General features: G+C 37.4%; 2 protein-coding genes across 10 annotated transcripts; one reads left to right on the top strand and one right to left on the bottom strand.

Annotated features, from left to right (window-relative positions):
• Positions 1-12,281: 12,281 nt before the first annotated feature.
• On the bottom strand, positions 12,282-32,818 carry LOC105488655 (neuropeptide Y receptor Y1). Of its 2 annotated transcripts, none has more exons than XM_011752926.3 (3): positions 32,689-32,818; positions 14,170-15,019; positions 12,282-14,068 (listed from the first exon to the last, which is right to left on the bottom strand). In XM_011752926.3, the coding sequence occupies exons 2-3, from the start codon at positions 14,866-14,868 to the stop codon at positions 13,616-13,618; spliced, it is 1,152 nt and encodes a 383-aa protein (XP_011751228.1). In that variant the 5' UTR covers positions 14,869-15,019; positions 32,689-32,818; the 3' UTR covers positions 12,282-13,615. The 2 variants fall into 2 exon arrangements, with proteins under 2 accessions (XP_011751228.1, XP_011751227.1); XM_011752925.2 differs by lacking the exon at positions 32,689-32,818 and adding an exon at positions 20,825-22,207.
• On the top strand, positions 32,164-40,603 carry LOC105488654 (neuropeptide Y receptor Y5). 8 transcript variants are annotated; one of them, XM_011752920.3, is made up of 5 exons: positions 32,164-32,382; positions 34,113-34,152; positions 35,655-35,782; positions 35,874-35,946; positions 38,364-40,603. In XM_011752920.3, exon 5 carries the CDS (start codon positions 38,376-38,378, stop codon positions 39,711-39,713), a length of 1,338 nt encoding a protein of 445 aa, XP_011751222.1. In that variant the 5' UTR covers positions 32,164-32,382; positions 34,113-34,152; positions 35,655-35,782; positions 35,874-35,946; positions 38,364-38,375; the 3' UTR covers positions 39,714-40,603. The 8 variants fall into 8 exon arrangements, with proteins under 8 accessions (XP_011751222.1, XP_011751223.1, XP_070948981.1 ...); XM_011752921.3 differs by having other exon boundaries at positions 35,655-35,786; XM_011752917.3 differs by having other exon boundaries at positions 32,166-32,382; positions 38,367-40,603.
• Positions 40,604-72,089: the final 31,486 nt, after the last annotated feature.

Below are 72,089 nucleotides of genomic sequence, written 5' to 3'. Positions count from 1 at the left end.
GAGAAAATATGTGCAAAGCACATGTCTAATGAAAGACTAGTATCCAAAATATACAAAGAACCCTAGAACACAAAAGTATCAAGAAAAATAACCCTATTAAAAAATAAGCAAAGGAGTTTAATAGATGTTTCTCCAAAGAAGATATATAAATGTTCATTAAGCATGTGAAACTACGCTCGATGACATTAGTCACTAGGGAGATGAAAATTAACATCATGCTGAGGTGATAACCACTTCACACCCACAGGGATGAGCATAATCAAAATGACAGACAATAGTGGAGAAATTGGAACCCTCATGCATTGCTGGTAGGAATGTAAAATGTGCAGCTGCTTTGTAAAACGGTTTGGCAGTTCTTCAAAAATCTAAACATAGAGTTAGCAGACAACCTGGCAATTTCACTTCTAGGTATATATCCAAGAGAAGGGAAAACATATGTCCACAAAAAAAAGTATGTAAGAAGGTTCATAGCACCCTTATTCATAATAGCTGAAAAAGTGGCAACAATCCAAATGTCCATCAACGTACGAATGGTTAAACAAAATATGGTGTATCTATACATAGAAATACTATTTGTAATAAAAAAGGAATGAAATATTGATATGTGTTACCACATGGATGAACCTTGTGAATATTATGCTAAGCAAAGTGAGGTAAGTTACAAAAGATCACATATTATATTATTTCATTTATAAGGAAACGTTTAGAATAGGCAAATGCATAGAGACGGAAATAGGACTACTGGTTGCCAGGGAGTGGAGGGGAAAAGGAACCAGAAGCCATTGCTAGTGGATATATTATTGTTCGTTGGTTTTTTAAATAGATTTTTTTTTCTTTTTTACTTATTTTACTGTTTTTGATTTTTTTTGTTTTTTATAGACAGGATCTCACTGTATTGCCCTGGCTGTTCTGAACTCCTGGCTTCAAGCAATCCTCCTGTCCCAGCCTCCCAAAGTGCTAGGATTACAGGCATGAGCCACCACACCTGGCCTAGACTATTTTTTAGTGCAGGTTTAAGTTAACAGCAAAATGGAGTACAAAGTACAGAAATTTCCCATTTACCCCTTGCTGCCCCATACGCACAGTTTTCCCACTATCAAAATCCCACACCAGAGTGAAACATTTGTTACAATTGATGAAACTACATTAACATATCATTATCACCCAAAGTCCATAGTGTACATCACAGTTCACTCTTGGTGGTGCACGTTCTATGAGTCTTGACAAATGTATAGTGACATGTATCCACCATCGTAGTATCTTACAGAGTAGTTTCATTGCCCTAAAAATACTCTGCACTCTGCCTATTTGTCCCTCATTCCCTTTACCACTGGAAAACACTGAATTTTTTCCAGTCTCCATTATTTTGCTTTCTTCACAGTGTCATATAGTTGGAATCATACAGTATAAAGCTTTTTCAGATTGGCTTTTTTCAATTAGGAAAATGAATTTAAGGTTTCTTCACATCTTTTCATGGTTTGATAGCTCATTTCTTTTTAGCACTAAATAATATTCTATTGTCTAGCTATATCATCGTTTATTCATTCACCTTCTGAAGGACATCGTGGTTGCTTCCAAGTTTTGGCAAGGAAGAGTAAAGCTGCTATAAACATCCATGTGCAAGCTTTGTGTAGACATAAGTTTTTAACTCTTTTGGGTAAATACCAAGGAGTGTGATTGTTGGATCATATGGTAAGAATATGTTCAGTATTATAAGAACTTCCAAACTATCTTCCAGTGTGACTGTACCCTTTTGAATTCTCACTAGAAATGAATGAGAGTTCCTGTTGCTCCCCATCCTTGCCAGCATTTGGTGTTGTTAGTCTTTTGGCCGTTCTAATGGTATATGGTAGTATCTCTTTGTTATTTTAATTTTCAATTCTCTAATGACATATGATATTGAGCAACTTTTCATATGCTTATTTATCTTCTGTGTAACTTTTTTTGGTAAAATATCTGTTCAAGTATTATACATTTTTACATTGAGCTATTACTTTTCTTGTTGAGTTTTCAAAGTTCTTTGTATGTTTTTGATTACAGCCTCTTATCAGATATGTCTTTTTTTTAAATTTTATTTTAAGTCCTGGGATCCATGTGCAGGATGTGCAGGTTTGTTACATAGGTAAACGTGTGCCAAGGTGGTTTGCTGCACCTATCAACCCATCACCTAGGTATTAAGCCCAACATGCATTAGCTATTTATCCTGATTCTCTCCCTCCCCTGACTCCCTGCCAACAGGCCCCAGTGTGTGTTGTTCCCCTCCCTGTGTCCATGTGTTCTCATTGTTCAACTCCCACTTGTGAGTGAGAAGATACAGCGTTTGGATTTTTGTTTCTGTATTAGTTTGCTGAGGATAATGGCTTCCAGCTCCATCCATGTCCCTGCAAAAGACATGATCTCATTCCTTTTTATGGCTGCATAGTATTCCATGGCATACATGCACCACATATTCTTAATTCAGGCTATCGTTGATGGGCATTTGCATTGATTCCATGTCTATGCTATTGTGAAGAGTGTTGCAATAAACATACATGTGCATGTATGTTTATAATAGAATGATTTATATTCCTTGGCTATATACCCAGTAATGGGATTGCTGGGTCAAATGGTATTTCAAAGTGGGCAAAGAACATGAACAGGCACTTCTCAAAAGAAGACATTTATGCAGCCAACAAACATATGAAAAAATGCTCAATATCACTGATCATTAGAGAAATGCAAATCAAAACCACAATGAGATACCATCTCATGCCAGTCAGAATGGTGATTATTAAAAAGTCAAGAATCAAGAGAAACTGGTGAGACTGTAGAGAAATAGGAACACTTTTACATGTTGGTGGGAATGTAAATTAGTTCAATGATTATAGAAGACAGTATGGCGATTCCTCAAGGATCTAGAACCAGATAAGTCTTTTGAAAATATTTCCTCCTAGGTCTGTGGCTTCTCTTCTCATTCTCTCTTTGCTTTTGCTACTTTTATTTTAGGTTCAGGGAGTACATGTGCAGGTTTGTTACATGGGCAAATTGCACGTTGCTGAGGCTTGGTGTATGAATGATCCCATCACCCAGGTAGCGAATGTAGTATAAGTAGCCTTCCAACCCATGCCTCCTTCCCATCCTCCCCCATGAAGCAGTCCCCAGTGTTTGTTGTTCCTATCTTTTTGTCTATATGTATTCAATATTTAGCCTCCACTTCTAAGTGAGAACATGTGGTATTTGATATTGTGTTCCTCTATTAGTCGGCTTTGCTGAGAGTTTTTATTATAAATGGATGCTAGATTTTTTCAAATGTTTTTTCTGCATCCATTAACATGATCATGTGATTTTTTAGCCTGTTGATGTGATAAATTATGTTAATTGATATTCAGTTGATATTCAACTATACCCAGTTAATTGATGGTGCTATTGAGTTCAACTATGCCCTTACTGATTTTCTGACTGCTGTATCTGTCCATTTCTAATTGAGGGATGTTGAAATCTTCAACTATAATAGTGGATTCATTTCTTTCTCCTTGTAGTTAAATCAGTTTTTACCTCACATATTATGCTACTCTTTTGTTAGTCATATAAATGTTAATTTTTTTATGTCTTCTTGGAGAACTGACATTTATCATTATATAATGGCCCATTTTATGTCCAATAACTTTCCTTCCTTTGAATGCTGTTCTGTCTGAAATTAACATAGCTACTGCTGCTTTACTTTGATTAATATTAGCATTGTATATCATTCTCTATCCATGTACTTTTCATCTATGTATCTTTATATTTAAAATGGGTTTCTTATAGACAACAAATAGTTGGATCTTGTTTTTTGCCCACTCTAACAATCTCCATACTTTAACTGGTGCATTTAGATCATTGATGTTCAAAGTGATTATTTATATTGTTGGATTAATGTTTGTCATAGTTGCTATTATTTTCAGCTTGTTGCCCTTATACTTTGTCCCAATTTTTTCCACTTTTTTTTTTTTTGCCTTTGTGGTTTTAATTGTTTATTTTATATAATACCATTTTATCCTCTCTCAGTATGTCAGTCATGATATTTTAATTGTTTTAGTGGGTTTTTAAAACTATTTTTAGTACTGTAGTCTTTTTTTACTATTATAATATTTTTTTCTAGAATTTATAATACACATTTACAACTAATCTAAGCCCACTTTCAGAAACACTATACCACTTGTATTAGTCCATTCTTGCACTGCTATAAAGAAGTACCCAAGGCTAGGTAATTCATAAAGAAAAGAGTTTTAATTGGGCCACAATTTTGCACACTGTACAGGAAGCATAAAGACTTCTGCTTCTGGGGAAGCCTCAGGAAGCTTTATACATGGCAGGAGGCAAAAGGGGAGTGATGCACTTCTTACACAGCAAGAGCAGGACTTGTGGAGGAAAAGTGTTCCACACTTTTAAACAATCAAATCTTCGAATAACTCACTTACTATCACAAGAAGAGCACCAAGAGGATGGTGCTAAACCATTAATGAGAACTACACCCACATAATCCAATCACTTCCTCCCAGTCCCCACCTCCAACACTGGGGATTACAATTCAACATGAGATTTGAGTGGAGACACAGATTAAAACCAGGTGATTCCACCCCAGCACCTCCCAAATCTCATGTCCTTCTCACATTGCAAAATACAGTCATGCCTTCCCAACAGTCCCTCAAAGTCTTAACTTATTCTAGCATTAACTCAAAAGTTCAAAGTCCAAAGTCTCGTCTAAGACAAGGTTAGTTCCTTCCACCTATGAGCCTGTAAAATCAAAAACAAGTTAGCTACATTCAACATACAATGGGGGTATAGGCATTGGGTATACATTGCCATTCCAAAAGGGAGAAATCAGCCGAAAGAAAGGGACTGTAGGACCCAAGCAAGTCCAAAACCCAGCAGAACACTTATTGAATCTTAAAGCTCCAAAATAATCCCTTTTGACTCTATGTCTCACATCTAGGGCATACTAATGCAAACAGGGGGCTCCCAAAGCCTTAAGCAGCTCTGCCCCTGTGGCTTTGCAGGATCCAGTCCCAGTGGCTGCTCTCAAAGACTGAAGTTGAGTGTCTGCAACTTTTCCAGGCACAGAGTGCAAGCTGCTAGGGGACCTACTATTCTGGGATCTGAAGAATAGTGGCCTCTTTCTCACAGCTCCACTAGGGAGTGCCCCAGTGGGGACTCTGTGTAGGGGCTCCAACCTCACGTTTCCCCTCTGCACTGCACTAGTAGAGGTTCTCCATGAGGACTCTGTCCCTGCAACAGGCTTCTGCTTGGACATCCAGGTATTTCCATCCATCCTCTGAAATCTAGGCAGAGGCTTCCAAGCCTCAACTCTTCTTACATTCTGCACACCTGCAGGCTTAATGCCACATGGAAACAGCCAAGGCTTATGGCTTACATCTTCTGAAGAAGTGGTCTGAGATGTACGTGGGCCCCTTTGAGCCACAGCTGGAGCTGAAGCAGGTGGAATGCAGAAAGCAGTGTCTAGAGGTGGCGCAGGGCATTGGGGTCCTGGTTCTGGCCCACAAAACCACTGTCTTCCTAAGCCTCTGGGTCTGTGATGGGAAGGGCTACTGTGAAAATCTCTGAAATGTCTTAGAGGCCTTTTCCCTATTGTCTTGCATATTAGCACTTGCCTTCCTTTTAGATATGCAAATTTATGCAGCTTGCTTGAATTCCTCTTCTGTAAATGGGCTTTCCTTTTCTACCACATGACTAGGCTGCAAATTTTCCAAACTTTTAGGCTGTGCTTCCCCTTTAAATATAAGTTCCAGTTTCAGGTTATTTCTTTGCTCATGCATATGAGCTTAGCTGTTCAAAGCAGCCAGGTCACATCTTAAATACTTTGCTACTTAGAAATTTCTTGTGCCAGATACCCTAAATCATTATTCTTAAGTTTAAAGTTTCACAGATCCCTAGAACCGAAGCACAAGTTCTTTGCTAAAGCATAACCAAAGTGACCTTTGTTCCACTTCCCAATAAGTTCCTCATTTCCATCTGAGACCTCATCAGCCTGGACTTCATTGTCTATATCACTATCAGCATTTTGATCACAATTTAACAAGTCTCTAGGAAGTTTCAAATTTCTCTTCATCTTCCTTTCTTCTTCTGAGCCCTCCACAGTCTTACAACCTCTGCCTGTTACCCAATTCCAAAGCTGCTTTCACATTTTCAGGTATCTTTATAGCAATGCTCCACTTCTCAGTACCAATTTTCTATATTAGTTAATTATTGCACTGCCATAAATATCTGAGACTACATAACTTACAAAGAAAATAGGTTTAATTGGCTCACAGTTTTGCACACTGTACAGGAAGCATATTGGCTTCTGCCTCTTCGGAGGCCTTGGGAAGCTGTTACTCACAGAAGAAGGCAAAGGGGGAGTGAGGTACTTCTTACATAGCAGGAGCAGAACTCTAGGGGGGTGGGGGGAAGTGCTACAGACTTTTAAACAACCAGATCTTGCAATAACTCACTCACTCACTATCACAAGAAGAGCACCAAGAGGATGGTGCTAAACCATGAATGAGAACTACACCCACATAATCCAATCACCTCCCACCAAGCCCCACCTCCAACACTGGGGATTACAATTCCACATGGGATTTGGGCGAGAACAGAGATTTAACCATATCACCACTTCACAGGTAATGTATCTTGTAATAACAAAATAATTTGAATTATTTCCTCCCATCCCTCGTATCATGGCTGTCATTCATTTTACTTGTATATAAGCATACATAAGCATATATATTATATATATACAGAAATTATATATATATATAATCAAATAAATTTTTGCTATTACTATTTTGAGCAAACTGTTATCTGTTAGGTCAATTGGGAATACAAAAAAATAAAGTTTTATTTTACCCTAACTTATTCTTTCTTTGATGTTCTTCCTGTCTTTATGTAGATTTGAGTTTCTGACTTGTAATATTTTCCTTCTCTCTAAAGAATTCCTTTTAACATTTTTTGTTTAAGGCCTATTTTGATTTCTGATGATTTCTCTGTTTACCTGAGAAAGTATTTATTTCTCATTCACTTTTGAAGGATAATTTTAAAGGGTACAGAATTCTAGCTTGGTAGGTAATTTTTTCTTCTCAAGATTTTAAATATTTTGCTCCACTCTATTCCTGCTTATATGGTTTCTGAGAAGTCAGATATAATTCTTATCTTTGCTCCTCTATAGGTAACATGTTTTTCCTCTGGTTTCTTTCAGAATGTTTTGTTTATCTTCGATTTTCTAAAATGTGAAATGATATGTCTATATATAGCTTTTTAAATATTTATCTTGTGTTCTCTGAGTTCCTGGGTCTATGGTTTGGTATCTGTTACTAATTTGAGAAATTCCTTATTGTTATTGCTTCAAATATTTCTTCTGTTCTTTACTCTCTTTTCCTTCTCATATTCCCATTTTGCTTATGTTATACTTTTTATAGGTGAACTGCAGTTCTTAGATATTTGTTCTTTTCACAATTTTCTTTCTCTTTGCTTTCCTGTTAGGTATTTCCATGCCATATGTCCAAGCTCAGATACTCTTTCTCAGCCATGTCCATTCCACCAATGAGCATGAAAAGCATTCTTCATGTCTCTTTGTGTTTTTGATCTCTAGTATTTCTTTTTTATTCTTAGAATTTTCATCTGTCTGCTTGCATTGTCCATCTGTTCTTGTATGCTATCCACTTTATCCATCTGAGCCCTTAGCATGTGAATTATAGTTGTTTCAAAGTATTGGTCTGATAGTTCCAATATCCCTACCATATCTTAGTCTGGTTCTGATGCTTCTGTACTTTTCTGTCTTTTAGTATGCCTTGTAATTTTTCCTTGATGGCTGGATATGAGGTGCTGGGGAATAGACTTGCTACAGAAAGGCTTTTAGTAATGTAGTGGGAAGGTATTGAGGATGGGAAAGCATTCTATAGAACTAAGATTTGTCCTCAGTCTTTTAGTAAGCCTTTGAACTGAGAATTTCAGAAGCGCTTCTCAGTTTTCTCTCTCATGAAGTGAAACAGGATGACTACAGGAGGCAGGAATTGGATATTTCTCTTCTGCCAGGTCACTTAAGTGCTAATAAAACTGTAACAGGTTACACTATAGTAAAATAGTGTCTCTAGAGGGCAGACCTGTTAGGAAGAGCAGAATGCTTTGGTCTATTTCAGAGAATTGGTTTCTTTTCTCCTCTCGCTGCCAGAAGCACATGGAATTTTTCTCCAATATCCATTGTGATAATGTAGTTGAACTCCTAGGGGTAAAACTCACAAAAGTGGGGGGATCTCCCTATGACTGGTTTCCCTGGGAGTTTTTAATGCTCACACTTGCCCTATTGTAGGAACCACTCAGGTCTCCTACTCAGGCACTGGTTGGTTCCAATGGAGGTTTCTTCTTAGGGATTTCTGCTACAGTGAATTGTGATTTTTTTTTTTTTATATTGGTCTGTCTCTCTAATTTTGGGGGCAGCAGATTTTCCTTCTGACCTCACTTTTCTGAAAGATCTAAGAAGAGTTGTTGATTTTTCAGTTTGTTCAGGTTTTTGCTTGTTAGGATAAAGTGACAACTTCCAAGCCCCTTACATATGAGACCAGAAACCAAAACTTGGAATTTTTTTTTCTGGAGTAGTGAAAATTCTCTGGAGCTAGATAGGGATGATGATTTAACAACTCTGTTAATATTCTAAAAACTACTGAATTATATACTTTTAAAAAGTGAATGTATGTCACTTTTTAGTATGCCAATTGAATCTCAATAATAAAATCATAGAACAGATTAGCCAGAAATACAAATAACATTCACAATTTTCACTCCCGATGACAAAATAAAAAGATGCTTGAGAAATGCTATTTAGGACAAAAGTAGTCCTATAATAAAATGTATTTAAATGCTATGTCAAAAAGCACAGACCATAATATAATGCTGTTAGGTGACAGGGCCGTAGTGTCATTTCATCAATTACTTTGCTTCAGTATGTTTTTTGACTTGAATAAAATAGTGTTCACCATTAGTCAACAATTTCAACTGATAGCCCTTTATGTTATCTCCCAGATAATATTCAATATTTAGAAGTCAGATAGGCAGCAATGTTTATTCTAAAACTGAATTCATAGATGTTTTTCTAGTCTGTGGGCTAGAATATGGGCCCATGTAAAGTAATACTCTAGACTCCAAAGGAGAGAAAGTTGATCAAAACTAGTCAGGTTTCAAAGCCCCAGCCATTTACTGGGAAAATGCTCCCAGAAGATGACTCTGGCATTGACTTGGAAACTAGAAGAATAAGGATGTGTAAACCAAAATGACAGAGAAAATAAAGACCTGCAGCTTTGCAGTGATAACTTTTGGATGGAACAGATTTGTGTCTCAATTCTGCAACTATGTCTAAACAACCATGATTAGAAGTTTGTCTTAGATCTCAGAGGGTGACATTAAAAACATCTCTTATTTTTTTGAAATTATTAAGGCTCAGAACAGACCTGGCCTGCAGATGGGGTCATATGTGGATCCAGTAATGGAAAGATACGAGACGCAGAGGTTGAGGAATTCAGGCAGAGGCTGGCGTGTGGGGAAGAGTTTTAGTGTGTGCTGGTTAAAAACTTACTGTTATATTAAGACTCAGGAATCAAACTGCCTGGATTTGAATCCTAGTCCTATCTTTTACTAGCTGAGTGACACTGGGCAAGTTATATAATCTCTCATGCCTGAATTTCCTTATCTGTGAAATGAGAAAAACAAAAGTACTACTTCGTAGGGTAGTTTGTGATAAGCACTACAGATATAATAGCTTTGATAAGAGATCAAGAAATGAAGAGCAATGAAAACAAACTCACTGTAGAATTATATAGGCCATATATCTATATATACAAATATATATATTCTTAGCCACATAATGTGCGGCCTGTGCACACACGTGTACACAAAAATATATTAATAAACGAATCATGGAATAAACACAATTTGAGAAATCTTACTAATTTGCCCTGGTAAGTCATGTTCTCATTCTCACCAGCTGCTCTCACCTGCTCAGACACTTAAGTCCAACATGTTTGAAGGACCATGGCAACAAGTAGACAAAGAAAATATGGAGACTATCAAAGAATTCAAGACTCATTGAGAAACTACCTTAATTCCAGCACAATCCTTGATTGCTGAGGAAAGCAACCCTGGTGTGATCAAACACTTAGCAGTGCCCATAAACTCTGAATTGCAGTAACGACACAAGGCCAGACATTCCTGAAGCCCCAGCTTAAACTGCCTCTTTCCACCACTATTATTGTGTAGATATTTAAATTGTCAAAGTCTCTATTTGACTGTCAACATTTGAAATTACAGTATGTATTTATATTTCCTTGAGAATTTGTGGGATAAATTTCAGTATAATATGTACTTACACTTTCTTGGAATATGTAAAAACGAAATAAGAGAATAAAGTTAACAGTACAGAAATAAAATTAATGCGAATAACGAAATTCTATTTTTAAGCAGAATTGTTTAATTCAGAAAGGGAGATAACGGGTACATATAATCAAAATGACCATTTTCTCTCAACTCTTCTAATTCACTGCATTCCTTCTGCAGCTAAAATCAGAAAGAAGGTAGATGGCAGTGTTACGCCCTAAGATTGTAACTTGTAAAGAGAGAAGAAAATAATTCTTTTCTAAACTGTTGCAGGTATAGTTCAGTCATTAGTTTAGTAGCATTGGACAGACCTGGGTTTGATTCCTGCTCTACCTATTATTCAATGTGTTCCTCATACAGATATTTCAACTGGAGCTTCAGTCTCTTCTTATGTGAAGTGGCAATAACATTAGTCCTCACAGGTACTTAAGTACCTGACACAGTACTTGGCACACACTAGTTTAAATATTATAGCTATTATCAATTTACTTAAAATTCATATAAGCCATATTATAATTATACTCTTCTACTAACTTAATTTTTTTTGTTCTTGGGTTTAAGAAAACCTAGTGGTTCGTTCCACAGTCATGTTTAATATGGCCTTTTTTTTTCTTCTTGAACTGCAATGCATCTGTAGCTGACCCTTGACTTTATTAGTAGCTCATCAATATATTTGGACAAAAGAAGAGTTTGATGTTTGGTTCATTATTTATGTGAACTCAAGTTCTCATTCAGCATACACAGCTCATTATTTATGTGAACTCAAGGAATTCTCATTCAGCATACACAGCTGAATGAGAATTCTAGAAATGGCCTTTTCAGCAAATGTATGACAAAGAAGCACTTACTTATTAAGATTCTTCCCAAGTAACAACTTGTTTCCATATTATCTAGACAGAGAAAGAAATAAATTCCCATTTGTCCCCAAAAGCAGAAAAAACATCAAGTTGTTCAAAAATTCAGGCTTGGGTAAGGAAAAATTATATTTTCTAATAAGTATTAAAAGGTAATTTTATAATTTTATTTTTTTGAGACGGAGTCTCGCTCTGTTGCCCAGGCTGGAGTGCAGTGGCATGATCTCAGCTCACCACAACCTCTGCCTCCTGGGTTTAAGCGATTCTCCTGCGTCAGCCTCCCAAGTAGCTGGGACTACAGGCGTACGCCACTACACCTGGCCAAATTTTGTATTTTTAGTAGAGACATGTTTTCACCATATTGGACAGGGTTGTCTTGAACTCCTGACCTCGTGATCCACCCGTCTCAGCCTCCCAAAGTGCTGGGATTACAGGTGTGAGCCACTGTGCCCAGCGGAGTTTTTTTTTTTTTTAATTTGGTTAACTAAAGGACATTCTTAGGCTATAATTTGATTTCATATTACCATTCAATGTAAAAAGTGTGATATTTGTTTGAGTTACAGGACTGATAATGCAAATTTCTAAAATCTAAAATGCCCTTTTGCTTAGTTTAGAAATGAAAATAATACAATAAAAGAGAAAACATCTTCTTGGCAAAGATTAACTTAGGAGGAAGGATCCAAGAACACTGCAGGACATGAGTTCAACATGATTATCAACAAGAAGGAAGGAAACTTGGTCATTAATCATTTGTTTTGGAAATATATTTTGAAAATGCTTCTAAGTCTTTGCACTGTGCTATATGCACTGGGGACAGTCATGTTAAACAATTCTTGCCTTAAAGAAGCTTACGATCTAGCAAGAGAGGGAGACTGAGCCATTAATGGCTATACTACATCAATGGTTATAACCATTGTATAGCCATCGATGGTTATATCACATCAGTGGTTATGTTTCATTAGCAAGCAGATACAGGATGCTTTGGGAACATCATGGGAGGGAAGTCATGGGGTGAGAAAAAATGAAACTGAAAGAGACTCCTCAGAAAAAGCAAAAACAATATTGATTTTAATAAAATGTCCGCCCTTTTATAATCAAACACATTTAATACTTTATCTGTATAATACATTGAAGTATGTCTTGTTCTTTAAAATATAGTTTCTCCAAATGATTCTGAGGCTCAATCATGATTACAAGATACATGAAATTAGGCACATTAACATAACACAACTATCAGTAATCTTTACAGTGCATTATTTATAAGACACCACAAGTCACACAGTTTATACATGTTAAAATGGGCTATATGAAGTATTCTCAGTTTTTGTGTATTTTTTCCCTGCTAGGTGAAGTGAATATTCTTTTAACATTGTACTTGGTGTTATCTCCTTTGAAAGATGGACATTGAAAGTTAAAAATCAGTCACTATATAGGCACTGCTGTAAGGAAAACACCTTTTGTGTTTCTATATATTGTAAGTGGAAATGCCTTTTGAGTACATATTTATGCCAGAAAGCTTGACAAACACTGAACAGTCTGTTAAAAAAAAAAAAAGGAAAATCTCTTGACCATCAATTCAAATGAATATAATTTAACTATTTGCAGCAATACTAATTTACTTTATTAATTACTCTGAAATGCTCTTGTTGTCAGGTACCAAAATAGTTTTGAAGTTAGGGAGCTGCTTTCTCTCTTCATTCTTGTGGGTGCCCTAATTCCCTGTAATATTTGCAGCTGAGAAGTACGTATTTTTATTCATTTTTAAATTTTCATTTAAGTGACAATCAATTGGGAGCAAATTAAATCCTCCCTTAAGGTGAAAAAAAAACACAAAAAACACAAAAAACACCAAAAATCAGAAACCTCAAACCACTTCTGACTGACTTCAGACCCTCCTTTGGCTCCTGAATGCTGCTTTTGCATACTGTTACTACTGTAACACACTAAAATGATGCCTATCTTAAAATAAGGACGGCCCAATCTACTGACAGTCTAATCTAATCTAATCAAGATGACCCAATCTAATGGCAGTATTGGATGGCAAGTACTTCTGAAGTCAGTTAATAGTAATACTTTAAAGAAATTTCATTCCAATAAGTACAATATAAAAGTCTTTATAATATATGCATAAATTCACAAAAAGCACTTCAAAGATGTCTAGTCAAAACTATTTCCAGAAGACCCCAAAGCCCACACCTTTTGTTCCAAATGTAATTATGACAACTACAACAAAAGCAGTAAAAAGCAAGACAAGAAAATCTTAGTCATTTTCAAATGATTTCAACCCCATTCCTTGGGAGAACAGGTAGTCAAAATATGTTGCAGGTTGTGCTTGTTTTTAAACAGACGTCATCTGGGACCATAGGCTATACGTAGTTTCAGATTCTTTCATTATCATCATTGTTGATTTTTTTAAATGCGACTGGGCTTGCTTGCTTCAAAGAAGTCTTGGAAACATCCGTGTGCATGGTGGACATGGCTATTGTTTCATAATCATCATCCCGAGACCGGAAATCACAAAAGTTAAAGAAGAACTGCAAGTCTCTCTGGAAGTTTTTGTTCAGGAATCCATAAAATATGGGGTTGACACAAGTGGATATCATTGCTGTGAGGTGGCAGAGCAGGAATAACAGATTGTGGTTGCAGGTAGCAATGATCTGATGATTCCAATCAAACACAGTGTTAAAGATGGTAAGAGGTAGCCAGCAGACTGCAAATGCTACCACAATGGAGAGCAGCATGATATTGATTCTTTTGGTTTCACTGGACCTGTACTTATTGTCTCTCATCTTGTCCATCATGTTGTTTCTCCTTTTTAAGCGTATATATATCTACGGAAGAAAAACAAATTTAAATAGAAACACTCATTTGATGAGGAATTCTGTGTAAAGAAGGTAAAAAATGAAAATGATAGAAAAAAAAGTTTTCTTACCTTGAAGTAGCAAATAAATATAAAACAAAGTGGACCAAAATACTGCAGCATCAAGAGGAGAGTGGTATAAGACAACCTATGAGAGTCCGATGGAAATTGATCAAAGCACACGTATTTGTCTTTGTACGCATCAAGTGTTACATTTTGGAACGGCTCATCAGTCATTACTTGGTAGATCAGGAAAGGCAGAGAAGAAGCCACAGCAAGGACCCAAATCACAGCAATACCTACATAAGCATGTCTATTATTTGGTCTCCACCCTCGAGGGTTGATTATCAGCTGATGTCGTTCCACAGCAATGAGAACCAGAGAGAAAATGGACACAGTGATTGAAACACATTGCACAAAAGGATTCAACTTACACATTGCCTCACCAAAGACCCAGTGGTCCATTAATGTGTAGACAAATGTAAAGGGGAGACACATGATGGCGACAAGCAAGTCTGAGAAGGAAAGGTTCACAATCAGGATGTTGGTAACATTTCTCATCTCCTTTTGTTTCAGGATGATTATGATCAAGGCCAGGTTTCCAGAGACACCAAGAATGATCACAGCTCCATAAGCAAGAGCTAAGGTAAATATCATGGCCAAGGGCAGATGACAATCATCATTTTCAAAAGCCAAAAGCTGGGCATTCTTCTCTGAGAAATTAGAGTGGACTGAGTGGTTTTCAACCTGGGAAAATAATGTTGAATTCATTTTGATTGGTTTGGTTGTTATGGATTATTTTAGACAAATGGACAGTATGTTTCTTCAAAGCAGGTCAACTGTTCAGCTTATTCTTATTCCCCATATTGGAATCCATTTACCAAAATTATTCTGAATTCTTCATTCCCTTGAACTGAACAATCTGTAAAGAGAAAATGACCAATTGCATTACTAATTTTATTGAGGGCAGTCAAAATGAATTCTGACTCACAGAACTCTTTAAAGTGAAAACACTGAAATAAACAAAATGTAATCTTGTAAACATCTTTCTAAAATAGCAGAAATAGTGAAAACACACTGAATAAAGAAAAAATAAAATTTTTAATTGGACTTGCTTACAGAACAAGTCTTAGTAAAACATAGTGGTCTATAAGTCAGTGAGGAATATATAAATCTTATGCCCCAAGTCTTACATAAACAGTAACAACAGCACATTCCTAAACATTGTAAGAATATGAATGTATAAAAACCACTTAATGCACAGATTAAAACATAAGAAAAATAAACAAAGCAAAACAAAATAAATTACCTAACTCTTCCATATGCTATAGAAATGGAAGAATTAGTGTCAAGGTCAAGTTGTAGCAATAGCTCCACCATACATACACTGGACTGCTTTTTAGGGCAGATGCTATTCAGCACAAGTGTATTCAACAAAAGATGATCAATACAGTGAAACATCAAAAAACTTTGCCATGAATGACTATTGAGAGACTACACAATGTTTAATCTGGAAAATACTTAGTAGGAATGGTATAGATGTCTTCTCGTATTTTAATGGGTACCATGTAGAACACAGCGTTGAGCTTAGAATGTTACATCTAATTATATGTACAAGTTAAAAGTAGGGCCAAGAGGTGTACATTATTTTTTTTAAATCACATCATTATGAGGAACAAAAGTTTAATAAAATGGAATTACATGCCTGGAAATCTAGCAAGTGTTCCATATACAAAAGTTGATAACCACCATATGAAAGACCATTTCAGACAGTTCCTGTACTGTGTAGGAGATTCTAACTTTAAGAGTCTGTTATTTTATTAATACGTTAGAAGCTTTCAAGGATTTCTAAGGTATTATTTATGTAAGTATCTTTCCTACCCACCAGACTATATGTGTGTCCAGTGCAAAGATCTAGGTTTTAGTTGTAATTTTGATTTTTCACAGTATTTTGTGATATATTTTTCTCTTATTAACACAAATCACAGACTTGTAGAGTTTTAAAAAGTTTGACATTATTTTAAAAACTCCTTTCAAAAATAAGTCTGATGTTCCCTAGATTACTAATATGTGAGACAGGGTTTCTTATGTTAATTAACAGGCCATCATGCTTGTATTAAGAAACTGAATTTCATTCTTTTCTTTCTCAAATAAGACCAATAAAGAAAATCGTGCAGAGTTACTTCCATTGAAAGAAAGATAATAAACTTAATAAGCCAGAAATGCATTTGCCTTTTACTTAATGCCTCTAATGAACCTTTCCTTTAGTTTTTTTGCTTTCTAGAACATGTTTTTTTTTTTTAATTTAATATTATGAAACCATGATTTGGCCTTATAAAACTTAAGAAGAATAAAGTAAGGGTTGCTATAATGAAGTCAGAATGAAAATATTAAATAATGGTAATGGAATGATTTCAGGTATGAATGTGATTAGAAACGTGGCTCTCTCTTCCTCTATGCATCAACCTGTAATGACTCCCTAATACTTATGTGATAACCACACTTTTTCTTTCAAGAATTCCAAAGGCAGAGAGAATGATCAGTGATTGTCAGAGTTTGAAAACAATCTCAAAGGAGCAGTAATAACTTCAAATTATTTGGAAATCTCTTATTTTAAAAATTCAAGAAAATTTAGCATCATATTTCCTATTTAAGTTACTAAAGAGATATTAAACATGACTTATGAATTAATTATAAGTTTCCCTTCATTATTTAAAGTAAAACTAGCAGAGCAGGGAAAAGCTTTTTATCCTTGTCACCAAGTACCAACAAGTGAATGAGGACCCTGGTTTGAGACACATGAGAGAGAGAATACTAAGTACATTCCGCAGCCTGACACATTAAGACCTCTGCATTATACCTTTTCCACACTTTACTCTAATAATCCCAATGTGAATGTGAATACACTGTTCTAGGCAGGCGAGTCTGTTCACAGTCTACCAAATATAGCTCTGCATCTCCACCTCTGCCATTTTTATTGCTGGGTGTTCTCTTTCTCCCACCATCAATACAAACTCTACCCATCTTTCAAAGCACCATTTAGTTCCTAGAATCCTTAATTGGCTCCTCTCATTTTTAATATAACATCTTTGATGTAGGCATTGTGCATACTTCACAGCACCTTGCAAGTATAAGATTTAAAATAAAACTGTGTTGACTGATATAACTGATGCATGGTTGGAATAGTAGGTTCTTGGGTAAATTAATCCTAACATCAATAGCTCAATTCCATCATAGTCCTTGAACATGCAAAATGTATGCTAATCACAACAGCCGTGCTCCTAGGTCATGTATATAGGGGAAAATATTACCCTTTATGTAAAAAAATTATTTCTGAAAGAAAATTTATTCATTCAACAAATATTAATTAAACATTTATTTCATGTTAGGCATGGTTTTACTGGAGAGAATGTAACCTTTTCACTGAGTTTCTAGTCTTATGGGCAGAGAAAGACAAGAAGAAAATTAGTAAAAAATATAGTATGCTAGATGATAATAAGTATTATGAAGTAAAACAAAGCAAGAAAGAGGGACTGGGGTTGGGTGAGGTGGTTAACACCTGTAATCCCAGCATTTTAGGAGGCCGAGGCGGATCGCCTAAAGTCAAGAGTTTGAGATCAGCCTGGCCAACATGGTGAAACCTCGTCTCTACTAAAAATACAAAAATTAGCCAGGCGGGGTGGAGCACAGCTGTAGTCCCAGCTACTCGGGAGGCTGTGGCAGGAGAATTGCTCAAACCTAGGAGGCAGAGGTTGCACTGAGCCAAGATCAGGCCACCGCACTCCAGCCTGGGCGACAGAGCAAGACTCCATCTCAAAAAAAAAAAAAAAAAGAGAGAGAAACTGGGATTTGGGGGAGCTGCAATTTATTACTCGACTGTAAAAGATGGCCTCTGACTGTCTGAGAAGAAGGTATGTAAGTTAAGACCTGAGAGGAGTGGTGAGTAGGGAAGCCACACAAGTATCTCGGGGATTGCATCCCATAGGGAAAGAACAAACATCCCTAAGGCCTGTGTGTAACTGGTGTGCTAAGTAGCAAGGAGAAGTGGGATAAATAAGGGAGGGACCCTTAGGAAATTAATTGGGAAGGCTAAAGAGGCGGGTACAGACTTCAGGGCCTTTTTTTTTTTTTTTTAATGATCTTTGCCTATAATCCTGGGAGAGCTGGGGAGCCTCTGGTGAGTCTTTGGCAAAGGTGTGAAGTTATATTACTTTGGATTTAAAATTATTATTCTAGCTGCTGTTTTCAACACATTTAAGGAAAGAGAAGAAAAGGGGAGATTCATTAGAAAGTTAGTGCAATAATTTGGCAAGAAATAATAGAGACAGAGACCAAGATGTATACCATGGAGAGAAAGAAACAGAAATATTCTACCCACTGACTGATTTGGGCAAAAATGAATACATATAAGAATTCACACAGACATTAAATTATTGCAAAGTACAGGCTACAAACATAGCTTTCTTACAGATGAGTTCAGGTAAAAGCTCTAGTCTGACACTTTTGAAACGGTATTTAATAGGCATGCCCAATGAGGAAGCATTTTTCTTACTAGGTAGAAGTTAATTTAGCTATAGAGAAAATGAAAACTTTATTTTTTTTAAGGTGTTTTCAAGCCTGTTTTACTAATTGTACATTTGGTAGTTATTCCAGTGTGTAAACCAATTCTGCATTGGATAAAATGTGTATTTTCAGTGTACCTTAGTATAATTTCAAGAAAGAATAACTGTCAGAAAATAACAATACTAAGAGATAATTTACATACCTTATCTTTGCAAAATAAAATAATTTGGTATTTACTATTGTAATATAATTTGTAAAATAAGCTATGCAGCTACAGAAACTGCAAAAATTAAAGACTGTTAAGTCTCAGTGTAGCTGCCATGTGCATATAGAGACAAAACAGAGACATTACATACATCACCAATTGGCAAATTAGCCCCCTGCAGAGGGAAATTTCCTCTTCTTTCTTTCCAATTAGAATGCTGGCCTTTCATTGCTTGCTCTTCGCAGGGCTGTTACTACTTGAAAATACAGCTCCCTGATCATAACCTGCTGCAGACAAATTTTTTGAAATACTCAGGATTGGCTGTTCACCTCACTTGTGTTGGAAAAGAAATGTCAGCCTTGTGACATACAGCCTCCCAAAGTTACTGGTAGCTTATCTAAATGAGTTACATAATTCTCTGCTCCTTCCTTGCTGGGGAGGGCTTGTTCAACAGACTGCTGCCTGAAGACAATAAAAACTAATAAAGTAGTAGTCACCCAAGAGCACTCAGTTTTTAGTCCTGGGTGGGGAACCGGGTCGGGTTAGCTTCCCGCTGCCTCGCTTGCTTCTCCAGAGAGCCTGCCCAGGGTCGAGGACTAACAGCTACTGCTTTTCTGTTGCAGACCTGACAGACAAGCTCCACATGTCCCCTGCCTGTGTGTGCCATCCCACCAGTCATGCCCTCTTATAGGATGGGGAGTGTGGGAAGCAATGCGTGCTCTAATATGTGTGTGTGTGTGTGTGTGTGTGTGTTAGTATGTGTACATGGAAACACTCTCTTCTGCTCCTCTCCTCTAGGTTTTTCCTGTGCTCCAGAAGTTATCAAACAACGAAATGGGAAATGGGACATGTTCAGTCAAAATTCCTGTTGGCACGCTTACCCACCCACCTTTTTCATATTGTGTAACTAGGTGAATCGCCCGAAATTTACTCCATTCCTGACTCCCTACTACTCTCTCTCTCTCTCTCTCTCTCTCTCTCTCTCTCTCTCTCTCTCTCTCTCTCTCTCATCAGGAAACCTTTCTACTAGTGATAAGAGACTGGCAAAAGAGAAAAGATACAAAAAACCAAAAACAAGCAGATACCAAACCCTACTCAATTCTGTCTTTGGCCCAGTATCAGACCTTAAAACATTCGCATCTCTCCAGTCTACCTGGGAACCAACGGCACACCCTATCAAGTCACCTCCACCTCCTGTGCATTCCCAATCTCCTAACCCAGCCATGTTCCATCATTACTTTTCTAAAAGAAAGAGCTAAAGAGTTCCCCGATTAGAACTCCGATGATTAAAATCTTCGGGTGTCCACCCGGGCGCAGCTCCACACTCGAAGCGCTCAGTATTGGGGAGCGCGGCTCCACTGCAGCCCAGACGCGCGGAATCCGCAAGTGGGGGTGGGCTTGCGCTCTGGGGTCCGCGCCGAGGGCTCCTCCCACCTCCGTCCGCTCCCAGCCCGACGCCTGCCGCGGGACCCGGGCGACGGCGGGCGATGCACCAAGCCCACCCTTCTCCGGCTCATCCCAGCCAGTTACTCCGCGAAAACTCCGGTGCGGCTAGAGCCAGCGCCTCCAGTCAGTCCAAGACACATACGGAAGATGAGCGGGTGCGGGATAGACGAACTCGGGCACCTTCCCAGTGCCTTGACCTTTTAAAGAGAACCTGGGTAGAGGAAAACTTGGATCCCCATCCAGAAATTCCCCGGGAGCAGGTGGTGGGAAAGCCCGAACTCCGCGTAGGGGACCCTCTCCTTTCACCCGCGTCGACCCCATACCCTTCGGCAGGAGCCCGCGAACGGTCCGGTGATTTGGAGCAACCTGCGACCTGCTTGCACTGGAGACCACACCTCGGTCCCCCAGAGCCAGTTTCGGACACTGGCGTCGTTTTTCTTCCCCGCTCATCCTTCACCTTGTCAATGAGAGATTTCGCAAAAGTCTCTGGAAAGGTATAAACTCGAAACTTACCCTCTTTGGAATTTGTCTTGTTCGCTCCTGCTTATTGAAGAAGGAAGGGTGGGAATGGAAGGGAGCAGAGAGGGGAAGATCCGCTGGTATCTCTCCTGCTCAGATCCTAAAGATTGGTGAAGCTAGGAAGAGACGCCCCCTTAAAGCCGAACTCCACCTCATCCCGGATCACGTGACGGCGTCCCGCGAGTAGCGCCTGAAGCTCCCCCCGCCCCACAAACACCTCACAAAGGTGCACACCTCGGGGAAGCCTTGCCTAGGAATTTTGGAAAGAAAAGCAATCCAACAGAAGCCACACATTATTCGACACAGACGCCCCGCGCAGGGGAAAGGAAGCCCTTATCCCCACAGTCCTTGACTCCGGGGAAGGGGGAAGGCAGGGCAGTTTCCCAAGGCTTGAAAAAGTCGGTGCCACTGTGGTTTTCTTTGTTTGCAGGTCAGTGCCATCTTGTGGCCGAAGTCGTACCCGGTTGGAGAGCTCGAGCGCCAGCCCAAACCGGGAATCAAAAGGCTCGCTGGGAAACATGAAATTCGCCACAATAATGGCACTAATATTTTATTTTGTGACACTCAAATAACTCTCAGGCCAGTGCCGAGAATTTGTTTTCCTCAGTTTATACGTGAATTAAGAGAAGAGCTTTAAAAAGTCAAGGCAGACAGTCGGCCCTCCTTTCTTTGGCCCACTGAGAAAATGCATTAAGTCAGATTTGTTCTCAGCGCTAAGTAGCTTTTTAGTTTTTTTAGGGGAGAACCATGAACTGAATATTTCCCTGGTGGTCGAAAAGAGTCAATGCAATTTTCTCGGTGATTAGTACTACAGTACTGAACATTATGTAGAAAAAAATAGAATGTACACCGAGTACGTTGAAGGCGGCCAACCCCATCATGGTGCCCGATGATTCAGGCCAGTTACTGACACACTGATCTGAGATGTTTTACCTGATTCTATTCTAGTTTCAAAAGTCAACGTTGTAAAACACACACACACACACACACACACACACACACACACACACACATATTATGTAGACGATGGACTGATGCAAATGAGTAGAACTTCTTCCAAATAAAAGTGTTAAAAATAAGAAGTCTTTCTAATAAAGATAGAGGGCACTGCCCAGAGAATTTATAAAGATTACAAAACAATTCTAATGGCAGTCTTTCTTCTAATTAAAATCAAAATAAAATTCCAAGACAAATGGACTCACCTGAACTTTATACTGTTAAAAAAACTTTTCTTTTTCTGATTGTTATGCTGAATAAACATATTTAAGGTTCAGTATAAGCTCATTTATATAGATAGTGATGAACACAATCTCTGGATGTTTTTCCAAGAAAACTTTCTAAAATATGTGTCACTAGACATATTTTTATATAGTTGGAAAGGGATTGTAATCAAGAATTAAAATATCATGATTATGTAATGACAGTGTATAACAACAGATAGAAGCATACATATAAAAATCTCTAATAGTTAAGCAGAGTAAAATGACAACAGATTCATTTATACACACACACACACAAATATATATATATATATATATATATATATACACACACACATACACACATACTTTTTTTTTTAACCAAGGATGAAAACATAAGGCCCAATTTAGGAATTTCAACTCTTTCAGGGAACAATAACTAATATTCATTCAGGTTTCTATGCATCCTCTGCCTACTCTATTGCCTGAAGTCACATTCTATTCTCAGAAGGAAGTTTTCCCTGTGGTTTTGATCACCAAATCGGCTATCTTTAGCCTGCTGTAAGAATTACAAATGACGTAATTTAATTTTCTACTAAGAATATATTTTTATGTAGAAACTTTTATTATGTCAGCAAATATTTTGGACTTGAGAATATAATTTGGACTCAGGTGCTATGCTTTCTCTATTTCCCAAGAATACTAATGAAGGCATGTCTGTAAGAGGTCTAAACTATTATGGCCATTGTATTTTATCATTTTATTAACTCAATTTTTATGAGGTGTTCTCCCTAAGGAAAATCTGTGAAACTGCATTCTTGAGTTATTAATATCAAATACCAATCTTTGAAAGATCACTGATCTCAAAGATTCTTTTCTATGACAACGTTATGGTACAAAGAGAAGTTCTGAAATGCTCAATAGCAGCCGCGGGCGGTGGCTCATGCCTGTAATCCCAGCACTTTGGGAGGCCAACGCAGGCAGGCAGATCATGAGGTCAGGAGTTCGAGACCAGCCTGGCCAACAAAGTGAAACCCCGTCTCTATTAAAAATACAAAAATTAGCTGGGTGTGGTGGTGCGTATCTGTTATCCCAGCTACTTAGGAGGCTGAGGCAGGAGAATTGCTTGAACCCGAGAGGCAGAAGTTGCAATGAGCTGAGATCGTGCCACTGCACTCCAGCCCAGGCAACAGAGCAAGACTCTGTTTTGGGGGAAAAAAAAAAAGGAAATGCTCAGAGGCAAAATTATATAATTCTTTAGAGATATCATGTACTAGGATTCTTTCCAATGTGAAAAATAGAGAAATTAGGCATAGTCCGATGGCCAAATGCAACATAAAATTCTCCAATAATGTGGTCTTATAGAAGATTTAAAATATGCAAAGTAGTTTGAATTTCTTAGAAAATATTTTTTAAAGACTTTCCTCATTCCAATTTTAAGATCATTTATTTTTCTACTCTTAAGTGAATAATCAGCTGCATACTTTCCTATCTGGGATTCAAATTAGATAAAACTTCATCTTTGCTAGGGAGAAGTTTTTCTTCAATCCTGTATATTTCTTTCTGTAGCTTCATAACAGCCTGACCTATAAACCAAGGGGAATGGTATTAATGACCTATTCTCATGTTCTCTTGGACAACAGTCTGGCTCTGTCATATAAACTGAGGGATAGGATCTACTCATTAAATTTCTGTAAATCTGAGTTTTATATTCGAAACAGTGGAACAATATTATGGCCTGGCTCAGCCTTTAAATTCCATGATTCAGTAACTGTTTAAATAAAAGTATGACGATATGCTTGCTACTGGAATTGAAACACACTAATTACTTTATTTGTCTTCTGAGGAATTTCTGCTACAAGGGTTAAAGTTTCTGAAATGCTATCAGGCCTTGATACAGGTAAATTATCATGAATTGTCACGCAGAAGAAGCTTAATAGGCATAAATACTACACATGAAAACTAAAATGTAGATGACATTGATAAGGGGGAAATTCCATGGGGGTAGAACTATGATGAAGCATGTCAGTGAATCAGTTCATGTTCTATGAATTGATTGTATGTCTGGATTTTCCTTCTTTCTGTGACTTACCTGCTGCATTTCTTTGGATCTTTGATGCCCAAGAATGTAAGGAGCAATTTTATTGTATGGACCACCAAGAAAAAAAAAATGTTTTCAGTAAAGCAATGGCATACTATCAATAGCAAATGAATATTAAAATGCTTTTTAAGCCCACATCTTAAAGCCAATGAAATACAGTTGGTAAAGAGTTTTGACTTAATCAGCACAATCAAATAGTCAGTACAATCATTTTATTCATCTGACTTTTGGAGAGCATAAACTAGCAGAAAAAAAAATGATGATTAATTTAGTTAAAAATGTTCGTATATAAGTGCACAGACAATTCAATGATCTCCTTTGTGCAGAAAACACGCAATACTCTTTGTGGATTTTCTCTTGATCTTGATTTGAAATGTGAATGCCTTTCAGTAAAGTTCTCATTTCACTACCTGGGCTGCATATTTCGGGGCATTTTTAAAAACTCTGTCACAATGAGGCTCTAGACAAGTAGGATCTTAAAATTTAGTAAATAGCCAAATCTTTTTCTGCATGCCTCATATGGTCTGATACCCTTTAGACATTCAAAAAAAAGTGTAATGTTATATTACAAAACCATAACATTATGTTTTTACTATATGAGATAATGAAAGGAGCTTTGCCACTGTTACTATTACTGTTTTTAATAATTATTATTAATATTCCTTTCATATCTTCTTTTGAAGAGACAAAATAAAAATAGCTGGTAAAAAGAATAAGTATGAATGCCACCACCACAGCTCTCATCTTCTGTGAGAAACATCTCTAACTGTTCCTCCTGCCCCTGACTCCCACTCCCCAAAATCTCAAGCTTGGTATTAGGCTTTCTCACAGCACAACACTTCAGATGGCCAATATCAATAGATCAGACTTGGCCTATGAAGAAAAGCTACGAAGGTATAATTTTTTCTAAAGAAAGGAGAAAATTAGGCTGGGTGCGGTGGCTCACGCCTGTAATCCCAGCACTTTGGGAGGCCAAGGCGGGCAGATCACCTGAGATCAGGATTTTGAGACCAACCTGGCCAACATGGTGAAACCCCATCTCTATTAAAACTATAAAAATTAGCCAGGCGTGGTGGCAGGCACCTGTAATTCCAGCTACTTGGGAGGCTGAGGCAGGAGAATCACTTGAACCCGGGAGGCGAAGGCTGCAGTGAGCTGAGATTGTGCCACTGCATTCCAGCTTGGGCGACAGAGTGATACTCCATCTCTAAATAAATAAACAAATAAGGGAAAGTATTTGTTTGTTTTTTGGTACACCTACATAATAGCACAAGCAGGTGCATGCAAAAGTGGTATGAAATGTTCCGAGGCATCATTTTGCTAAGGTAAGTATCCTCCTTTCATTCCTTTGTTTAAGGTCTAGCTATTGCTTCCTTTGCCAAGACACAAATACATCTAGGAAGAGTACACATATCTAAGGATGGTCAGTGGTATAACATGACCCATCTGATCTTATGAGATTGTTTAGCTGCCACTGTCCACTAGCATAGCGTGTAGGTTAAAATTCAACTGTGCAGATTATTGCAACTGCAAATTCAAAACCTCATTAAGCCTTAAATATTACCCGGAAATGTGTTGGCTTGGGTGATTACCAATCTCTCTCCTCTTAGAAGCTATTTTGAAATTCCAACCCTCTCCCAGGCTCCTACTTCATACCTTCAGTCTCAATGGATTCCTTCTTTTTGGGATAATTTAAAGGCCATAGGGTATTTACCCCCTAACTTTCTAGTCCCTCCTTTTGGCAATAGATTCTCCAACCCAGCTGTTTCAACCCCAGACTTTGAGTCAACCTATCCCACTGAGGTTTCTCAGTTTAGACCCCAAGCACCATGTGACAGACAAGCTATCTCACTGCGCCCTTCTGAGCTGCTGTCCCACCACGCAGTCCATGAGCATAAAATCCATGAGTTGTATTCCATTAAGTTTGAGGAAGGTTTGTTAAACAGCAATAAAATAACTATAATACCTGTTTAGTCAATAATTCACTTTTCTTAGCTTAGGATTAAAAGAAAGACCAAAACAAAATCGCTCATCTCTTTCTCATAGTAACTCCCTCACTGGAGTCACATCTTCCCTAGCTGCTTCTCTTTCCTGGCAAGCTTCTTTGAGGATAAGGTACATATACTGTCACCTCATTTTTTCCTCAAATATGACACACCTGAAAATGCTTCTGCCCAGGACACTAATAATCAAAGCCAGTGAACACGATTCAGATTTTCTTATATTTATTCTTTATGTAGCAGCAGACTCAAATGAGCATCCACTGTTTCTGGAATCTTTTTTTCCTTTGACTTCATCAACTCCACACTTCAGGTTTTCTTCATTGGCTGTTGCTCAATCATCTCTCTCAAGATCTACTATTTCCGTCTACTTCTTAGGCGTTTTTCTCCCTAGGATCCTGTTATGTAGATGGGCCAGAGATGACCCATGGGTGATAACCTAACACGGTCCGCATACTGTTTGATTCTTCACAGCAGGCTAAGGCCCTTAGTCCAAAGCCTTCCAGCACCACTTCAAAATCTCACACATCTAATGGTTCTAAATATAGTCAAAACTAAATTAATTTTAGCCCATTTAGAGCCTACCTTCTTAAATGCCCCCATGAAACTCCACCCAACATCTGCTAACGATAGATAAGACAAATCTTTTAGCTGTGAAAGACACCAAACCACAGCTCCCTTCAGAGGTCTCTGACTCAGAGACTCCCCACCTTGTGGCTGAGTGACAGCACCCAGACATGCAAGTCTCCTCTCTGCTTTCCCCTTCTGCCCCTTCTAGGTGGTAGCCCCACATCATTGTCTCTAGAAGTTCTCTTGCTAGGAGAGGCTACTCCTGTCATGCAATCTCCTGCAAGTGCCACCCAAATAAACTTGTGCTTTTAGTGGTCCTGTTTCTTCCTTCACCAACCCCCAAATTACCAGAATTCACCAGAGATCCCAATCTGAATCTACTTCTTTTTTTCATTCTTACCACACAGATATACCCTCTGCCATCAATTACGTGCTTGCATGTACATAACCCTCAATCTTCACCAAAAGTACAGACCCCTCTCAGGTTTCCTTGGACAGTATGCTTCTCTTGTGCTTCTCTGCTCATGGATCTGATCAGCAGCGTCATTCTTCTCCCTCAAGCCAGAACCTAAGAATCGTCCCATGTGTGTATTCCCCTCTCTCTCACTCTCACTCACAAATCCAACTGGTCTCAGATTGCCGGTGATTTTATCTCCTAAATATCTCTCATGTGTGTTCTTTCACCTCTATCAAGCTCTACTTATTTCTCTGCTAAATGGTCTAAATCTATCAGCTTTTTTCACAGCCCTCCAGCCATATCAACTTCCCATCTTAAATCTTTTAGCTGCTTTCCATCCAGATGTCTCAAGTGAAGGACCAAAGACATCCTTTTTAATCAACATTTTCAGTATCATCCTCCACACTATACACTGCAGTCATACGAAACCATTTGCATGATTCTGAATACCACACACTCTCTCACCTTCATGCTATTACAACATTTCTCGCTTCTCCATCCCCTCCATCTGCCTGTTTAGCTCTTACTAACCCTTCACATTTCAGTTCAAGTGTCTTCTCAGCTATAAAACCCTCTGTTACATCCCCAGTTTATTTTTAAGAACGAATTACCTAGGAATATAAATAAGAAATCAACCTAGAGTTTATTTCAGTTGCAGAACTTATCACATTGTATTGCCATTAATTATGTAGTTGCACATATCTACAACTATACTCTGATCTCTTACTGACAATGACTGTGGTTGTTTTTTTTCATCTCTTAAACTTAAGAGCCTGGAAGGGTATCTAACACATCATAGGATACTGAAGAGGTTTTGTTGAAAGATTGAAAAACTAGGACTAGGGTAGGACTACAAAAATTTTGAATATCACAAATCAAGCCCATTTGCTCATCTCAAACATTAAAAAAGTGTCTTCAGCATTTGCAGCTATGATGGATGATTGCTACTTTATGCATATACATTTTATGCATAGTTCGCTTACTAATACACTCCTTCTGATGATCTGCCTCATATTTTTGGATATTCTTATGTGTTAGCTCTGCATCATCTATTAGGTATAAACTTGAATATGGACTCTACTTCCTTTGAAACTGCTTATAATGTCTACTTGAGGAACGGTCTCATATTTTTTCTACCTGTTCAATAACATATTTTAATAGCTGTATTACCTGTGAGAATGGTAAGACTAAGAATGTGGTAACATACATTTTGAAGAGCATATAATTCAACTTTTGATCCTGGGCTTATGCTTTGAACAATTCTGTAAACATTCTTTTTAAAGACTAAAACAAACCAACATACCAAAAATAAATAAATAAACTTTTTCCCTTTCATTTCCACTTAAATATAGTAAAGCTATATTTAGACTTATAACTAGATTTAAAATATTAACTACAAAAAATAGATAGGAAATGGAAACATTTTAAAAAATATTACAGGATACTTATCTTTTCTCAGAGGAGTTTTGAACTACAAAAAGAAATAATCGTATGGCCTATATATGGATTTACATAATAAAATGTTATATTGTCAAAGGAATCCATGCTCTCTTCTTCTTGTATATATATTTGTGCTGCAAAACTGAAAAACAATATAATTAAAGAATGAAGTAGTGATATGTAAGACAGCCATAACTTTTTGAAATGAATAAATAAAATATAGTTAATAGTAGCTGCAGGGAAGAGAATGTGCCAATAATAATGGAAAACTTTAACATCAGTATTTTCTTTGTAAATTTTAATGTAAAGGGAAAATAAACAATGTCTGTGGCTATCAAATATTTCTGAAGATCTAAAAAGATGGTTTTTCTACACATATGTTTGTAATGCATGCTCATTAATGGCATACAGTCGTAAGTAGTCAGGTCTCAACGGGGACTCCAGATCTTCGATTCAAAATATTTCATTTACAGACAAAGAAAATGAAGACTGAAAAATCAAGTGCCTGTCTAAAGCCACACCACTAATTTGAGATCAAGCCTGGCTACAACTCAGTTATTCTGATAAGTGTCTATTATAAAAATATGTATGTGACATATGAATATATAAAATACATTTGTATCACATCTATGTGTGTATGTATTTTTAACATGGATATTTGCTAGTAAAAAGAATTATACATTCTTTCTGCAAATCAGTCACTGCTTTAAGGTCAAATCATTAGAGCATCAAAAGGATAAATAAAGTGTTGCTTAAGGAGCACAGTATTTATCAGAAGTCAATAAAATGTTAACGATGCCCCTGTAGGACCTCAAAATTGTCGTTAAGTTTTCTGGGAAATGGACTCAATGTACACAATACTTTGGGCAAAACTTTTTTTCAATAGTTTTTTTTCCCTGAAAGTAATAATAAAAAAAATCATGTATTTTAAGTTCTAAATATTGATTTGTATGACAAATCATTACTATTTCAAAGAAATCAATGCAGCATAGAGCATCATAAAATATTTTGATAACACATCTTTTAAGCATTAAGGATTTAAATTTACCCTGATAGGAAAAGTGGATGAAGAAACATTTACTCTTAAGGAGTACAATGAAATCCTCAGAGAAATAAATGCATGAAGTAAAATAATACTGTTTTCTCTAGTTTATTTACCCATACTTCTTCTATAACTAATATATCAAAATCAAATATCATTGGAGATTATAGCAAAGCACTTTAGTCATTGCTTTCCACAAATGGTAGCTGTTATTAAAATGCAACAGTAGCTTTGACAAAAACCACAGTCATGTGCCTCAGCAAAATGTTACCCCAGGAATTGTTGGGCGACTGTTTTATTGTTCAATAATTTGTCTTAGGAGTCCCAAGTGACCTTTAACTTTTACCTTTCTTTCGTAACTGATAATTAACTGTAATAACAGGGCAATAGCCAGTTTAATTTTGTAACATGCACAAAATCCAACTTAATTTCCCAAACGAGCATTTTATAAATAGTGAGTAGGAAAAATACATAAAATAGAGGTGGACATTACTATTTCTGTTCTGATATTCCCCTCCGCTTAAAAGTTACTCCATAAAATAAAAATAAAATTATTATGTTCTACAAAGAGTAACGATGATCAGTCTCGAATCCCTCCTGGGAAATTTAAAGGTAAAAGCACCCTCATCTTCATATCTTTCTCTTTATGTAGCATATTGCCTAAATTTGTACATTGATAATGTCCTCAAAACAAAAATCTCTTCATAACTTGTCCACTCCAGATGTCCTTACTACTGTGTATTGTCACATGTATTTAAAGAAGAAATGCCAGCTCCCTTTTTGAGACTTGTTTGTGGGTGCAGTGGGAAGGGAAAATGGTCAGGTTAATTACAATCGCTGTGTCAATGGCACGTGGCCTTTTATTTTCAATACTCTAATAACAGTAACTTCATCCTAAAGGTTCATATCATCAAAATAGAAAACAAAGTTGTGGAAAAGAAAAAATAAGATTTGTTTTATACTTTTAATATGCAAAAGCCTGTAGCATAGACCAGTGTTTTGAAAGACAGTCACAATGGGGTTCACTTGGAAGTTGTTTTAAAGACAATGTGTATTTGAAGTGTACATGTTTTGACTGTGCAAGAGATGGAAGGATAGAAATTTATGTGGCAATTTGTACTGCATTAACCGCAGAGACGGTGGAATTAAGAAAGTCTATAAAACAAGCCTTATTTCTCAAGGTTATTCCTTCTTGACACTTTCATCCCCTGCTCCCTACTGCAGAATCCCAGGTGCCTGCTCAGAAGGCCTATTCTGTTAAGCTTTTGGGGAGAATATATTAATATTTCAGAAATAACACACAGAAGAATAAAACAGGAACTGTGTTTCCTTGAGTTCTTTAAAAGCTCTTGGATGGCTCTTTGATGAAATGGCAATCTACATAGATCCCCTGAGTATTGAATGCTAAAATTCAGCAGAAAGGGCGCACAAAACATTTTCTTTGACCTCTGGTATAACAGTGATGGCTGCCCCAGATGTGAGAATTACAAGTCACAGTGCTCCCAAGGGGTACAGTTCTCTTCGGTTTATAAAGAGCTAGTCCCACAGGACTCTCTACTCAGCAGGAGATGCTGTCTGTTACATAATAGTTCTCAGTATTAAAGGGTACAATAACTATACCCTTTCTCATGGTAAAGCTATGTCCAAAGACACACAGACCTCTACCCAATCTCTCTTTTCTCCTTTCTCTCTCTCTCTCTCTCTCTCTCTCTCACACACACACACACACACACACACACAGAGAGAGAGAGAGAGAAAGAGAGAGACGCGCGCGCACGCACCTAAAGTACCTGCCAACTAATGATTAGCTAAAAATAAAGCAAACCTGCGCAATACAGATTTGGAAACATTAGAGATGGAAATCATGTTGAGAAGGAACAGAAGGATAGGGTTTTTTCCTCTTCTTTTGTGTGGGCTTTTTTTCCCGTCTTTTTTTTTTTTTTTCTTTTAACCTATGACAATTCATTTTTAGCCCTTCGTCTTCTCTTTGCTATTGAATATAGTCTTGAGCAGCGTTGATTTCATTTCAGCTTCACTCCCCTGCTCTTGCCACTTGCCCACACCCACAGCTGCCACTCCTTGGAGAGGGGAAACTTCCCTTCTATTCTGCTGGGCGCATCCCCGCAGACTCCCTTGCCTCTCCTGGACATTGGGTGAGCCTCCCCACCGCCACTCTTCCTTACTTCAAAAAGGTGCAAAGGAGGAGCAGTGTTCTGTTTTTCTTTTTTTCTTTCTTTCTCCCCACCCCGCCCCCGACAATGATAAAACCTGAGACTCGAAGCTTGTTCTCAGGCATACTAAGCACTTAGGGGCACAGCCATCCTCACACCAGTTCAAGACTTCTCAGAGTTCACTACACAGGGCTGGGGGCTGGACTGGCAAAACTCAATTTGCCCATCAAGTTAACTTGGTCGGCCTGGGACCCGAGGCCAGGGCGAAAGGGCGACATCCCGGGGCCCTGTGGCTTCTCCCTAGAGCGCCCAAACAGCGGCGTAGGTCTGGAATGCCCCCGGCCCCCGGATTTGGAAGAGGCTGGCGCGGAGCAGGCGCCCTGGAGCAGGGTCTCGGGGGTCCCCGGAACAGTCACGTGTTCTCGAGACGCCGTTAAACCCCCGCCCCCTCTTCCCCACCGCCGCCTCCAGGTCCTGCTCCTGCTGTTGCCGCCGCCGCTGGGGTACAGGAGCTATCGCGCTGGGCCGCGCTCCCGGGAGCCCAGGGCCTGCAGTGGCCGGGGCGCCCCGAGGTACGGGCTCCCGCCCCTCCCTGCCAACCCCTTTCGCGCCGGGTAGGCCTGCACCCAGGGACCGTGGCGGGTCCCCGCGCGGGCTGCGAGTCTGCGCTGGTCCCTGGGAGCCCGCACCCCTGTCTCTGGTGCCAGGGCGTTGTCGGGGGTCCTAAGAGGGCGGGGTTGGGAAGGTGAAGGGAGTGCGGCTGGAAAAATGGGGATTAGGGTGTCGGAACAGACACTTGTCAGGAGTGAAGAGACAGCGCAGAGGGTACTGGGCTGAATTCTTTCCTACCGAGCAGGTCCCTCCAGTTCCCAACTCACCCGGGTGGAGCAGGCGCGGGCCGAACCCGGGAGGAGAGTGTCGGGGATCTGCGAAGGAGCCTCCTGGGGAAGGGGCGGGGGATGGACAAAGCGCTGCCCCAGGCTAGACGCACTCTTGCTGCAGCCCGGCTGGTCTGGAGCTGGGAACGGCAGCCCGCGGGGTGCCCGGGTCAGGGCTCAGCTCTAGCGGGTCTCTGGCGAGGCCAGGGGCGCAGCCCGCGAGGCGCCACTCAAGCCGTCCAGCTGCCGCGCAGTCCAGCGCTGACCTGAGCCCGGGAGTCAGCTGCGCTCCAAGGTTTGCGCTCCTATTTGCGAGGTGTCTTCATATGACAAATGCGAGAATAGCAAACATCCATAGAACTCGAATTCCAGAAACGGGAATTCTTTTTTCCAAGTTCACAGACCTTTAGTTAATCTTTTAAAGGAACTGAGGCGTTGTGTTGGACCAAAGCCAAAACGGTTTTACCATAGACCATGGAAAATAGCCTAAGGCTCTTTCAGAAGAATCTTGCAGTTCGAATGCAATTTTAGATTTCAGATTTCTCAAGGGAAGAGAAACTCTGCTGTTAGAATTTGGAAGGGAGGGTGATGCATGCCTGTGTGTTTGTCAGCTGAGCAGAGCTGTATTTATCTTTCCAATTCAAATTGTGCCAGATTCTGGCTTTAAGAACAAACCATGGGAATATTTGAGAACATGGAATCTGTTCCATGAGCACAGCAAAATAGACAATAGTTGATATTGTATCATTGCAGGAGGAAAAGAATTACATATATTTTATTCTTTTGTGTGATTGTCATCCTTTGTGAGAGTGATGTATATTTTCATAAGGCAAGAAATTATTCAAACAAATAAACCTTATTTAAATGTACAAGTCAGATTTTTAATATCCTTTGAATTCCCTGAAGTTCCTCCTATTATTCTTAAGAACACTTTCTTAAAATACTTTCTTAAAATACTTAAAATCTATTCAGAAGGTTTCATTTGTCTAGGTGTCAGATATAGAAGAGTTTATAAGAAAATTCCAGTAAACCTCTGAAAAGACATTATTTTTTATAAGTTGCCATAGTTTAATAAAGAACTTTTATTTTTCACACTTTTTACTCAGAGATTAAAGTTCTGTGTTTCAGCCTGGAAATTCTGATGGTGGGAGATACAACTATTATAAAAGAGAATGAGTAAATATAGTAATTAGGTATGACAAAAATTTCATGCTGTCGATATCAGATTTCTAGTCAAATAATATTCCATGTTAAAATATTCTTTCTCTGGCTATATTTCATAATTTCTGTAGCAATCTGAGAAGATTCACACATATCATTACTTTTATAATGGATAAAATATATTGCATAAGAATGTACAGCACTCATAATAACACTTGTTGAGAAGTAGAGGGTTGTTAAACATATTTGCATTTCCATTGTAGGTCTGCTGACTGTGTTTTTCAGGAAAAAGGAAGGGAAAAGGTAAGTTTAAGGAAAGAAATCTTGCTTTTTTGTTTGTTTGTGTTTTCATTTTAAGAGGGTTCCTGTACCTTAGATTTTCGACTTAAATCTGATTGGACAAAATTTTCCTAATGTTTAAATTATCCCCTGGCTACCAGGAGGCACTTTAAAAAAACTACATATCCACCACCACCCCTCCCCCACCCCTCCTCCGCGCCTCCAGCGTTTGCAGTATTCATCATTTAGTTGTAAGAAAAAATTCTTCCTTCTTTGGAACAAAGATTCACAAACATGCTCATTTTGTGCAGACTATATATTAGGTATTGTATGTGTGTATGTTTATGTGGTAGATGGTGTGGGGTGGGGCTAGAGGGAGAGCAGGAGAAAGTTGACTACAGTCGCACCAAAATAAAATGAATAAATGAATGTGGAATGAATGAATGAATGCTAAAAGAGAATTTTTTTAATTTGCTAATCAGTCTATCAGTAGCTACATAAAGTATTCATTATATTCGGCAATAATACAAGTGTCCATGCTATAGTGAAATAATATACTACTGTCAGTCAGGAGAATGCCATTCATTTATTAATTCATTCATCATCCAATTTGAGGCCTTTTACATCTCAGCAATCTACAGTTACTCAGGGTGTGAGCTTGAATTAATCCATCATAGAATATTCTTGGCATAGCACCTTGCATTACTCATCTTTATGCTTAGAGCAGAGCAGAGCACCTAGCAAAATATATGTTCAGTAAATACTTCTTGAATGAATAAAAGAAGGAACAACTAATCATTCTTAGCTATTCATTAATAGAAGGAGTCTACCCTTTAAAATTATATACAAATTATGTACTTGCTTAAAATACTCAAATATTTTAGGGAATGAAAGAAGCATCCTCAGTTTTTTCTCCAGTGTTCAATGAATACTCAAGATGGCATTTATTTCATCTTCTTACTAAGGAGATGTGGTTTTATAATTTAATGCATTCAATATTTTATGTGCATGTATTTAAAATAAAAGTTTTAATAGCAGACTGCACAGTCGTGGAAGCAGATATACTTCTTTTTTCGTTTACATTTTTTAAATGTTTTGTCAATATATCTTGCAGTTTTAGTTTCATGTTGCTTGTGTGATAGCCTTTATCAATGAAGATATCCAAATGAAAATTTAAAGTGCTAAACTCTCTTTGTTGTCTATCTAGGTATCTCCTCCTCATTGCATTTTGGGGCCATTTAAAACATCTATAATTTCAATGGTTCTCTATAAATGTATATATAAAGATACATATACACACATATGTATGTACACACAAATTTATAGTCATACTCTATCCTGAATTTTCCCACATTGTCAGGATGATTCATTTCTGTTATTTTAAAGCAAGGGAAGTTAAATTGCTTTTCTAAAATGATTGGTAATGAATATTTACTTTAGCATCCACTATGTGTAACATGCTTTATTAAACATTATTTCTAGAATGAAAAATAATTAAGACTTTTATCTCCATTCGAATATAATAGAGAGATCTAACCACATGGATTGGAGAAAAATCTGAATTTTAGACTCAAAACTATGTTGTTTCTATTACCACAAATTGTGCTGCATCTTCTCTTTCTTCAAAAAATTTTGGACAGCAATTTTACACTAAGTAAGTAAGTATCATCCACAGTTCCATGATCCAAAAAGGCACAAAGCCACTGTAGAAGGGGCCGTCTAATTTCTCTCTTGTTCTTGCTTAGGAAGTACAAGGAAAGGCTATCAGTAACAACTGACCTACCACAAAGTTAGAAGAAAAGGATTGATTCAAGAAAGGTAAGTCAAGGGAAGAACAACTAAGCAAGATTGCAGTTACAAGCAGCCTGTACACATGATAAATATAAATAGGATCATGAATAAGCTGAATTGAGCCAGAGGGTCATCAGAAATCAGGAAATTAGGCAAAAGCACCAGTCAAAGCTGTTTTGATTATAAGCTTGCTGACCTATCCAGAGTAGGTGCTGAGAGGCTGAGAGGCAATATGATGAATAATATGATTCAGTAGGTTATGCGAGTCACTTTTGTACCAGGTGTTCTTTTTCACTGAGGCAATATCAATGTAAATTGTTGGCTAGGGTCTAAGAATGAATGAATGCAATCCTCAGTCTTTGAATTAACTTATCCTTTAAAAGGATGTAGTTAGCTTCCAGAAAATAATTTGGTCAACATAGAATCACTTGTAGAAGTTGTGAAAAACTTATAACTTTTCTCATAGCACAAGGATGACTCTGTCATCCTGTTTGAAACTTGCTATATATAGAACTGAAGTTAAACTTACTTGTAATGAATGTATGTACACAGTAGTATTTGCCATTTGGAAATTTATTGAACTAAGACCTATAGGTCCCTCATAAATTAAAGATAACAGTTTTTACTATTAATTTAAATAAATGTATTTTTATAGTTTTAGTATAATTATTCAATTATAGATCTAGAAATAAGTAGATCAACATATATTAATAGGTAACAAAAGTGTTTTTTAAACTATGTGTATATCACAATCTCTATGACAGTGTATTTATTGGAATTAATTTGCTTGCTGGTTTGTGTTTTCTGTAGGAAATTCTTGTTTAAAAAAAAAAAAACTTAAAGTGGCCAGGCACACAGTGACTCATGCCTATAATCCCAACACTTTGGGAGGCCAAGGTGGGAGGATTACTTGAGGCCAGGAGTTTGACACCAGCCTGAGCAACATAGGCAGACCCCATCTCCACAAAAAAATAGAAAGATTAGCCATATGTAGTGGCATGTACCTGTAGTCCTAGCTGCTTGAGAGGCTGAGATGAGAGGATTGCTTGAGTCCAGGTGTTCAAGGTTACAATGAGCTGTGATCACACTACTGCACTCCAGCCTGGGCAACAGAATGAGACCCTATTTCTAAGAAAAAAAAAAAAGTGTTGTTTTTTTTTTTTTTAAATGAGAGGAAGGGGTCCTTTTGCCTCTTACTGGTATGTTATGGGCAATTTAGTGCTTCATCAGGCAGTAGCATCAAAAGTCTAATATGTAGAGGTAAACATGTAATGCCATTGAGGTATGACATTAATTTAATTTGAAATGAAAAAACTTATTACTGGAAGTTATATTAATATCACTTCTACATTTACGTTTAAGGTATAATGTTTTCCTTGAACAATGAATTGATTGACTCATTCATAAGGCAAAATCTATACACAGTTTTTAAATTAATAAGCAAGTGAAATTTGTTTGTTTGTTTGTTTGTTTGTTTTAAAAAAAAAAACACCAACAGCACTGCTAGTCCATCAGTGGTTGTCCTAATCAGAGATAATCTGGCATATCCCAAACGATTGAGGATTGGTCACAGAAAGATGTCATCATTCAGCATTGTATCTACACAGTCAACAGTACAGCTTGACAAACAGATTTAATGAGTGCCTACTATATGCTCCTAGGTCATGAGATAGTAATCCTATTCTCAAGGCGCTTAAATTTGAACGTTGTATGAGCTAGGTGATATTTGTTACTAGAGTTTTGTTTGAATATTTTATTCTCTCATAAACATTTACTTAATACCTGCAGTGGTAAAATTACTCTGCCATGTATTGGGATGGATTCCAAAGTGAGTAAGAGATAGTTTCTGCTTTCCCATTGCTTGTAAATAAACAAGGTAGACGGCTAGGCATTATAACGCAATGAGAGCAGATTATGATATGTAGCATCAGACAACTGTAAACAGAATGTTAACAGGAGTTCTGAAGAGGAGATCATGTCCAGCTGAGTTGACCAGGACAGGTGACTTTTAAGTTTGGCCTAGATTGAGATAGAAATGAATAGAATTTTTATGGTAAGATTATGTGACTATACTATGTACCAGGTATATTGACTTGGAGAATAATATTAATCAGTGATTGTAAAGCATATATCTTGAAGTTCTTGTCTACATTTGCTTTTTCTTTCCTTACGTTATTTACGACACAAATTTTAAAAATACAATCTATTATCTTAACATAAGTTAATACATCTTGGAAGTAATGATAAAATTAAACTTACTATAATCATTATTGGCTGATATTTGCACTGCACTTGGAACGAGTTAAAGATTTCATAAACTTTCTTAGGAGATTAATAAGGTCATGGGAGCCGATTGTAAAATTTAGTTTCCGTCTGAATAGATTAATTTAAAGTAGTCATGTAATTTTTTTTTAGGTTGATGACAAATGTCTTTTTATTCCAAGCAGGACTATAATATGGATTTAGAGCTCGATGAATATTATAACAAGACACTTGCCACAGAGAATAATACTGCTGCCACTCGGAATTCTGATTTCCCAGTCTGGGATGACTATAAAAGCAGTGTAGATGACTTACAGTATTTTCTGATTGGGCTCTATACATTTGTAAGTCTTCTTGGCTTTATGGGGAATTTACTTATTTTAATGGCTCTCATGAAAAAGCGTAATCAGAAGACTACGGTAAACTTCCTTATAGGAAATCTGGCCTTTTCTGATATCTTGGTTGTGCTGTTTTGCTCACCTTTCACACTGACATCTGTCTTGCTGGATCAGTGGATGTTTGGCAAAGTCATGTGCCATATTATGCCTTTTCTGCAATGTGTGTCAGTTTTGGTTTCAACTTTAATTTTAATATCAATTGCCATTGTCAGGTATCATATGATAAAACATCCCATCTCTAATAATTTAACAGCAAACCATGGCTACTTTCTGATAGCTACTGTCTGGACACTAGGTTTTGCCATCTGTTCTCCCCTTCCAGTGTTTCACAGTCTTGTGGAACTTCAAGAAACATTTGGTTCAGCGTTGCTGAGCAGCAGGTATTTATGTGTTGAGTCATGGCCATCTGATTCATACAGAATTGCCTTTACTATCTCTTTATTGCTAGTTCAGTATATTCTGCCCTTAGTTTGTCTTACTGTAAGTCATACAAGTGTCTGCAGAAGCATAAGCTGTGGATTGTCCAACAAAGAAAACAGACTTGAAGAAAATGAGATGATCAACTTAACTCTTCATCCATCCAGAAAGATTGGGCCTCAGGTGAAACTCTCTGGCAGCCATAAATGGAGTTATTCATTCATCAAAAAACACAGAAGGAGATATAGCAAGAAGACAGCATGTGTGTTACCCGCTCCAGAAAGACCTTCTCAAGAGAACCACTCCAGAATACTTCCAGAAAACTTTGGCTCTGTAAGAAGTCAGCTCTCTTCATCCAGTAAGTTCATACCAGGGGTCCCCACTTGCTTTGAAATAAAACCTGAAGAAAATTCAGATGTTCATGAATTGAGAGTAAAACGTTCTGTTACAAGAATAAAAAAGAGATCTCGAAGTGTTTTCTACAGGCTGACCATACTGATATTAGTATTTGCTGTTAGTTGGATGCCACTACACCTTTTCCATGTGGTAACTGATTTTAATGACAATCTTATTTCAAATAGGCATTTCAAGTTGGTGTATTGCATTTGTCATTTGTTGGGCATGATGTCCTGTTGTCTTAATCCAATTCTGTATGGATTTCTTAATAATGGGATTAAAGCTGATTTAATGTCCCTTATACACTGTCTTCATATGTAATAATTCTCACTGTTTACCAAGGAAAGATCAAATGTGGGGTCATATAAAATATATTTATGATAACTATTTATGTATAATAAATAGAAATTTTGTTAACATGAAATTTAATTTATGTGAAAGATTTCTGGATTTGAATGTCAGTTCATAATATATGGAAGATAATTTTATGTTATAGTAGGATTAATTTATTTAGTTGTGTAGTCAGTGTCAATCCAATCTGTAATTTCATTTTAGAAAGTTGTATTACCTTCCACTTCCATGTTGTCTTATAAACAAATGAATTGTATTTTTTGTTGAAACTAAAAGTTATGTGTAACCAACTCAGTACTTTTGTCCAAAAATATAATAAGAAAAAATTTTTCTTGAGGAACTTTTAATTTCAAACTTGAAGAATATCTACCAGCTATCTATATTCATTTCTACTCCGCAGGCTTCTTAATGTTTAGTTTGTGAAGTACAGAAAAAATTTAATATGCCTAGAAAATCATAACTAAATGACAACTGTATGCCCAAATTATGATTATAATCTTCAACATTAAGTACAGTTTTGAAAGTCCTATAGGAAAATGCTATTGCCTATTGAGAATTGGTCAAATTGTCAATTTAACTCCACCGTCCTAGTAATACACGAGTAATTTACCATATAAAGAATTTTAAATCCTTTCCAGACTCATTATACAACATTAAACACTACCAATAAAGTTGTTTTCATATACATCTTTTCTATTCTAAAATGTGAAGTCTAAATGGTATCTGTATTTCCAATTATTAAATAATTTTGAAGAATATTTTAAATGTGCACAGATAATTAATTTTTTGGCCAACATATAGAATGATTAACATACTTTATACTATTTCAATACTGTAGTTTCATATGCTGTCTTATTAAATTGAGGTCAATCTTTTCAATCGTTGAAACTTTGTGTTAGCCTAGTCTTTTAAAGAACCAAGTCTCTGAAAAACAATAGCATATTTGCATATATGATTCAGATGTGCATAATAACATTGATGTCTTCAGTTCCTATAACTGATTTAAACCTTTTCCGTATTGATTCCTGTTCATAATAAGGGAAAACAATGAAAGAAAACAAATACAAAAGCTCTAAGTTTGTAAGTAATAAGCCATGCTGGTAAGTATTTAATTAATTAAAAATCCAGGATGTCTATGGGGCATTCTTTATGCCCTCCTTCTTCCCTGGATGATATCCACCTACGGGAAATTGATGTGATTTCTTGCCATGCGGGAAATAGTGCTGGTCCACAAAATATCCTCTACTGCTTCCTGTTGAACTCCAGTTGAGGCACAATAATCTTGCCTTGTCTCTGTGTTACATCAGGCTCTGATGTACCATGTATGCTCTGTTCTCAACAAGGTTAAGGCCTGAGAGTCCAGCTCCAGAATCCCCAACCCCGGCTGACATGGTAGGATTGACACTCTCATTGACTTAAACTGTCATTACTTGAGTGTCAGCCACATCCTCTGTTTTGTTCAAAGGTTAGGCTGTCTACTCTGTGGAGTCTTGCTATGCAGTCAATGACATTGCCCCTTGCCAAACGTGGAAACTATTGGAGAACTTTACATTCATCACTGGAACTCTGCAGGAACTTATGAAACACTGCTCCTCACATAGATAACAAAGAACTGAGGCAACTTGGGCTTACTCAGGCCTTCTCTCTACTCAGATGTGATAAGCTGCCCTATCAGCTCTGTTGTGTCCACTCCACATTGGTACAATAGCACTCTGCTTCTCAGTCCTTCTTTAGACTTTCAGATATAGATCTGGTCACAAGCCCTCTCTGCTTTTAGCTTCCCTCGAATCTTTCTAGTGCTATGTGAGTGCCTTTCCCAGGTTTTTATATTATAGCAGATGGAAAAGATGAAAAAACTTGGTTCACCTTTGCTTTTCTCTGTTTTCCTCTTTACTTTTTATTCTAAGGGATTCTCCTTTTTTCTGCCTAATAAGAATGTTCCTCACTAATATCATCCCTTTTCTCTGCACTGTGACATAGTAAAGCTATGTTAATCAAAGTTTGCTTTTGGAAGGGAAGATTTTATGATTAAAACTTTTTTCTTCACTCAGTCTCACCATGGACAAAAGAAGAAGGGGAAGGGGAGTAATCTGGAGACTAATCTCATTTAAAAGCAATTGGTATTTGCACTTTCACTAGCACAATTAATTTCAAGGTTTGATGTTAGTGGCTGAAGGGAGAAAAATCTCACTGATAAGGGCTAATATAAATGCATAGGGAGGTGTTTTATCCTGTTAGAAAAACTTACATTAGCAAGTACACAATAACTGTCAAACTTCACAGGTTTTATGGCTGTTGATAGATGAGTTTAGTTAAGCTGGATAAACTAATTTGGAGCTCTTAAACTATTGAACTCGAAGCAAGAAATTTTTCTTTCCTAAACAGAAATAACTGAATGTTCTTAATAATTGAAAGTTGAGAACTGTGGATGGGTTGGTGGACAGAAGTCATTAAGATTTGGATTAATGGTTTTAGAAGATTATTATGAATAATGATTTATTTTATAGACACTTGCTTAGTGAGTTAAACAATTTATGTTCATTCAAGTCTCCATTGCTCAAAGGCTGATTATCTTTTTCCTATTCTCTCCTGGTGTCTGACTTGATTACTTGTTCAATAGCATCTTCACAAAAGCATGGCTAGGGGAAATGAGATGAAATTATAAACAGTCACCCTCTTTACTTTTTTGCAATTATTTAGTAATATTTAATTCAGGAAGAGATGTTAAATTGGGCATTAGTGGTTATTTAAATTATTCCTGACCAGACATGGTGGCTCACACCTATAATCCCAGCATTTTAGGAGGCCAAGATGGGAGAATTGCTTGAGCCCAGGAGTTCAAGACTAGCCTGGGCAACATTGGGAATTTTGTCTCTACAAACATTTTAAAAGTTAACTGGGTGTGGTGGCTCATGCCTGTAGTCCTAGCTGCTCAGGAGGCTTAGTTGGAAAGATCGCTTGAGCCCAGGAGTTGGAGGCTGCAGTGAGCCATCATCATGCCACCGTCCTCCAACTTGGGGAACAAAACAAGACCCTGTCTCCAATAATGTGTGTGTGTGTGTGTGTGTGTGTGTGTATTCCTGCCAGCTATGTTGCCCATTACTGTGAATAATAAAACACTAGATTAAAAAAATAAAAAGCTGGCAAAAGCACAAAAAGCAATTCAATTAAATGATGAAGAAATATATATGAGGATTATTTTAACCAACAGATATCTATTGAATATCTAGTGTGTACTAGGGATTCTTTTACATAACAGACCAAAAAGATCCCTACTCATTTGATGTTGGCCTTCTGGAAGGTGGGGAGTCAGCAGTAGGAGGTGAACAAGCAATAGCAATAAGAACAATAAAATGAGATATATAGTAATGATACGCTATATAGATACATGTATTGTTTGCAAAGGCTACCAAAACAAAGCACAGCAACATGGGTGACTTAAAACAACAGATGTTTATTGTCTCACAGTTTTAGAGACTAGAAGCCTGAAATCAGTGTGTCTGTGGGACCATGCTCCATCCGAAACCTGAAGGAGAGCCCTTCCTTGCCCCTTTCTGGCTTCTGTGGCTAGCTGGCAATCTTTGGTGTTCCTTGCAGCTGCATAACTCCAACCTCTGCCTTGTCATATGATGTTCTCCCTGTGTGTCTGTGTTCCAGTCACTCTCTTCTTATGAAGACACCAGTCATATTGGATCGCCCCCCAACCCATCCACACTTTAGTAGAACATCATCTTAGTTGAAATACTTACATCTACCATGTCTTTATTTTCAAATAAGGTCACATTCTGAGGTATTGGAGACTACTATTTCAGTATGTTTTTAGGCAGGAGGACAATTCAACCCAATAACAGTGTATTAGTAGTAATGATTAGAACCTTAATACAATACAGAGAAGGGTCAGAAGTCATGTGCTTGTGGCATGAGGGAAAAAAGAGATGGATGCAATTTCAAATGGGATGGTTGCATACTTTCATTGAGAAGATGACTTTTGTGCAAAGACGTGAAAGGGGTGAGGAAGTGAGCTGTATGACTATTGGGGAAAAGAAGACTGCAGGCAGGAGGTAAAGCCAGTGCAAAGACTTTGAAGCAGGAGCACACTTTGAGTGTCAAATGAACAGGAAGGATTCACTGGAGCAGAATTGCAACCGACAGAAATGAAACAAAGAGCCGATTCAAGGACAGATGTTACAGGTCCTTGTAGGTATTTGTAAGGATGCTGAATTTCACTTTTGGTGAAATGAGGAGTTATTGTGGATATTGATCAGAGAGAAGACATAATCTGACTTACACTAAAAAGATAGCTCTAGTTATGAAAATAGACTGTGTTCCTCTGACTTCCTTTGTGATATTCACCACCACGGATGCTTAATGCTGGTTAGTTCACTGGGGGTTGCTAAAATGGTGACGTTTTAATTCTATTATTTCTTTCACATTTATTAGATTAAATACATGAATGAAAAGATACATTCTTGTATCTATTATTTGGTTATGCAATGGTACAGTTCTTTTAGGAAAGACGGAATAAAAGTTTGATACTATCTCTTTATTTACTAATTGTTAGAAAGTGATCAACTCATGGGTGTAAACACATTTGATTGGCTTTAATGCATTGCCTTTATTAGCATTATTGAAGCTCAAATAGTTCCAACTTTGGCTGGTAGGAGCCCCTTCAAGTTACCTCCAGGTCATTACATTTTTTTGGTTCAGTATTTATAATGTTTACCTGTGGAACAGTCGGATACAGTAGAAGCTACTTAATCATGACAGAAGAAGGAGTCCATTATGTGCATTCTAAATCATAAATGATAATGGGAAAATTTGAAAGATCAAGAGTTTCTCAACTATGGGATTTTAGGTTTCTCTCTTTTTCTCTCAATAAGTTTCCTAAAGGGGTTGAACAGAGCTAGTCAGCATAATATTGAACCTGGATAATCCTGAACACTTTTAGTAATTTTATTATACTCCATATAATTTGTTTTAAAGTCAGGCTAATGCAACAGATGCAGTTCAATGTAAATTAGACACGTTCTCAAAAGTGTTAAAAGCTAGGACTGTTTAGTAGTGGATAATAACTTTTACAGGTGAGATGGTGGCCAGTCTGGCACTAACTACTCTCAAATTCACTGTAGAAGTGTTTGTGAGGATGGTGATAGAAAGGATGACAAGATTGATATTACAATTATATTCTTTTACATTTTCCATGAAAATTCTTGTTCCTAGTATTACATCCTAAATACAGGTTTATAATCCTTTATAAATCATTACTGATCTCACCTGAACTCATAAGAGGCTAATTATGGTCTTTATTTATCCTACTTGGCAGGTATTGTCATGCATTTTGCTATAGAAACATTAATATTTTTGATTACAGACAGCTACCCCAGACCATACTGGAGGTAGTAAATAATATGTAGCATATATACCCATATTGTATTTATATCCAATATGAAGTTATATTAGTATTTTTCTAAATATGCCTCATCTCAGAATTTTAGATACAGGGTTATGGATATACAATCTATATATCTACTACTTACTTATTCCCCATCAACTACACTTTAGTAATTACTTTCTTTGGACTTTTTTATTCCTTGTGTATGTAGGTAGGTATGTATTTTTAAAAAGTGTCAGGAGATCTGTCATATAAGTCTAAATTTTCTAGTTCCAAAGTTCATACCATTTTCTTAGATGCTAGCTTGGAAAACCTTCCATCTAAATTCCCTAATCCTTGAGATAAGAGGTCTAGAAGAGCAATAGTTTTTGGCAGGCATGGCAACTCTGATTAGTCTTGGGTGCTTGGATATCAGGTAGCAGGGACTGCAGAGGCCTCTGTGGTCTCTGCAGGTGGAGGTGATATGAATGATGTTCAGTGCCTCCCTGAAATGATGTTCTTTGCCTCTCTGGAGGCAAAGAAGCAAAATCAGAGCAGCACTGGTGTGGACCTTGCTTCAGCCCATTTTCCCATCTAATCCAGGAACAGCATCTAGTCTTCCTCTTTTCAGCAAGTGAATTGAAGCCTAACAATTAGAAAACATTATAATGATTATTGGTACGATACAAATATGAAGTGTTATTTTATCATCATCGTTATTGTTGTCATCACTGTCATCATCGACAATGGAAGCTTATTATTTGCCAGACGCACTGAAGGCACTTCATGTGAGTGATCTCATTTGCACCCGTGCCTTCAAGGACAGTGTCATTGGTGCTGCTGTGGGTCAGTGTTTCCTTAGTGTGTTCTTCAGAACTTCGGGTAGCCCATGGAAGTATTTTGGGCCGTTAAAGTCACTAAAGACACCAATAGGTGCTATTTAAATATCCACTAAAATAATATTTATTTAATCTCCCTTCTTTTACCAGAACAGTTTTGAGAGTTCCCATGTGCACATTGAGTGGAAGTTAGGATGGTTAATATAGCCCAGAGAGCCTGCTGGTGACACAGTAACTCAGCTGATAAAGCACTTGGCAGAATGCTGTAAACCACAGTGGTACTTTTGACCATTATACAGTTGGTAATTATTTTAAGACTTAGGCTTAGGTTGTTTAACGTGGACCTCTGTTGAATAGGAAACACAGGGAACTCATTATTAAACTGTATTAACTTATTAAACTATAAGTTAATAAAGAGGATGACTGTGGTGACAAATCCGCAAATCTGTCTCAAGATGCTGTACAACAGCTTTAGAAATTCCATTATCTAATTTAAATGTTTATATAGCATATTAAGATACTTCTATACCTAAAAAAAATCGTTAAATGAGAAAATAATTGGGCCTATTTGGTATTTGATTTATTGGGAAAAAAGATTATCCAAATCCACAGTAAAACTTTGAAGAGAAGCACTAACCTGCTAAAATATTGAATCATTTAGAATCGAAATGCAAAAATATTATAAAGTTGAATTTATGAAGTACAAAATGAAACAACCACAAACATCAGATTGTGAAAGTAGGTTTTTGAGGGGTTTTTTTTGGTATATTATTAACTTCATCAATACTTAGGTTCATCAGAATCTATAGTTTAAAATACATATACCATCAAAAGATACTATTTTTATTTGGGAATTTGTGAAGTTATTTCAATTTATTTTAAAGTAAGTTAAGTATCATGTGTATGTGCAAAAAAAAATCAAAATCTCTCTCTCTCCCTACAGATACAGTGAATATTGTTAAAGGTAAATGAAAATAAGATCTTTCCCCCTAAAATTAAAAAAAAAAAGAGAATATATGAAACAGCAGCTTGGGCAGTCTCTATAGACACCTTTGTTGTATGTTTGTACATAGTGTAGAGCCAAGAGTTTGGTGGCAATTCAGGAGAGAGAAAAGAAATAGGCAAAAGAGGTTCACTCTGATCTTGGACTTTATAATTATTTGTTCTTGGTCTTTGTTCAAGTCTGCTGACAGCCTTCCCACACTCAATGCTAACCAATTTGCAGTCCTCTTCTCCAATTAGCTGGTCTCACCTCTCTTTTTTCCTAGAGTTAACCAAGCATCTTTCACTGAATTTGTTTTTCTATCACTTTTTGTACACATTTTCCTTTTTTTCTATTGTGTATCCTGATTAAAATGGTGACAGATTATCTCCTACCCTAACTTTAATGATTTTTTTTAAAGGACAATTTGGTTCTTATTAGAGTTTTCTTTTTTGACTTATTAGAACATGATGGTGGAAAGATTTGTTTCTTGTTTGAACCTAACTCTGTTATCATAACAGGTCTCTGTCAGAAGCTTTGCCACTTTTCAGATCACTGCATTTGTCTTCCCGGGGTTTAGGCAGCAGGTGCCTAAATTTAGATTCTTCTTTCAATTCCTGAGTCCTTTAAGTTATATATGTCCACTTTTTCTGCCTCTGTTTTACCAAAACCCAAGTTTTTTTGTTTCTTGTCCTCCCACAAGACAGACAATTTCAGATGCCTATATGTAGCTGTGATTTTCTAATCCTGACATGTAATCAAAAGAAATAGAAATGGGAGAGGGAGGGATGTCACAGGTAATTCAACAAAAATATTTAGCTGACTTTGCTATGCCTTTTTCACTTTGGAAAATTTACTTTTTTTATTATCATATTCACTTAAGTTCTTGATAAAACAGTTGCTTACTACCCTGAATACACACTATTCCAGGATTATAGTGATAAGTGGCAAAGAAATGGTTTCCTAATCACTTAGGTGGATGATGAAGGGTTTATGGTGGTCAATACAATAAACTGGTATTTTCACTGTATCAATTTCAGGTGGCCACAGAAAGCTTTGAAGTGCCTGATTTTAAAAAGTCATTTCCATTATTCTCATTGTACTCTTATTCCAGCAAGCAGGTGAAGATCTATTTTTTATAACAGCTTTATTGAGACATAAGTAATATACTGTAAAATTCACACTTTTAAAGTGGTTAATATATAGTCACAGAGTTTTGCAATTAATACCCCTCTCTGACTTCAGGTCATTTTCATCACCCCAAATGTCCCTGTGCCCATTGGCAGCCACTCCTCATTTTCTCCCTCTCCCTTCCCCTGGCAACCACTAATCTAGTTGCTATTTCTATGAATTTTTATTTTGTGGACATTTTATATAAATGGAGTCATATAATATGTAGATTTTTATGATTGGTTTCATTCAATAGTATATATTCAAGTTTAATTCATGTGGTAAAATGAATAGTACTTCATTCATTTTTGTTGTCACTTACTATTTTATTGCATTGATACACCACATTTTATCCATTTTCTGCTGATGGACATTTGGGTCATTGGCATGAAGTGGTACCGTCTGTAGTTTTGATTTGCATTAAAACTATTTTTTTTTTTTTTTGAGACAAGGTCTCACTCTGTCACCCAGGCTGGAGTGCAGTGGTGCAATCTCAACTCACTGCAACCTCCGCCTCCCAGGTTCAAATGACTCTCATGCCTCAGTCTCCTGAGTAGCTTGGATTACAGGTGTGTGCCACCAGGCCAGGTTCTTTTTTTTTGTTTTTTGTTTTTTGTTTTTATATTTTTAGTAGAGATGGGGTTTCACCATGTTGGCCAGGCTGGTCTTGAACTCCTGACCTCAAATGATCCCTTACGCCTCAGCCTCCCAAAATGCTGAGATTACAGGCATGAGCCACCACACCCGGACTGATTTGCATTTCTCTAACGACCTGTGATGTTGGTGAGCATCTCTTCCTATGCCTATCAGACATTTGCATATCTGCTTTAGAGAAATGTCCATTTATCTTTCCATCGTTGAGTTGTAAGAGTTCTTTCCATATTCTGGATAAAAGTCCTCATCAGACAGAGGATTTGCCAGTGCTCTCTCTCATCCTGTAGGTTGTCCTCACTTTCTCAACGGTATTCTTCAAAGCTCAAAATTGTCTAATTTTGATGAAGTACAGTTTAGCTAGTTTCTTTAGCTAGTTTCTCTTTTCACTTGGGCTTTGGGTATCATGTCTAAGATGCCATTGCCTAATCCAAAGTCACAAATTTATTTCTAAGTTTTCTTCTAGAATTTTAATAGTTTTAGGTCTTACATTTCTGTCTATGATTCAATTTGAGATACTTTTTGTGTATTGTTTGGCAGAGGTCCAGCTTCATTACCTTGCATGTTGCTATACAGTTGTCTCAACATTTTTTAAAAAGACTTCTTTCCCTATGGAATTCTCTTGGTACTGCTGTCAAATATTAATTAATTATCAATGTAAGGATTTATTTCTGGACTTGGAATTCTACTCCATTGATCAGCATTTCTACCCTATGTCAGTACCACACCATCTTGATTACTGTAGCTTTGTAGTTAAATTTTGAAACCAGGAAATAAGTCATACAACTTTATGCTGTTTCAAGATTGTTTTGGGTACTTCTATTTGCATATCAATTTCTTGCTCTCTTCTCTCATTCTGGAACTCCTATTATGCCTATATTGATCTCATAGTAAAATGAGTTTGTTTTTGAAAATTCTCTATATTTTAATATATTTGTTATTTTCCCAAGGTCATTTTTCATCTTACTATGAAACGATAATATTCTTTAATTCTAATGCTTTTAAGTATTGTCACTTTTAAAGTCTTTTGAATATTTCCTTTGATTTGTGTGTTAGATAAGCTAGATGTTACAGAAGCATATCATTTTCTCTTTTCTGGTAATCGCAAATAATTGTCATAATCATTTCCTGCTCAAGCCCAGCTTGCTGGTATGATGACAACAACAAAAGTAGCAAACTAAATAATAAGCTCTCAACTGTGTGTAACTTGTGTAGAATTCTTTTCTTTTACTAGGAAAATTAGCCTCTGCTTTTCCCGTACCACAGGAAACTGTGGTATGGGTAAACAACAGCAACTACTACATCATAAAACAGGTGAAGTAACAGGAACTTCCCTGAACTGACCGAAGAACCCATGAAAATTCTCCAGGACCCAGAAATACGTGTTTAGATTTACTTGTTTGTTGTTGTTATTGTTGTTCCTGTTTTAACTCCAACTGTCTTTTATGTTTTTTCTACTACCCATGGTAGAAATAGTGCTTCCTATTTCAATGCTAAAATGTACATGTATAGATCCACTATTTTAAGGTGATGCCATTAAATATAGGGAGTAGCAGAAATCGCCAAAGCCAGTTTACTTCCCTCTAAGCATGAACAAACCATATATTCAAAGAGATGGATGTATACTTTCAGTATTCTGTAGAAATCAGTTGGAACTGTTACACTGACACCACTTATTCTTCACTCTCCTTGTAATTTTTTTGGTGCTAATCTTTTCCTCTAAGATCAGGTTAATATTTGTAAAATGCTATTTGAACATACTTATATATTATATATTATAGTGTCAGTTTTCATTCATGTCACTTTACTCCCTAATATTAGGAATTTCTGATTTCACAGTCTTTCCTTACAAAAGAGTTTGTTTCAAGTGATTTTTACATTTGTTTAGGTGTTTTGATTATTTAGATATAAGTATGTAATTCTAACAAAAATCAATTTTCATTCCAACAGAAGGTTTAAAGAAAACTTTTCTTCTTATAGTAATCTGTGGATATAAAGGAAAATATGTAAAGTCTAACCATATAAAACTGCCATTAATCAATCATTTTGACCTACAAAAAATGATCATAAGCTTCAACCTATAAATAAAAGCCTGGAAGGTGTCCAACACTGGTAAGTTGTAGAGGCTTAAGACTATTCTGGGAAGGAGATTTATTTTCTTCTACTTCTTTATATTTGTATAATGTTTCATTTATGTTTATTGGTTATAAAAAAAGTTAAGCTATATTAAAATACTATAGCATTCACTTTAAGAATATGTGTGACAAGATGGAGCTATGGAATCTCTTGAGAGCATTCCACTAAAATGTAATCCCCATGAAGGCAGAGACTTGTCTAAATTATTCATCAGTATATCCTTAGTGTCTATTCTGGTGCTTGGCTAAGCGAGTGATAAATAATTAAGTGTTGTAAGATCAAATCTATGAACAAACATATAACAAGCCTTCTCAAAGAATTAAATATATTTTTAGAATCAAGAGGGTTCATGAAGCACTGGGGTCTCAGTCATAAAATGTTATGAATCTTCAATCTTGGATTCTGCCACTGAGGTGATTTAATTATTGTCCATGTATCTGCTTTTCTTCTGAGTAACTGTCAGCTCTTTATGAATTCGGTCTTCTCTATATATTATACTCTCCTGTTTCACTATTTTCTCCACTTGCTATGACACTCCTCTCTTCTCAAAATCAATTTTATCTCAGGATCCTAAATTTAATATCTGGCATTTCTTAATTGCACCCCCTTTACTTTGCTTATATTGCTAACTGCTTCATTTTGTCACAATTGGGACTAAGCATAGTACCTGCCTAGATAAATGGTATTTTTAGACGCTGTGGGAAGTAAAAACGGTCACACACAAAAATGATGTATCAGACAGTTTTTATGGCCATTGGTCTAGAGATAGGAAGTCCAAAGTGTAAATCCAGGGATGAAGAGAGAAAAAGCTGCCTAGTGGAAAAGTCCCTGTGGCAAGGAAGAAACTTTGGAATAATGATTACACTGCATGGTATTTTGTTTTCTACTGGTGACTGTGCTGTGCTATAATGTTGCATTCCTCCTCAGTATCACCTATCCCATTTTCTCCAGAAAATCTACAACACTTAATAGTCTTGTTTAAGTGGCTGTTTTAGGGGATGAATGAAGTGGAATGGAGAAGGGGTAGCAACTAGAGGAGCCCAGAAAAACGGTGAGAAGACAGACAAACCTGGGAAGCAGTCCTCAGCACATCTTCACTTAGGAGCAGACCTGATGTGCGGGAGAAACATTTCCCCCCACCTGTGAGATGAGAGTGGGCCTTGAAAGAGTTATACTTAGGATTTAGTGCTCCCTGTGTTTATTATCTCTGAAGGTGACACAATTGTACTCACCCCTATGTCCTATTTTGCTTCCACTTGCCCAATTCCTTCTCATTCCTGATGTTCTCATTGGGGAAAATAAAAATAAAATTTTCTGCCAGTCCACTGAATTCTCTCCACAAAGGTAGAAAATAAGCAATTTCATTATTAGATAAACATTAAACCACATTGTAACGCACATCACAGGCAATTTGCTAAAGCAATTGTAAGAACAGAAAGAAGTCACCATTTTATAAAAATAGGCAGATGCTGCCGGGCGCAGGGGCTCACGCCTGTAATCCCAGCACTTTGGAAGGCTGAGGCGGGCAGATCACGAGGTCAGGAGATCGAGACCATCCTGGCTAATACGGTGAAACCCCGTCTCTACTAAAAATACAAAAAATTAGCCTGGTGTGGTGGTAGGCGCCTGTAGTCCAAGCTACATGGGAGGCTGAGGCAGAAGAATGGCATGAACCCGGGAGGCGGAGCTTGCAGTGAGCCAAGATCGTGGCCACTGCACTCCAGCCTGGGCAACAGAGTGAGACTCCGTCTCAAAAAAAAAAAAAAGGGCAGATGCAACCCATTGCATGTATGTTCTCAAGACAAAGGACAACTTGCCCACTGGTAAGAGGACTTGACAGAACCATTTGCTCTACATAGTTTATCCTAAATTTGCTTGGTACTGTGTGGACATCTGTGTTGGCTGATTGTCTTTATCCAAAATGTCTTATTCTGCTATGCTATGCTATGCTATGCTATGCTATGCTATGCTATGCTATGCTATGCTGTGCTGTGCTGTGCTGTGCTGTGCTGTGCTGGTAATTACGACTGAGAGCCAGGAACCTAGTTAAACTCCTATAGACAGAAATATAGGGATACTATCTTCCCTATGTGTACAATTCAAAGACAGGGGTCCAAGTTTCTTCAGGAAAAACACTCTTGAGTAATAAAACTGTTAGGATGCTTTTAGCTTTTTGGAAGATTTACATCCAAATAAAAAAGACCGAGAAAGAATTTGCAATTACTTGTTTTTAAAGAAAATGATGTAAGAGAAAAGAAGGGATATCTTTCTTTTTGGCACCGAAAAAATCATGTTTGTCGTTGTTTTTGTTTTTAGATTTGTTTTCTCCCTTACACTGTACAACACTGGTTTACAGAAGGAAGCAATTTTGCTCCCTAGGGGTGACTTGACAGTGTTGGGAGATATTTTTGGTTGTCATAACTGGGAGATGGGAGGCTACCAGCATCTAGTGTGTAGAGGTCAGGGATGCTGTTAACACATCTTACAGTGCATAGGACAGTCCCTTGCAACAAAGAAATATCCAATCCAATATGTCAACAGTGCTGGGATATACTTATATAACTCTTTCAAGGGCCACTAGCATCTCATATGTGAGGGGAACTATTTCTCCCCCACATCACATCTGCTCCTAAGTGAATATGTGCTGAGGATTGCCTCCCAACATGGTCTGTTTTCTGACCATTGTTCTGGGCTCCCCTAGCTGCTACACTCTCTCCATTCCACTTCATTCATCCCCCAAAACAGCAAATACACTTATATTTTTGTTCCAGTCTAATTATTAACAGCACCCACTTTTTATATATTTACATATGTTTGCTGTACAAAATATATATATATTTGCTGTCCCAATGTAATTATTTTATATATATACTACATATATAATATAGTATAGTCATCTTGTCTATAAGCCAATTGCCAATAATTTTACTGTCAAGAATTATCCTCAGAACACTTATGCCATTAACAGAGCCTCTCAGAATGTTCTGGTGAACATTTAAAAAATGACTTTCTGCAGGAGGGTGGGAATGCCCTGACTTGGAGTGCTCGTGATTTATGTAATATACATACTTCCAACATGGTCAATTTCAGGCTATCATTTAAAGTTCAGAGGATTTGAAAACAGGGCTAGTGGTAGCTCTGTTTAAAGATCTCAGAGACCCATTTTCTGCTTTGTTGTTCTGCCATCTCTAGGTGTGGCATTGAGCCTTCGTCTCATGAGCAAAGATGACAACTAGAACTATAGTCATCACTGGGGCAAAGAGCATGAGCCAGATAGCTTTTAAAGAAGACTGACCCATAAGACTTTTACTTAGGTTTTGTGGTAGGTTAGATTGTTGGGCAGCAAATATTCATTACCCATCCCTCTTCATGGGAGTAGTTTATTCCCTTTTCTATTGATGTTGTGCTTGGCCATGTGATATGGTTTGGCTGTGTCCCCACCCAAATCTCATCTTGAATTGTAATCTCCATAGTCTCCACGTGTCAAGGGAGGCACACAGTGGAAGGTGATCGGATCGTCGTGTGGTTTCCCCCATGCTGTTCTCATGACAGTGAGTGAGGTCTCACGAGATCTGGTGGTTTTATAAGGCAGTTTTCCCTGCTCCGGCATGCTTCTCCTCTCTCCTGCTGCCTTGTGAAGAGGTGCCTTCTGCCATGATTATAAGTTTCTTGAGGCCTCCCCAGGCATGCAGAATTGTGAGTCAGTTAAACCTCTTTTCTTTATAAATTACCCAGTCTTGGGCAGTTCTTTATTGCAGTGCTGAAATGTACTAATACACCATGTAACTTGCTTTGGCTTCATAGCAGACAGAAAATATTTCTCTGCTCCTTGACTTTAGATTTGACCATATGACTTGCTTTGGCCAGTGAAATATTAGTGAATGTAATATGAACAGAAGCTTGAACAGTGCCTGTGTAATTGGGTTTGTTCTCTGTCTTTTGTCATGAGAAGAACATGCCTTAGAGAACTGCTGGTTCAGGATAAGAGACACAGGCAGCTGACCTGAACCCTATCCATAGCTTATAGCCAAGCCCGGAAGTTCTAAATCAGTTCTATATTAGTTGAATTCCAGGAGACTTCACAGATATGTGAGTAAGAAATGTATGCTTATACTTGTAACCATGGAATTTTAGAGGAGCTTGTTACACAACACTGTTTTGGCAATACCTGACTAATCCTGTTTGCCACATTCAGTCTAATGATTACTCCTATCTACTAGAGAGGCTGTTAAGTGGAAACTTTTCTCTGTCATACACTCTTAACAAAAAATCAGAGTTTTAAAAAATTACTAAAGCAGGAGGGTAATGGATATTTAGGGCAACTAACGACGTCTATTACAATTTTAGACTTTGCCTTTTTAGTAAGCATCTATCCTCCTCATTATTGAGATTCGCAAAGTGATCAGAACAGTCTTTTATAGGAGCAAGTGTGTCTGTCTTCCTTGGTATTTTTAATTCCTGAGTAATCTGTTTATTGTCACAATCATGTTTGAAACATCTCTTTAAACTGCTAGTTCCTGGGTTATTCATTTAGTCAAATGATAGAAATAAAATCATTGGATTTAACATTGTTTCCAAAGGGACCTATTAAATCTGCCAGCTTAGAGACAGGAAGAGGCTGCAAACAAGAATGACACACAAGCTGGCATTTGACTCATGGTGCTTGGTTTAATTGTAAGTGTGTATGTGGCAACTGGAGAACACAATAAAGTCATTATACTTTTTTATTGCAGCTCTTGACCAAAGCAGGGAACTGGGGAAATCTAGTTTAGAGTAGACAAAATAAATACAAACTGTACAACCTACCTCCTTGCTCCAGCAGATCCCCACATCACCTGCAATAAGCTGTATACTTTCACAACCCGCCTTGGATGGACTTCCCTAATGCTAATCCCATTGAAGAATGGACTGAGAAGAAAACAGTGAAATGGAAAATGTGGAATTCAGAGGTGGAGTTGGAGTAAGAGGAGAAGATTGGGGTCAGTAGTCTGATTATGACAACTAGAAAGCTGAATTCCTGATTAGACAAAGGGCATAAAATAGATTAAAGATTGCAGCTAGTTTGGCAAAAAAATGAGACTATATCTTACAAAAAAAATTTAAAAACTAGTCATGCACAGTGGAGCTTCCCTGTAGTCCTAGCTACTTGGGAGGCTGAGACAGGAGGCTCACTTAAGTCCAGGAATTCAAGGCTGCAGTAAGCTCTGATCACCCCACTGCACTCTAGGCTAAACAAAAGAGAGAGATCTCATCTGTAAAAAATAGATAAATAAGCAAATAAATTTTAAAAATTAAAAAAAATGTCAGCTGCCCAAAGAAGCTAAGCTTTCTTACTCTAAGAGACCCGAAATATGCCAGCACCAAAATCACTTAGTTTATCTAGTTACATAATCCATTTTTAAATTTAGTACACTATGTTTTCCTAATTATCCTTTATTATCAAGAATTTTCTATGGGAAAATCCTCAATAAAACACTGGCAAACTGAATCCAGCAGCACATCAAAAAGCTTATCCACCACGATCAAGTCAACTTCATCCCTGAGATGCAAGCCTGGTTCAACATACGCAAATCAATAAACGTAATCCATCACATAAACAGAACCAATGACAAAACCCACATGATTATCTCAATAGATGCAGAAAAGACCTTTGACAAAATTCAACAGCCCTTCTTGCTAAAAATTTTCAATAAACTAGGCATTGATGGAATGTATCTCAAAATAATAAGAGCTATTTATGACATACTGAATGGGCAAAAACTGGAAGCATTTCCTCTGAAAACCAGTACAAGACAAGGATGCCCTCTCTCACCACTCGTATTCAACATAGTATTGGAAGTTCTTGCCAGGGCAATCAAGCAAGAGAAAGAAATAAAGGGTATTCAGTTAGGAAAACAGGAAGTCAAATTGTCTCTGTTTGCAGATGACATTATTGTATATTTACAAAACCCCATAATCTCAGCCCAAAATCTTCTTAAGCTGATAAGCAACTTCAGCAGTCTCAGCATACAAAATCAATGTACAAAAATCACAAGCATTCCTATACACCAATAACAGAAACACAGAGCCAAATCATGAGTGAACTCCCATTCACAATTGTTACAAAGAGAATAAAATACCTAAGAATACAACTTACAAAGGATGTGAAGGACCTCTTCAAGGAGAACTACAAACCATTGCTCAAGGAAATCAGAGAGGACACAAACAAATGGAAAAACATTCCATGCTCATGGATGGGAAGAATCAATATTGTGAAAATGGCCATATTGCCCAAAGTAATGTATAGATTCAATGCTATCTCCATCAAGCTACCATTGACTTTCTTCACAGAATTGGAAAAAACTACTTTAAATCTCATATGGAACCAAAAAAGAGCCCTCATAGCCAAGGCAATCCTAAGAACAAAGCTGGAGGCATCATGCTACCTGACTTCAAACTATACTACAAGGCTACAGTAACCAAAACAGCATGGTACTGGTACCAAAACAGACATGTAGTCCAATGGAACAGAGCACAGACCTCAGAAATACCACTACACATCTACAACCGTCTGGTCTTTGACAAATCTGACAAAAACAAACAATGGGGAAAAGATTCCCTCTTTAATAAATGGTGCTGGGAAAACTGGCTAGCCACATGCAGAAAGCTGAAATTGGATGCCTTCCCTACACCTTATACAAAAATTACCTCAAGATGGGTTAAAGACTTAAATGTAAGATCTGAAACCATGAAAACCCTAGAAGAAAACCTAGGCAATACCATTCAGGACATAGGCTTAGGCAAAGACTTCATGACTAAAACAAAAAAAGCAATGGCAATAAAAGCCAAAATAGACAAATGGGATCTGATTAAAATAAAGAGCTTCTGCACAGCAAAAGAAACTATCATCAGAGTGAACAGGCAACCTACAGAATGGGAGAAAAATTTTGCAATCTATCCATAAGACAAAGACAGGAGGTCAGACACACCTCATAATAACTCCCCTCCCTTTTATGGTTCAGATGCAACAACTGACCAGCATTAATGTTAAAACAGAGATCATAAGATTCACAGAGTAGACTCCTTATGGCAATGAAAAACAAGTTATAAATAGGACCTAATGCCATGCCAAGCAAGGGTTAAGTCACACACTCCTACACTTGAAGAATAAACTATGTTCTGACTGCCGCAAGATTTTTCTTTTTCTCTAGAAGTTTAATGCACTGGTCTCGTGATCAGCAACATTAAAACAATTACAACTCATCCAGTCACAGACACTGACAAACTGTAACCCCTGTTTCATCAGCCATAACTATAGCTTACTTTGGACAGGAGACTGACTTCAGTCACTTTCTCCTGACCATGGATTGTTTTTTATAAGAAATAAAGTCTTCTTTTCCAAATGTATAAATTGTGGGTGATTTTTGTTGTTGTTGTTGTTTTTTGTTTTTTTTTTTTGTAAGTTGACATACGTCAGCGCAGCTTGGTGATTTCACAACTAATATGACTGTCTTAGGGATGTTAGAGATTTAACTAACACTTATTTCAACATGACAGTAGGTGTCTGTATACTTGTTTGGAAAAAACACAAGCCACTTTTTTGCTTCGCTTTCACACCACCACCACAGCAATCATCAACACTGAAGACTTCTGTGACCCATTGTGTGGGGTTCTCTGCACCACCAAGTAAGCAACCAATTCTGCAGCAGAAATCAGCTGGGTGGGCTGGGCGCGGTGGCTCAAGCCTGTAATCCCAGTACTTTGGGAGGCCGAGACGGGCGGATCACGAGGTCAGGAGATCGAGACCATCGTGGCGAACACCGTGAAACCCTGTCTCTACTAAAAAAATACAAAAAACTAGCCAGGCGAGGTGGCTGGCGCCTGTGGTCCCAGCTACTCGGGAGGATGAGACAGGAGAATGGCGTAAACCCGGGAGGCGGAGCTTGCAGTGAGCTGAGATCCAGCCACTGCACTCCAGCCTGGGCGACAGAGCGAGACTCCGTCTCAAAAAAAAAAAAAAAAAAAAAGAAATCAGCTGGGTGTCCTCCAACTCAATTCTGATTCTATCTACCTGGTGATAGCATCAGATCTGGCAAGTGAGGGCTCAGTCCTTGAGACTGCATCCCACCCCTTCAGACACCAGTCACAAGTCTGGGCTTCCAGAACTTCTGACCCACCAGCTTCCAAGATGGGGTTCCCATAACTCCCTCTTTAGGTTTGATTAATTTGCTAGAATGGCTCACCAAACTCAGGGAAACACTCGCTTACACTTACTAGTTTATTATAAGGAATATTATAAAGGACACAGTGCATAGCAGGAAGGGCTGAGAGCTTCCATGCCCTCCCTGGGTGCGCCACCCTCCAGGAACCTCCATGTGTTCAGCTGTCTGGAAACTCTCTTAGCACTGCCCTCTTGAGTTTTTATGGTAGCTTTTTCACTTAGGCATGATTGAAACATACAACCATAGGGAAATATGATTGGACAAAAGGGTACGAACTAAACCCAGTAATGCCTGTCGGTGCAGATTCTTTTTGGCCTCTCTGTGCAGCATTTTTTTCTTCTGGGATATGGGGCAGGACACTCTCTGGCAGGTGAAAGGAGGATAGGAGAGCATCAGAGAGAGATTCTTTCTATTGTAATAAGGGTTATGAGAATTAATAAGTGTCTAGTATAATGTCTGATATGAGCAGGCCCCAAATAAAAATTAACTACTATTAATGGCATCAGCAATAATAAGACATGTCTAAATCATGTAATAGCAAATAATGATGAAAACCTGGCTCAGGCTGTATAATCATCTAGATGTGTATTTAAATCTTAGCTACACCAATTACAAACTATGTAAACACATAGAATATATTCACACCTATGGCAAGTTACTTAACACCTCTGAAAATAAGTTCCCACATCCATGTTGTAGAAAATAATACAAACTTTATCAAGTTAAGATGAAAGTTAAATAAGATTCTGTGTATAAGGAATTTAGCCCAGTTTCCAGCATATGAAAAGCCCACAATTGATGATAACAACTATTGTATTATGACTGTTGTTAGACATTGTAAAGGCTAAGTAAACTGGGTATAGAAAGCTCTTAAAAGGATACCTTAGGTAGTAAGTGCTAAAATTGCAGCAATCGACACTTATCACCACAAATATAATTACCATCACTACTACCTCTACTACCAATATTATTAAAGATTGACTTAGCAATTCCAAACTTCTAAACATCAGCATTGAACAGATGATTACAATGAGTGGCGGATATGTATAATACAAAAGTATTCCCCAAAATTTCTAGTCTCTGCACACTCACCTTCATCCTGTAGACTAACTTCTCATTGACAAATGAATCTTCCCTAAATGCTATTTGTTTTAAGTCCAGATACAGAAACAAGATTTCATATGTTGATCATCTAAAAAATAGTACTTGGACTTTTCTACAAAAAGTTCAAACCTAGCTAAGCAGGTGTTCTTCCCCAAACCCAGCAAGACTGTGATGATTACTATTCAGAAATTCGAAAGCCCACACATCTTTTTTTTTTTCTTCTTCTTTTCAGTATCTTTAACCTGCTGGTGGTCATATTCTCTGGACTTCAGTAAGCTTCCCTGCCTCTTATTGAATAATCTAGGACCTTCACTTCCTGAATAGTAGTAGAAACACATCCATTAACTTCACTCATCAAGAAACACTGAATTATTTTCCTTAGAAGCAGCTAGATTCAGTATCTGAGAGAAATACAGAAGACTTTTTCCTTTTTCATGCTGTGAAACTAAATTCAGTCTTCATGACCAGGAAGTTAGAAAAGGACTCACTCTTGCGAGTGACTGAAGAGGAATATAGCATCCTTTGAAAGAAATAACATATTCCAGAGGACACAGAAATAGTTCGAGAGGTGGGAGATGTAGTTTATTTTTCTGGATCCTACATGATCATCTGTATAATCTGATTTAAATTCTGCACTGTTGATATATGTCATATTATTTTATTACCAGTATACTGGGATTAATCAGAAACGAAGAAAGAGACAAAGGTGAAGATGAACTAGGTAATTTAACATTTGTTTGCTGTAGTTAATTGCCATAACAACTTAATGAAGAGTTATCTTCATTTTAGAGATAGGGAAACAGTGGCTTATAGGACTAAATTACTCACATATATCAACATCTGGATAGCAGCAGAGACATAATTTGAGACTCTGTTGTCTGAGGTCAAGGTCACTGTTCTTTTTGTTCCATGCTATACTGTCTTAAAACAACAACAATAAAATAACAAAAACAACAAAAGACCTTTGTTCCTCTTGCTCTAAATAAAATAACTGACTTTATCCACCTTTGCCTCTATATACACAAATATTCTTTAGTGACTCTTGCTACTGTTTTTTTTTTTAAACTTTTATTGTAGGTTCAGGGGTACAAGCACAGGTTTGTTAGATAGGTAAACTCATGTCACAGGGGTTTGTTGTACAGATTATTTTGTCACCCAGGTACTAAGCCTAGTACTCAATAGTTATTATTTCTGATCCTCTCCCTCCTTCCACCCTCTATTCTCAAAACTTGATAACTGGTATCTAACTAAACTAAGAACTTCTGCACTGCAAAAGAAACTATCAATATAGTAAACAGACAACCTACAAAATGGGAGAAAATATTTGCAATCTATGCATCTGACAAAGGTCAAATATCCAGCATCTATAAGGAACTTAGACAAAAAAAGAGAAAAAGAAATAACCCCATTAAAAAGTGGGCAAATGACATGAAGAGACACTTTTCACAAGAAGATATATAAATATAATTCATTTCCTTAAGGTTTACAAACAGGTGGTAAATAATCCAAGACCACCCTACCCCACTCAACCCCACCACACATGCCAGGGTTACACTATTGGAGAAAAACCCATTGAAACAAATGTAACATCCAGGCCAAAGAGGCCCAACTCAAGCTCCATTTTGTAAGGGCTGTAGTTTAGCTGAGTTGCTAATTCCTGGGCATGAGAATCTTTATTGCTATTATCACTTGAAGCCTGTGTCTGTTTGTAATACCTGGAGGGGTTCCTTATTTTGCAATTTTATGCTATCAACAGAAAAGATTTATTGAGAGGAGCTGTGTGAACCAGACTATAAATTCAGATCCTATTGCTCTACTTTTATCTGGTACTCACACAGACAGAAGGCCCTTTCTTAAGCTGAAAACCTATAATGGAAGTTTATTACCCTGTGGGCCAGATAAAATGCACAAGAATACGTCTGGTTTAGACATCATCTTTTATATACCTATCTTTTATATATGAGGACATTCTTTTTAAAAATCCTTTTATTATTAATGAAACATAGTTAAATGTATTACATAGAAAGAATGGTGTTCTCCCTAGGGTGTTCAATTATAATGTTGTCTAGGAAATGGTTTTTAATATTTGTATCAGTTAGTAGGTAATAAGACTTGTGGTAATTTTTTTACTTCTTTTTTTATATTATTTGAATTCTTTAGAATGAGCATGTATTATATATTATTTTCACACAATCCATATGAAGTATTCTATTATAACAATATATATGGGACACACAAAATTCTGTCTCTTAAAATGTGTTATGCTATTAAAACAGTAAGTAGAAATATTATTATCAATTAGATTGCCATGTTATAACTGTATAATAGTAAAACTTATAGAGTACGTGAATGACCTTACATTGAACTGAGAAAGTCCCATTCCAAAAAAATAACGAAGCAGTTGCTTCCAAACAACCCCTCATACATTAGTTTCCTCCCATTTGGGCATGGTTGCTAGATAAATGATGCATGCCTACTGACAGTCACATAGCATCCAAACTCACGTTACAGCAAAGCATGATATTAAAGTGTTTGACTGTATTTATCATGTTAAAATAATAATTTTGTTCGAATGGTTGAGGAGTAATGATGTGTATTAATTTATCTGACAGACTGCCTCCTCCACCCCATACCTCTAGCTCAGGTCTTTATTAACTCACATATGTGCCCCAATCCCTACATCAAGTAGTAGTATTTATTTACCTACTTTTTGTATGAAGCAGAACCTGTACAATGAAGAGAGCTAAGAGGCCAAGTTTATCTACACAATAAAGGGTTGACATGGAGGGAGAAGAAAGACAGAAAACCATACAGGTGGGTTTAAATGAATATTTGGAGAGCATCTGAAAGATGCTGTCTTCATATACATATTACATGTATATGATATATATTTACATATGTAATAATATATATAAATATTACAAAGTACCTGTAAAACATATCTAAACTCAGAGTGGAAACGAATGAGTTTTGGAAGTATTGTTAACTATCAATTTGTTGCCTTTTTTTTAATATCAAGCTTTTATCAATTAAGTGTTAATATTTGTTTCTAATTATTTTTGGCTTTCTGGCCTGTGCCTTTTCGAATACTGTTCTATGTAAAGACTGAGTCATATGGACTCCAAACATATCTAACTTCAAATTCAATATAAACGAAAAAGTTTTGTGGTATCAGTAATAGATCTTTTTAAAAAGAGAAAGGGGGCTGGGCATGGTGGCTCACACCTGTAATCCCAGCACTCTGTGAGGCCAAGGCGGGCAAATCACCTGAGGTCAGGAGTTCGAGACTAGCCTGGCCAACATGGTGAAACCCTGCCTCTACTAAAAATACAAAAATTAGCCGGGCGTGGTGGCACGTGCCTATAATCCCAGCTACTTGGGAGGCTGAGACAGGAGAATGGCTTGAACCCGGGAGGCGGAAGTTGCAGTGAGTAGGGACCGTGCCACTGCACTCTACCCTGGATGACAGGGCAAGACTCTGTCTAAAAAAAAAAGAGAGAGAGAAAGGGTAACATAATTAGTAGTGCATAATACCTTTATTTTGGTTCCCTTTAGTCCCTCTTCTTCATTCATCTACTTTGCTAATATTCTATGATGACTGCAATACTCCATGAGAACAGTCACCTTGATTTTTGGCTAATTTCAGAGGCTCTAAAATTTCTCTGTTTATCTCTTATAGTAGAAAATATTCACAAGCCGTTCTTCTGTAGTTCAAAATATTGTTCATAATTTTCTGCTACAATGCTCAGTTTAAGACCAAGAAGGCCAAAAACCTTGTGATTGACAATAATAGTCATTACCAGCCTGGACTAAGAAAGTACTGCGTTTTCAAAGCACAAGGACTAGCCCTTATATCAGCACAGAGGTACCATGACAGGGCTTCCCTAACAGTTTACATTGAAAAGAGAAATAAATTATTTGCTTCTTGTTCTTTTTTAAAAAGTTCTCTCAATGCTGTTTATGGTCATGAACTTTTTTCTCCAATTAATTTCTGCATGGTACCATGTGGAAATCTGTTGATAGTACTCATAGCTAACAATACTTCCAAAACTCATTCGTTTCCATACTGAGTTTAGATATGCTTTACAGGAACTCTGTAGCTGAAAATCTGTGTTTGGGTTTGGACTTTATCAATTTTTGAAAAGAAAAGAGTATACCTAGCCATTTCAATAGCTGTTTCTTTCTGTAAGAAATACATAATATAAAGATGTATTGAATTCTGCTGTTTTCTTAAAACCTTGACTTGCAGAATAGGTACTTTTCACAGAAAAAAGGAAAAATACATTTCTCCCTTCATTTACTATTGTTTTCAGGTGATTTTCTCCAGCGATAAACTTTAAGGTTTCATAAAATAAATATTAAATCATACTAATTGCATTATTTCCATTATTTTTCTTTTGAGGCAAATGAATTACCAATAGGGTTTTCAAAGTGCATTCCACAGATGAGTAATATGTCTAACATTTCAATTAAACTATTATGGTTGAAAAATTAAGTATCTAGTTCAAAAGTTCAACAGAACATAGATAAATCAGTTGCTTACCATGAGACTTGTTGCTAAGTGAGGATGTTTTGTCAATTTGGAAAAAGAGAGCATCAACTATTACTCTATTAGAGTTTTCTTGGTTTCCTTGAACCTTTCATCTCAAATTATTCTTGTGCTTTCACTCTTTTAAAAACAGTCCTGCTGGCTTTAGTTCACTTCTTTGGCTTCACAGCTTCAAGGAAGATTTTAAAGACAGAGGTCACATATCACCCTAGCAACCTGGTTGGAGAGAAGCGATGTTTCCTAAAATATTATAAAGCAAATCAAGCATCTGGCTGATTTATTAGATAGAGCTAGCCACTTGTTCTTAACTGGTCATGTTGTCCTGGTGAAAAGTGAACAATGCCAGGTCTTAAAGGTGTTAAATGTGTTTCCTAAAAGCATTATGTGCAATGGCAAGATCAGCTCTTTATTCTCAAAAGAGTACATTAGCAAATAACTATTAAATTAATATGAACTATTTATGTGTGTGTGTGTGTGTGTGTAAGCAGGGTTTGGCAAAAATCAAGTAACTGGCAAAATACTCAGGCCGAATGTGAATTGGCACTGTTTGAGAATACGTAAAACATGTAACCTGGTAAAAAGTTGCAAATTGAATAATTATGTTGCAGTCTCAATATGGACACATACTTTCTTTTTTCATTATTAAAGACAACAAACAGTCACCTAAGGTGGCTACACACAGGCATACTCACTACTAATAAAGAGATACCATGTTTCCCTCTCTCCTGCCATGTGTGGGTTTTCCTGTCAGTGAGGGCTTCCAATCCTGGATTAATACTTTTCTTTTCATCTTTCTTCTGCAATTTCTAGATCAACACTGGAACCAAAAATTTTGCACACTTCTATACCAACTTACCAGAAAATTAGAAACACTAAGCACAGTTATTGAAAAGTAAGCACATTTCCCAATGTTGTATATTGTTCTTACTCCTATCTTTTTTTCTCTTTATTATAAAATTTCGGCTTGGTCCAAGAGAAAGAAGTAAATAAACAAAATTCCAAGGCCAGGCTCGGAGGCTCATACCTGTAATCCCGGCACTTTGGGAGGCCTAGGCGGATAGATCACGAGGTCAGGAGTTCAAGACCAGCCTGACTAATATGGTGAAACCCCGTCTTTACTAAAAATACAAAAATTAGCTGGGCATAGTGGTGAGCACCTGTAGTACCAGCTGCTCAGGAGGCTGAAGCAGGAGAATCACTTGAACCCGGGAGATGGAGGTTGCAGTGAGCTGAGATCTCGCTATTGCACTCCAACCTGGATGACAGAGCAAGAGTTTGTCTCAAAAAAAAAAAAAAAGAAGAAGAAGAAAAGAAAAGAAAATTCCAGATAGATGACAGAGGGGTTTGGGGCTTGTGACAGCCATATTATTGCAAAGCTATCCGACACCAGCTCTCTGGTAGCTCTCTGTGCAAATCATTCCAAAGTGATAATTGTCAAAATTTTCCCCCACTCTAAGGGAAGCATTATGTTAGGGCATAATCTCCACTGAATTCCAACAACAACTCACTTTTGCCCAAAAGCCAAATGGACTCTTAACCACCATCTTATCTAAATAGCTTCATTACTGATAGAACATGTTAGAAAAGAGGACAATGAGAGACCCACAGAATTTAGCTTATTAATAGTAAAATTTAAGAACGAGTGCCCATATCCTTGCTTTGTAACTGAATGCAGGTTCAGCCACTCACTGCTTGAGAAGTCAAATAACAAGGACAAGATTCCATAGAAAGGAAGTGACTTTATTTGCCAAAGCTAGCAATGGGGAACTGGTTCAGGCTCCTGCCTTAATGGAATTGCTTTAAATTTGGGGTAGAAAGGAAGAGCTTAAAAAGGGAAGTTTGGCATGAGGGAGATGCAGAAGGGGGCGAGGCAGTACAGGTCTAAGTGACTGGTTCTGATGACGTATCTTGAGTTATCGCCCCATCCGCTGAATAGGCTGGTGCCATGGCGGGCACAGCCAGGTTGTAAATTAACCACAACCTTGAAGTGATCTCCTGATGGGGGAGAATTTCATAGGCACCTGGGTTGTTTTAAGATCTCCTCTCTGAAACTTTGAAGGAAACATATAGTTATATAAGCTAGGGGTGTAAGGAGTGCCTGGTGCACAAGGAGCAAAGGTTATAATCACATTCCTGAGAGCTAAGGTGTGAGTACGCGTGAAAAACAAGAAAAGGAGAAAAAAGAAACAACTATTTTTAAGAAAAAAGGGTGCTTGGTTATACTTCTAGGTAATTACAATGTGATTGTTATGATGTTGCAGGTGAGAATGTTAGAAGAAAGATTTTAACAGGAATTCAAGAACATAATAAAATTGTAAACAGCATATAGAGCCTATTTTCTCTGTAATCTAAAGACCAATTGCATGATCTGTTGGACTAAGGCTCCAGTACTCATTTTCTGTCCCTACCCACCTCCCACAACTCAATTTTTTTTTCTCCCATATGTTGGTGTTTTTTTCTGTGACTGATTCTACAAACCCATAAAAATATTAAGTGATGGTTTAAATATTGTCTGATAACTCTCATGCACTTCTCAAAGGACTGTAATACCACAGCCTTGTAGTAGTATAATTTGGCACTATGTTTCAAAAGACTTTAAAAAATTCATTCTCTTTGACCTAGAAATTTTACTTCAAGGAATTTTCTAGTAGGGAAACAATCAGGAATGTGCACAAAATCAGCTATAGGATATCAACTGTACATAATTTTAAAAGTGTAAATGATCAAAATGTCCATCAATAAGAGATTGCTAAAATTAACTCTGATATATTAATACAGTGAAATAACATGCAGACAATAAAAATATATTGTAACAATATAAGGTTATCTCATATTATTGCATGAACAAAATAAGTCATAGAAAAAATACAAAGTATGATATTTTAGAAATAATTTTTAAAAATCTGCTCTCCCTGCCATCTTGGAACCTGTGGCAGTCTACTGGAAACAGGACTTTTAAAACATTTCTGGAAAGCTATAGTCCAATGCCAAGGCCAGTTTTCTTGACTATAAATAGGGGTTCTAAAACCAAAGGGAGAACACAGCTCTTCTTAAAACTGCAGGTGGTTGTGCCTGAGATGAAACTGAATTCTACTTGGGCAAGAGATGTGCTTATGTGTACAGAGCGAATCACAACACAGTGACGTCGGTGGTAAACCAAACAAAACAAAAGTAATCTGGGAAAAGGTAACTTGTGTCCATGGAAACGGTGGCATGATTTGTGCCAAATTCTGAAGCAATCTGCCTATTAAGGGCACTGGACACAGAATTCATGTGAAGCTGTACCCCTAAAGGTTTTAAACTGGTGAAAAGTAAATCAAAATCCATAAAGGGGGGATTTGTGCTCTGGTATTTTTGTTAGGTGGCTTTTAAAAAGTATTGCTCTGAATTGAGTTGTTGTATGCTTAAAATGGTGAAGATCGTTCAGCATTTTCAGAGTATAAGGGAGTCAGAGCTATATGAACTATGTGAATGATGATTCAGGGGTGATTACAGAGATTTAGACGATAACAAGGGTTTTAATGTACCTTAGTATAAGGCCTTATTGCATGGATTGCGGGGGATAAGTAAGCTTTGGGGAAAGTGCAAAGGGGACCGTCTTCCTCATTATAATGAGAGTTAGTGAAAGAAGCTTAAAAGTGTCTCTTAAATTACCTTGTAAGAGTATGTACTTGTTCAATATAGTTTGATTGGGAAACTAAAAAGCAAAAATGGAAATTAGAAATAATTTAAATGGAGATTATATTGATGGTTTTTGGCAGCTCATTTGGATAGGCTAGGGCAAGATATCCTTGGAATTTGTGACTGGACAAAGCATTCCAGTATATAACATTTGACTTGGAATAAGTAATGCATAAACTGAAATATCAAAATAAAACCATATAATTTCATCTCAAAAAATGTACGCACATATATACAAATCAAAGCAGCAATAACTAGAAGAATACACATTCAAAGCCAATAGCAAGCAAAGATTTGGTGAGATTATGGTTGAGATAGCTAGCTAGATATGTCATATGCTGTTGTTTAATTTTCCTGACGGAAAAAGCATTACTTAAGTAATCAAATAGGACATTCAGTTGCTTGAGGTTTTATGAGATGGGGTCTCACTTTGTCACCCAGGCTGGAGTGCAGTAGTATGATCTTGGCTTACTGCAACCTTCACCTTCCAGGTTCCAGTGATCCTCCAACCTCAGCCTCCCAGCCCTAGCTGGGACCACAGGCACATGCCACCATGTCTGGCTAATTTTTTTGTAGAGATGAGGTTTTGCCATGTTGGCCAGGTTGGTCTCTAACTCCTGAGCTCAAGAGATCCATCTGCCTCAGCTTCCCAAAGTGCTGAGAATACAGGTGTGAGCCACTGTACCCGACCACTAACTTGCTGTTTTTAAATTAGCTAATAAACATAAGTTATACCTCTTGTAGGTATTTACATTTGAAAAGTTTTATCACCAACACATTACTAGTCCTTGACTAAAAAAGAAAGCAATTATCGAAAGAGATCAAATTCCATCTTATTCACCCTTTGCCTCAGGAAATAAAAAATGAGAAATTTGACCTACCAGACTAGTTCAGAAAAGTTGCCAAATCTTGTTATGGGACATGTAGATGAAATATAATGTATGCTAAGCTAAGGATAAGATTTGTTCCATCCTTGTCAATACTAGTGTCAGAAAATGTAGTTACCTACCTTTTTATTTACTTATGTTCAGGCTAAGATAGTTATATTTGAAGAGAGAGGGGAAAAAAAGGCTCAAATAGAGAGAGAAAAAAAAAAGAAAGCTCAAACCTGGGTAATCAAACTTTGTCTATTCCTAAGAGGCAAATGCAGAATGCCAGGGAAACAAATTATAGAAATATAGGAAGTGATACCACTAAACACTATTAGAATGACCAAAATCTAGAACAATGACAACAGCAAATGTTGGCAAGGATATGGAGTAACAGGAACACTTGTTCACTGTTGGTGAGAACGCGAAATGATACAGCAACTTTGAAAGACAGTTTGACATTTTCCTACAAAACTAAACATATTATTACTATATGATTCAGCAATTGTACTCCTTAGTATTTACTCAAATTAGTTGAAAACTTATGGCACATAAAAACCTGCATACTGATGTACCTAGATGTCCTTCAGTAGGTGAATGCGTAAATAAATTGTAGTGTATTCAGACAATAAACTATTATTTGGCACTAAAAAGATATAAGTTATCATCATGAAAAAACCTGGGGGAACCTTAAATGCATGTGACTAAGTAAAAGAAAGCAATCTGAAAGGGCTACAGACTGTATGAATCCAACTATATGACACTGGAAAAAGCGTGGAAACAGTGAAAATATGGTGACAGAAAAAACATAAATGGTTGCCAAGGGTTAGAGAGGAGGGAGGGATGAACAGGTGGAGCAGAGAGGATTTTTAGGGAAGTGAAACTATTCTATATGATGTTATAACAATGAACACATATCATTATACATTTGTCAACACACATCGAATGTATAACACCAAGAATAAATGTCGATATGAACCACGGACTTTGGGTGATAATGATGTCTTAAATGTAGTCTTGTGATTGTAACAAATGTACCACTGTGGTATGGGATTTTGATAGCAGAGAAACTATGTATATGTGAGTAAAAGGTGTATATAAGGAATTGCTGTACCTTCCATTCAATTTCACTGTCAGTCTAAAACTGTTCTGAAAAAAATCTATTGCATTTAAAAATACGTATATATAAGGAATATTTTACAATGCTGACAGCACGATTTTAATTCTTCAAGTATAAAATAAACAACATAATAAAAAAGAGAAAAGAGATGAGAAAAAATTGAGTTGGAATTTTTCTCCTAAGGATAGATGGTTTCATAACTGATAGTTATCAAATATTTATTTGTTCTCCGAGGCCATGCGTATGTTTGTCTTTGGTGGATTTTATGTTGCCAGATTGCTTCTTACTCATTGACTCATCTTCTTTCATGTTCTTTTGTAGTTTTCCATGTATTCATGCTGCTTTTAGCTTGGCTTGTCTGATTTCTATGTACTTTCATTACCGCTATTCTTCAATATAAAACAAATGGTAAACACAAACTCTGAGACCTGAAGACTTGGGGCATGTGGCTTCCTGGAATAAATGTCTCATTATAAAGCGCTCATAAAAAATCTTCCGTCCAGGCCGGGCGCGGTGGCTCAAGCCTGTAATCCCAGCACTTTGGGAGGCGGAGACGGGCGGATCACGAGGTCAGGAGATCAAGACCATCCTGGCTAACACAGTGAAACCCCGTCTCTACTAAAAAATACAAAAAACTAGCCTGGGGTGGTGGCGGGCGCCTGTAGTCCCAGCTACTCGGGAGGCTGAGGCAGGAGAATGGCGGGAACCCGGGAGGCGGAGCTTGCAGTGAGCTGAGATCCGGCCACTGCACTCCAGCCTGGGCCACAGAGCGAGACTCCGCCAAAAAAAAAAAAAAAATCTTCCGTCCAAAATCAACTATAGCTTTAGGTTTTCCAGCACATAGAAAAATACAGAAAACCAACATTACACTCAAAGTAAAAACGACAGTAGTAGTAGTTCCGGCATAAAAATATTTGCTGATGCCTACTGTATTTGTCTCAATGGAAAGTTCAATTCATTTAGCAGGCTATTCTTTTTTAGAAAGCACTAACATGTCAGCTAAACAGAGACTATGATAGTGTCAGAGGTGTTTGGCAGAGCGACTCCATCTTGAATATGAGCCGTGTAAAATAAGGCTGAGACCTGCTGGGCTGCATTCCCAGGAGGTTAGGCATTGTTAGTCACAGGATGAGATAGGAGGTTGGCACAAAGTAAGGTCACAAAGACCTTGCTGATAAGAGGATGTGCTAAAGAAGTTGGCCAAAACTTACCAAAACCAAGGTGTTGACAAAAGTGACCTCTGGTCATCCTCACTGCTCATTATCTGCTAATTATAATGCATTAGTATGCTAAAAGATGCTCCCTCTTCCCCGCTCCCTGCCGTGCCATAACAGTTCAGAAATGTCGTAGCAACATCAGCAAGTTACCCTGTATGGTCAAAAAGAGGAGGAACCCTCAGTTCCAGGAATTGCTCACCCCTTTCCCAGAAAACTCATGAATAATTCACCCCTTGTTTGGCATATAATCAAGAAGTAACTATAAGTATACTTTGTTGAGCCGTCCATGCCACTGCTCTGCCTCTCGAATTGCCATTCTCGTGTTCCTTTACTTTCTTAATAAACTTGTTTTCACTTTACTCTATGGACTAACCCCAAATTCTTTATTGCACGAGGTCCAAAAACCCTCTCTTGGGGTCTGCATCCATATCCCTTTCAGGTAGCAATATGATGCTA

The sequence above is a fragment of the Macaca nemestrina genome, chromosome 3, assembly GCF_043159975.1.
Source record: "Macaca nemestrina isolate mMacNem1 chromosome 3, mMacNem.hap1, whole genome shotgun sequence".
NCBI classification, from domain to species: Eukaryota; Metazoa; Chordata; class Mammalia; order Primates; family Cercopithecidae; genus Macaca; species Macaca nemestrina.
This window is presented reverse-complemented; position numbering and strand designations above follow the sequence as displayed.

Excerpts from the sequence above, each read along its gene's own strand:
- LOC105488654 (XM_071092880.1), top strand. The coding sequence starts at position 38,376 with ATGGATTTAGAGCTCGATGAATATTATAACAAGACACTTGCCACAGAG.
- LOC105488655 (XM_011752926.3), bottom strand. The coding sequence starts at position 14,868 with ATGAATTCAACATTATTTTCCCAGGTTGAAAACCACTCAGTCCACTCT. Across the intron at positions 14,069-14,169 it reads TATTTATTTGCTACTTCAAG|ATATATATACGCTTAAAAAG; the intron begins GTAAGAAAACTT and ends TTTCTTCCGTAG.